Here is a 64,342-nt window from a genome sequence, read left to right on the forward strand (position 1 = left end):
CACAACCTATGGCAGCTATTTCTTTATATTATAAAAGTGAAGCAACTATATCTCTAGCTTAGAGTAATATTTACAATGGTAAGTTAAGATATATAAGTATTCTATATGGATATGTTTGGGAGATGATCACAAATTGGATAATCACCATTGTTTATGTGAAGTCTGTGAATAATTTAGCAAATTCGCTCACAAAAGAACTATCTAAAGACATTGTAAGGAAAATAACTAGTGGAATGGGGTTGAAACCCATTAGAGAACGGTAATGGGAACCCAACTTTGGATTAGCATGAAGCTTATTTCTATGTTTAATGAGTAATAACAAGTTACTGTTTAGTATTTGTTAGACACTGATAATTAATTTTGAACCCTATTATAATATAATTCAGTGTGTTTTGTTACGTAAAGGAAGATGAGTGTAGTCTCTTAATTGAATTTAAAGTTCATGTTTAATGTAATAAAGACTTGTAAATTCCACCTATATGAATATAAAAGTGGTGTCGCTTTTGACAAGAGCTAGGGTTTTTTCTTGTAAAAATTCATGAAAATGAGATTTTAGTATATGGCTATAAATAAGTGCTAGACACAGTTGTAAACCTTTTTAAGAGTTTGGATAGTATTGTGTGTGTAGTATATTTGATTCTATAAAAAAAAATTGGTTTAATTAGGAGACACCGATAACTTAAGTATGATTCAAGTTCTAACACTAATTGAAAGTTTAAATTTCAAAATACTTTCTTGTAAGCATAATTCTATCAAGTTAAAAGACATTGGTGTAGTTTGTAAATGAATAAAAAAGGAAAAGATATATATCCCACATTGAAAAGAAACACTCATCCTAAATGTTTATAAGTGTGGGTTTCTGTTTTATTGTAAATTAAATGAAAGTCATGGTAGATAGGCTCTCCTAATGAATTTTCTAATGTTATTATATGAATTTTTATAATATTAAAATATGGTAGTTGATACATAGGCACTTGGAAATTAGAACTTAATATGTCAGTGGGATTAAATTTTTTTTAAATTTATTTCTTTTAATTTTCATAATTAATTTGGACATTTGTAATTTTTGGGATAAAATTAAATAAGCAACAATTCAATTTAATTCAAAATATGATTGTTTCTTTAACAGTCATATAGTTTTATCAACATTCATAATGATTTAAATCTATATAAACTTGTTACTATATAGAGAAAAATATATACAAAACAAACATATTTTCTTTCTTTGACTTTTCATCTTATTCTTTTAGAGGATTCAAGAGTTTAGTTGTATCCTAAAGGTGTTTTATATGTGTGGAACAAATAAACACCTTAAAGATTGTTTTTTTCACGCTTTTAAGCCAACTCATTTGTTTCCATACCCAAACAATTTACTAACATTAACAGGCGCAATTGCCTCCCTCTAACATATACCTAGCTTCAACCCTGAAATTGATATATCAAATGAATATTATTTTTGTTTCAAAATATTTATTCTAAAAAATATAATCATAAATTAAACAAAATCAAAATATTCTTTATTTATCTTGATTTTTTTCTTTAATAACAAAAATAATCTCACACTATTTTTTATTTATAAACAGGTGATTCACACCTGAGATAGTGAATTTATAAAAAAAAAAAATTACATTCTCTTCTTCTATTATTTGAATATTGAAAAATAACATGGAAAGTAAACTTACAAACAAGATTTTAAATATATAAAGGGATTTTTGTAATTACTTGCAAAGGATAAGGGGGAGTTTTTATTGAAAATAACAATAATAAACCATCACTATATTTAACATGTCGATTCTTTTAGGGAAACTGTAGATCAGTCTCTCAAATATATAGTTGGTTTCAATTAAGTCTTAAAAATTAAAAATTAGTTAATATTACCTTAAAATTATTAGAAATTTATAAGTGTTGCCTTATATGAATGTACTTCAAAGTTTAAAAGCAATCAATAGAATCCAAGAACCATGTATGTCTTTTATAGTTGCCAATATTAACACCTCCTTTTAGACTTAAAATCCAAACGTTATTTAACATATTTGTCACTTATTGGGGTTGTAATGTCTTTTTCTTCTTCTTCTTCTTTAGTTTTGAAGAAACTAATTAATATCTAAGTCATTAGGCGGTTGCCAACTAATGTTTAAGAAACATCAAATGAGCCCTATACTATATGGGGATTTTAACGAATTGTGAATCAAGTGAGACTCTTGGGGAGAAGATTTTCCTGATTCAAAAGTAGTGGAGAAAGTTCTAGTAAGTTTACTATAGAAATTTGATCATAAAATTTACTCTCTAGAAGATTCAAAAGAGATCTCAAACATGAGTCTACAAGAGTTAGTGAACGCATTACAAGCAGTTGAGCAGAGACAAGCTTATAGACAAGAAGGTACAAATAAATGAGCCCTTGTTGCAGTTTCAAAAGAGATAAGTTGGGCTAATAACTTTTACAGGAACAATCAAGAAGAAAAAAGGGAAAAAGGGAGAAGTTGACAATCAATTAAATGGCAACAAAACAACAACAACATCACTAGAGGGAAAGAGATGAAAGAACATTTCCCTCCTTGTAAATTCTATTAGAAAACAAATCATCTTGAAACTTAGTGTTGGTTCAAGAATGCACAACGCAAAAGTTGTAAGCAATTTGGTCACATCTAAATATTTTGCAAAAACAAAGTTGAAGCAGTAAAACAAGCTCAAGTTGTAGAAAAATCAGAAGTTAATGAATATCTTTTATTCATGGCTACAATAGAAGAGATGTTTAACACAACAAAGGTAAACGATTCATCATGGCTTATTGATAATGGTTGCACTAATCACATGACTGCATATTTGAGTTTATTCAAGGATTTGGACAAAAGCTACCTGTCCAAAGTCAGAATTGGGAATGGAGACTATATCAAGGTGGAAGGAAAATGTGCAATTGAAGTAGAAACAATGTCAGGTATAAAAATTCTTAAGAATGTGTTGTATGTACCTAAGATTAATTAGAATCTAGTAAGTATGAAACAACTAATTGAATCTGATTACTCAATATCTTTTAATGATGGAGTGTGTGACATTAAAGAAAAAAAAAAGGGATTACTACTACTCTCTGTGAAGATGATAAATTGGAGCTTTAATGTTGATGGGAGAGAAGTCTGTTTGAGTGCTAATATTTGTGATGATAATGATTCTGTTTTATGGCATAAAAGGTTGAGCCATTTTGAATTATGCAACCTTAAAACGGATGGTTGATCTGAAGATGACGTTTGATTTACCAGAAATACAAGAACAAAATAATATTTGTGAAGCTTGTTAGCTAGGAAAGCAGACTAGAATTGTTTTTCCTGACACTGCATTTAGAGCAACATCAAAACTGCAGCCAGTACACACAGATGTGTGTGACCCGATGTATAATGAATCTTTGAATGACTCAATGTACTTTCTACTATTTGTTGATGACTATAGCATGTTCTGCTAGGTTTATTTTCTTACAACTAAGGCTAATGTGTTTGCTGAGTTTGTAAGGTTTAAAACAGTAGTTGAGCTAGAAACATGAAACATACTGAAGATGTTAAGGTCTGACAATGGGGGTGAGTATACCTCTCGAAAATTTGAGGGATACTTGGTAGAAAAGGAGATCAAACATCAGCTAACAATGCCTTATACTCCACAGCAGAATGATGTCAGTAAGAGGAGAAATCGAACATTGATGGAGATGGAAAGATGTTTACTATATGAGAAGAAAATGCTATAAAAATTCTAGGCAGAGGCAGTAAACACAACATCTTACCTTCTAAATCCTATGGCCACAAGAGTTTTGGGAGATAAGACTCTTTACGAAATCTGGTATGGTTTTAAACCCATTGTTGATCATTTAAAAGTTTTTGGCAACCCTTGTTATATTTTGAAACCTAAAGTTAAAAGGAGAAAACTTGATCTAAAGGCTGATTTAGAAATTCTTATAGGCTATAGTAGTAAATCTAAAGCTTATAAAATCTATGATCTGAAATTTAATAAAGTTGTTATTGCCAGAGATGTAAAAGTTGCAGAAAGTGTTACTTGGATCTAGGAAACTACATCAATTGAAGGGACAAAATAAGAGCAGTATATTAAACTAGATGTTATAAAGGATGATGATGTTGTCGATGACAAACCAGTAAAGAAGACAAGGTCCTTAACTGACATTAATAGCAAATGTAATGTTGTTGAAGCAAAACCAATAGATTTTGAAGAAGCAATCAACTCACAAATGTGGATAGCAGCAATGAAGGAGGAGCTCACTATGATAGTAAAGAACGAAACATGGATGCTAGTTGACAGACCAGTTCATAAGAAGGTAATAAGTGTGAAGTGGATTTTCAAAACCAAATTACATGCAGATGGGAATAATAACAAGCACAAAGCAAGGCTTGTAGTAAAAGGGTATTCACAAGAACCAGGTATTGACTTCACTAACACATTTGCTCCAGTTTCCAGGCTTGATACAATAAAGCTTTTGCTTGCTTTAGTAGCACAAAATGGTTGGTATATCTTTCAATTGGATGTTAAGTCTGCTTTTCTAAATGGTGTTCTAAATGAAGAAATATACGTTGAACAACCTGATGGCTTTGAAAAAAATATTACATCAAACTAGGTGTATTTGTTAAATAAAGCTTTCTATGGACTCAAATAAGCTCCTAGAGCTTGGTACAACAGATTGGATAGTCATCTTTTAAGCTTAGGCTTTGAAAGGAGTATGAATGAAGTAACTTTATATATGAAGCATGTTGATAAGCATAAATTGATTGTGTTAGTATATGTAGATGATTTACTGATTACAAGAGACAAGGAGCAGCTTGTAGAGGATTTTAAAACTAACATGAAGGATAAGTTTGAGATGAACAAATTTGGTTTGTTGTTATATTTCTTATGCATGGAATTAACTCAATTTGAGCAAGGTTATTTTCTATGTCAGAAGAGGTTTACAATGAAGATACTAAATAATTTTGCAATGGAAAATTGCAAATCAATCAGTACACCTATGGTATTTGGACAAAATGAAGGAGGATGGAGCACCCAAAACCGATGGTAAAGCCTATCGAAGTTTACTTGACAGCTTGTTGTATTTGACTACACACGTCCAGACATTGTGTTTGCTGTCAACTACCTCTCTAAGTTCATGCAAGGTCAAACAAATCTATTTTGTGGCAACCAAAAGAGTTCTAAGATATCTGAAAGGGGCCATAGGATTTGGTATGCATTTTGTGAAATCTAGTTATGTTAATCTTGTTGGTTATTCTGACTGTGACTGGGGTGAAGGTGATGAAGAAATGATGAGCACCTTAAGCTATTGTTTTGCTATAGGAGATAGGATTTTCTGTTAGAATTTAAAGAAGCAGTTTGTGGTTACACACTCCACTACAGAAGCAGCGTATATAGCGGCATATATGGCAGCAAAGCAATTAATATGGCTAAGAAAAATGCAACTGATATGGACTTTGATAAACAAAGTCCTACATAATTGGTTTGTGATAACACATCAACAAAAGCCATCTCAAAATTTTTTGTTTTTCATGACAAGACCAAGCATGTGAATATCAAATTCCATGCTATTAGACAATTTCAGCAAAAAGGGGAACTAGAGCTACATTAGTGCACTTTAGAAGAACAGTTATTGAACAAAATGTCAAAGTTGTGAACAAAGGGATTAACTGGAGTTTTGGAGATAATATATACCGGAAGCATGACGTGGAATAGTTTGAGGAATTTAAGGTTATTTTGCATGGAAATGCTAAAATTGAGGATGATAACTTTACCCTACAGGGAAATCAGATATTTCACTACCAGAAAATCAGCGAAAACCAACGAAATCACCGACGGAATTTTTTCGTCGGTAAAACTTATCGATGAAAATAATTCCGTCTATACTTCTGTCGGTACATACCGACCATATCGCCGACGGATTATATAGTTTTTTTGAAAAGTTGCAATGGTATGAAGACGTGGATTTTCTTAGACGATTTTACTGACAGAATGACCGAGGGATTCAAATTGGGATCTCTCTACAGTGACGTGGCACAGTCACCGGCGGACTCACCGACGGGTATACCGACGGAAACGTTTCGTCGGTGATTCTATCGGTAAAAGCCACTATATACCCACTCTGCCGACACTCTCTTCCTCTATTTCTCCTTCTACTTCCCCATCACAACTCTCCCCTCCCAAACTGCAGCCAAACACCTATCCCAACTCTCCCTCTCTTCTCAACACTCAAGTTATACTTTTGTATGTGGTCACAACATCCGTTCTCCGAGCAATTTATTGTGGATTTTATTATTTTTTGTAAGTAATCTATCCTTTCTAGTTTTAACATTTAAATGTCAATTATATTTTTTTTAGTATATTTATTTTGTTAACGTATGTACTTATTTGATTGTTATTTGTCAAAAAAACTTGTAGTATGAATGTATAATTTTGTAGTTCTTATAGTTTGTTTTAGATTTTGTCAAATAGTATTTGTTTGTAAATTGTTGAAACTTTGTTTGAATTACACCAAATTAGATGTGTTGTGATAAAATAAATAATAGCTTGTTTAACGGGTCCATTTTAATTTTTATCAATTCTATTGCGAAGTTGTGATTTCCGTAAATTTATATATGTATAAATTTTTATGGACGTTGATAATTGATAATGAATATTTAACATAAGTGTTTTTTTTTGTTGAATAATGTCGGGGCAAACCAATATTTTTGCAAATGTATTTACGTAACATAATTAATTAATACATGTTGTCGTCATAATTTTATAGAGGTTCGATAGAAGTCATGGATGATCGTTCATGGATGTATCGGGACTCACCCCAAGGATTGCGAAGGATGGATTATTATAACGGGGTTCAGGATTTTATTAATTTCTATTCCGAGAAATTTTACTGATGGCGGTATTAGGTGTCCATGCAGGAAGTGTAAAAATAAAAGTTTCTGCATCAAGATGTTGTAACGATGCATCTTCTAACCAAAGGGTTCACGGAGGATTACCTGTGTTGGTATGCACACGGAGAACTATTTGTTCCTAATCAGAGCATGGTAGAAAGGGGGGTTGGGTCAACTTCTAGTGCTAACAACGTGCATGAAGTTGGAAATGACAACAGTAATCCTTACAGGAATATGGTTATGGATGCAATGAGAATGAATCAAGGTAATGTCAGTGAATGTCCAATTGTAGAAGAAGAACCTAATGCAGATGCAGCAAGGTTTTTTGATCTGTTGAAATATTCTGACGAACCATTATGGGATGGCTGCACAAACGACAGTAAATTATCGGTCGTAGCACAAGTGTTCACCATCAAGTCAGATCACGGGTTGAGTGAGGCCGGTTATGACAAGATTATCGAATGGGCGATAAGCATTTTACCTGAAGGGAACAGGCTGAAAGAGAACTTCTATGCTGCAAAGTCCATGATGAAACCCTTCGGTTTAGGATACCAAAAAATTGACATGTGCCCTAACTTCTACATGCTATACTACCTTGAAAATGCTGAGCTGACCGAGTGCATAACATGTGGGCATTACCGTTACAAACCCAGAACCGGCAGGGGAAAGACTCTCGTGGCATATAAAAAACTTAGATAATTCCCAATCACACCTAGACTGCAGAGGTTATTCATGTCACCAAGGACTGTTAAGCACATGACATGACACCAATCACATCATGCGGTTGATGGAGTGATGGTGCATCCTTCTGACGGCGAAGCATGGAAACACTTTAATAGTGTGCATCCTCACTTTTCAGCTGAATCAAGGAACGTGCGTCTTGGGTTGTGTATAGACTGATTCAACCCATTTGGGTCATTTACTGCTTATTCTTGTTGTCCAGTCATACTAACGGTTTATATATAACTTGCCACCGGGGATGTGTATGAGGTTGGAGTTCATATTTTTATCTATGGTCTACCAAGTCCGAGCAGTCCGGGCCGGAATATAGATGTTTGTCTTCGACCGTTGATTGATGAGTTGACGCAATTATAGTCATCTGGAGCTTTGAATTATGATATCTCGAGGAAACATAATGTTGTTATGAGAGTGGCTTTGATGTGGACTATCAACGATTTCCCAGCTTATGGAATGGTTTCTTGTTAGAGCACGCATGGAAAACTAGCATGTCCATACTGTATGAAGAACAACAAGGCATTCACGCTAACAAACGGGGGTAAAGCTTCTTTTTTTTACTGCCACCGTCGTTTCTTGCCACCGTATCACAGGTATAGAAAGAACAGGAAGGATTTCTTTGTTGGCAGAGTTGAAAATGATGTTGCACCCCCACATCTTTCTGGTGAAGAATTGCATGATGTTGTGTCAGAGTACGGTGACATTGTGTTTGGTCTCCAATCAGGTAAGCAGAAGTTTCCTGATTTTGGTCTAGCCTATAATTGGGTAAAGTGAAGTATCTTTTGGGAGCTTCCTTATTAGAAGACCAATTTTCTCTGCCATAACCTTGACGTCATGAACATTGAAAAGAACGTGTTTGAGAACATTTTCAACACCGTCATGGATGTGAAGGGGAAGACAAAGGACAACATCAAGGCTAGATTGGATTTAGCGTTGTTCTATAACCGTAAAAATATGGAGTTGGTTTGGGATGGGTCACGGGTCGCAAAACCAAGAGCAAGCTTCGTGTTAGAGAAAAACGCACAACTACTAGTCTAGAAATAGCTTAAGAGTTTGTGTTTTCTCGATGGACATGCCTCGAACATATCAAGGCTGGTTAATATAGAGGAATGCAGATTAATGGAATGAAGAGTCATAACTGCCACGTGTTTATGCAAACACTCATCCCATTAGCTTTTCGTGATTTGTTGCCAAAGGGGATATGGGATGCACTCACGGAGATCGTCATTTCTTCAGAGATATATGCTCCAACAAGTTGAATATTGATCACATTAAAAGGCTTGAAACGAATATCGTCAAGATAATATGCAAACTTGAGATGATATTTCCTCCATCATTTTTTGACTCAATGGAGCATCTACCCGTACATTTACCGTTTGAGGTAAAAGTTGGAGGACCGGTCCAATATAGATGGATGTATCCATTCGAGAGGTTAGATATTACAGTTTCTATGTAATTCATAATTAATTGTTTTTTCATTTTTTTTAATTGATAATTTTTGTTTAATTCTATATATGCAGGTACTTGTTCAATCTAAAAAAAAAAGATTAAGAATAAGGCGCATGTTAAGGCGTCAATCTGTTAGGCCTATATTGTTGAGGAGATCTCAACATTTATCTCATACTATTTTGAACCTCATTTGAGAACGAGGATCAACCGTGTTCCACGGCATGATGATGGTGGTGAAGTGCCTTCAAGTGAGAACTTGTCATTATTCTCGAATCCTGGATGACCCCCACCTAAAAATGCCATAAGGGGAAGATATTTGTCTGAAATAGAGTTCAGACAAGCACACAATTATGTCTTATTTAACTGTAATAAGCTGAAACCTTTTATTAAGTAAGTAGATGTTTTACTTAAACTTTGTCAAGAATGTACTATTTATATATTGTGATAGTTGGAACAACCTTATAGGCAACATCCACGATACTTACTGTCCAATAACTCACAACTGACCGAATCCCAAATCTTTCAATTACAAGATGAACAATTTGCCACGTGGTTTAGAACACATGTAAATCCTATCACAAACTCATTATCTCTTGCAAGGTAATTAATTGTACGTCAATATTATAGAATATCCGTTTATTGATTATTGTTGTATTTGATATACAAGGTTTATCAAATGGGAGGTAGTGCTGCTATTTCACCGTCTTTACTAAGCCTGGGCCCTGAAAGAAAAGTCAAGTGCTATAATGGGTATTTTGTCAATGGATATGTCTTTCATACTGAAGAATACGGGCATGGAAGAAAGACATACAACAGCGGTGTTTGTATTAAGGGATCGACTTCTAGTGAGTTTGAAGTCAACTACTATGGTAAATTAGAAGAGGTCATCAAATTGCAATATCATAGCGAGCAGAATAGAGTGTTTTTATTCAAATTCTATTGGTATGACACAATTGACAGAGGAATCAGAGTAGATCCTCATTATGGTCTCGTTGAAATCAACTCAAAAGCCAGACACCGTAATGTAAACGATGTCTTTGTTTTCGCAAAGCAATGCCTACAAGTTTATTACACATACAACTCTTCCTTTAGAAAGGACCGATCAAGAGTTGATTGGTTATCCATTTTAAAAACCAAACCCAGGGGTTGTGTCGAGGTTGTTCAGGATGAGAACGAAGACACAAGTGTGATAGATAAAGTCTTTCAAGCTAGTGAGTTGGTTGAACCATACCGAGTTGCTCCTTCGATTGACTTAGAAGAAAATTTGAATTTTTGTGTTTTCGATGATAGTCTTGTTGATGTTGACACAAAGGAGTTGAATGCTGTTTTGAGCTCTAGTGGACTAGAGAACGTTGATGAAGAAGATGATAACTATATTGAAGAGTGCGATGAAGCTGATAACAATTCAATTGAGGACGAAGATGAAAATTCTGACTAAATATGTTGTAAAGCCTTATTTTTATAATGTAATAATTTGGATGATATTTTGGAACATGAAATATTTATTTTATAATTGTTTGTGCGTGCTGTAAGTTTGCAATTCAAGCTTTTGTGCAGGAGGATAGACAGGCAATACAAACAAAACTTGCAAAAGCTTGACAGTTTTACTGACGGATAGACTGACGGCTTGGGACCCGTTGGTATTTTACCGAGAGTTGCAAAACAATTATAGCCCCTGCCACAATCACTGACGGATATCCCGATGCATTCACCAACAGATGGAGCACATTCCAACGTGTACGACCGTCAGACTGCTTGGTCGGTCGACAGAGTACTGACGGATTTTCCGACGGACGTGGCAAATCCAATGCGCCCGTGCTCTGACACATAGTTACCGACGGACGTCGAAAAATTTGGAGGGATTTTCAAAATTTTAGTGTGAATTTCAAAAAAATACCGACGGAATTTAAAGCCACCGCCAAAAAAATATTATTCTATTTTTCATCGGTAATTTCGTCGGTAAAACTACAGTATAAAACCGACCCCCCCTCCGCGGTTCATTTTTTCGCGGCTCCTCTAATTTCTTCTCTTCTCCTCCTCTCAGTACAAATCATTTGCGTTTTTCATTGTATTTTTATTGTTTTGATTGTAGTTTTCAACATATTAAAAGGTATATATTCTCCTTTCTTTATCTTTGTATTTGTTTTTACTTTTTTTTATTTTAATTATGATTATTTTTGTGGTGTTCTTTGTTTTGTGTATTATTTGTAGATAAAATCTTGAAATCAACACACTATTAAGGTAAATATTTTTCATTCCTAAAGTCTTTAGTTTTTTCTTTTTATTTGTTCAAATTATTTTATTGTTTGTATTGCCATAATAATTGAAAATTTTGTTAAATATGAATTGTTATTGTTTAATTTACCTTTAAAATGTTAATTGAAATAAATAATTAAATTTAATTAGTTTATCTTAATTTTATTATATTATTTCATGTTATGTTTTTTATTATTTTGATTAATTTTAATCGTTATTTATGAATTTGTATAGATGTTAGTTGAAAATATATAGATGTTGAATTTCTATAGATGTTAGGTTGTATAGAGTTGATTTTGCAATATTTGTATAATTATCAATATTTGTAAGTATGAAAACTGTGGGTAGTCTCTAATATAGGGGAGGTGCTGGCGAATTTGTTTTAAATAATTGAATTTAATTATTTAATTATTCATATAAATTTGTGTAGATGTGTTGAATGAAAATTTAATTATTTTATTGTTTGTATTGTAATAATTATTTGATAATTTAGTCTGTTTTAATTGTTATTGTTGAATTTTCTGTGGAAATGGTAATTGGAAATGAAGAATTAAATTTCATTGTTTTATCTCAATTTTATTCTATTTTTGATTGTTATGTTTTTTATTATTTCCATTAATTTTAATTGTCATTTATTCATTTCTATAGATGTTAGTTGAAAATATATAGATATTGAATTTCTATAGATGTTAGGTTGTATCTAAGATTTTCCAATGGAGTCAATTGGTTTGTGGTTATTGTAAATATTTGCAGGTTTGAAAACTGTGGGTAGTCTCCAGTATAGCGGAGGTGCTGCCAAATTTTGTTTAAATAATCAAATTTAATTATGTAATTATTCGTATAAATTTGTGTAGATGTGTAGAATGACATTAACAGCACGTCGTCAACAGACGGTTGCAGCTAGTTCTTCTAGCAGCGAGGAGGACTTATCCTTAGGTACTGATCACGACGAGGCATCTGTGCCAACTTGTGATGCTGCCTCTTCTAGAGCGATTTCATAGCGCAGAGGCGGTGTGCCTTCATAGCAGGGTCAATTCACCCGCAAGTACCAGGCACAATGGAAGGATGACCTTTCAATGTCAATTTGTTTAGGTTTTAGTTTTTTTTATACTTATAACATAATTTATGAACAACTAAGTAATATTTTATTAATTTTATTTAATTTCAAGTTCACAAACATTGAGGTTGCCTGGACAATAACATCGGTGTTTAAATCGTCGATGGAGATTCCATTGTTTCAATGGAGTCAGGTTTCCAGAAATCATGAATGGAGACCTAATATCGATGCATGGTTTCGATGATTTCAGGTAGGTGTTAACTTTTAATTTCCAGCTTATTTTTAATAAATTATTTTTATAATTTTATATCTTGTACTATTTTTATTTTAAATGAATTATTTATATACACAGTATAGATTTAAGTGGGATAGCGCGAACAACAATATTGTGAGGAGGGTATGGGAGAATCACGCGACAACTAGGTAACACCAAAAATAATATTTATTTTTGTTTTATAATTTTATGATCTAAATTCTAATTATAATCACGAAGTAGGTTGCGTGATTTTTGGTATGACACAAAAAAATAAAAAAGATATGCGAGAGATAACGGTCTTGAAGGATGGGATGAGGTGGCTGTTTGGCGGGAATTCAATCTGCCATTCATCTCAGGGGATATATGGATGACATATATTGAGCACGTGATGTCTGAGCGGTTCTCACGATGCTCACGGTCCAGTGCCGACAACCGGAATCGGCAAATTCATGGTTCGGTGACCACCCACACCGGCGGCTCCGTCCCATTCAGTGCATATGCGAAGTAGATGATAAGATTAATTTAAATGAAATATATCGTTAATTAATTTTTTGTTTCTTATAAATATATTTAACTTGCAACGATTTTTTTCCTTACAGGCTACGTCTCTTGGACGTGAGCCGAGCCCAATGGAGCTGTTTGTAGAGACGCACGTGCGGAGTCAAGACCGCCAAAAAAGGGTGCAACAGCTCGTGGACAACCGTGCTTAACACTTCGTGGTATGTTCATTCAATCATTTATTTCGTAAGTTCTTATTTTCTTAAATTGAATATGATGATTTTTTAAATAAAAAAATCAGGAGACATATAATAGCCGGTTGAGGGAGAGATATGGGGATGATCCTTCGACCCATCCGGATTTCGATCTAGATTTATGGATGGAGGTAGAATCGTCTGGTGGACCCGATAAAAATCGGGTCTACAAGCTCTCCAACACTACGGCCGAAAACTTGTGGACGGCCCGTAGTGTCTCAATCGTTGGAAGCTCTCCATCAGTATCGAGCACTCAGTCTGAGGAGTTCATGGCCTTGAAACAACAATATGAACGACTCTCGACAGATTATGATCAGCTTTGTCAATTGGTGATGGACATTAGATCAAGGATGGGTGATGATACATGTGCAACCCTTTTTTGGTCGTACGGTCCCGGGATCAACCAGCCTCCTCCTCCTCATCCTCCTGCTCCAGCTCCACCGTTATTCTAGTTTAATTTTGTTGTTGAAACACATTAAATTTGTAATGAATATTTGGATGAATATTATTTTACATTATTTTTATATTTTTAATGTTTAATACAGTTTTATTTGGTTAATTATTTGGTTAATTAGTTTTTTTACTATTAAAATATTTTAAATAAATACCGACGGTCTTACAGATGGAATATATTCGTCGGTATTTTACCGAGAGTTGCAAAAAAATTACCACCCATGCCACAATCACCAACGGATATATTCTGTTGATCGTTACCGTCGTTATTAATGACGGACTATATCCGTCGGTATTTGATAGAGAGTTCTGAAATATTTACCGCCCATGCCACAATCACCGACGGTCATTCCGTCGATGATTACCGTTGAAAATACAGACGGAATTATTTCGTCAGTAAAGTTCTCGCGGGAATTATTTTTTTTGGCGTGCTTAGCCGTCTGTAAGACCATCGGTGTTTGGTTTTTTTTATTTCCGATAAAATTAGCGACGGAACGGGAAATTACCGACAATCAATATTCCGACAGACGTATTCCGTCGGTAAAACTTTTACCGACGACTTGCATGCCTTGCACCGACAGAATGAATGAATCCGTCGTTAAATAATATTGTTTAATGGTGTAGTGTTCGAAATACCAGATGGCTACAAAAATAATGATAAACCCACCAGAAGAGACCTTAAAATTGCACTAAAAAGTTGGCCCTTGGTTCCGTGAGGGTTTCGCACAGAACACCACCAGCAATGTGTTTGTTTCCAGGGATGATGAAGATGTAGGGATTTTTGGATCTCCAACTAAAAAAACTATCCTCTCTTGGGCAGTCATGTTGGGGATGAAGTTTGATGTTCTCAGATCAGAGTCCGAAATTTCCCTTTCAATTCCGAGAAAAAACAAGGTGGTGTTGCAGAACAAACGACTGGTTCTACAGTTCACATACAGTGGAAAGGAGAAACTGAGGTGGTGGTTCTTGCCTCTTGTACCAGATATCTTGATTCAAATGGTTCACTGCAATCCATTGATAAAGATATGGATTTTTCAAGGCCTCTATTGATGACATGGCTTCTTGTAGCTTGCGCTGTGTTACTATTGCATCTAAACCATATAAATCGGACAAAGTTCCAGTTGATGAACAACAACTAACTCAATGGGTGATTCCTCAAGTTGATCTTGTCTTGCATGTAATTATTGGCATAAAGGGCCCATGTTGTCCAGAAGTGAGAGATGTTGTTCGAGTGTGCCAAAATGTTGGTGTTTAGGTACATGTTGAATCCTATATAAACAGATTGTGTGGAACAAAACGTAAAGAAAGACAAGTTGTGTGGAAGATTGAATTTTATTGATTGCATAACTCTCTTAAATAGTGTTTTTGTTTTAAAGAAAAACAATCAAATCTACTGATTACATAAAAAAACTTCTAATTAAGAACAAAAAATAGAAAATAATAATAGACTTGATCTTCAAGTAAAATCTTCTAGCTAATCTTCTCCTCAGCAACTTTCCTGATCTTTTGCAGCTTTTAAGACATTCTTTCAACACTCCTCCTTGTCTTAACATAAGTAGACACTTAACTTGCTTCTTAATTCTTCAAATTTTTTTTTTGAAAAAGCTTTAGTTAATACATCTGCAATTTGGTCATTAGTTTTGCAATAAAGCAGAATAACTTCACCTTCTTTCTTTTCTGGACTTCTCTTAAAAAATACAACTTAATTTTAAAGTGCTTAGTCCTACCATGAAAAACATGATTATTTGCAATAGAAATTGCAGCCTGGTTCTCAACATAAATATGTGTTGTCTGAAGTTGATCCATAAGTAAATCTACAAGTATTTTTCTAATCCAGATTGCTTGATTTACAGCAACAATAGCTGCTACATATTTAGTCTCAACTGTGCTTTGAGCAACAACATCTTGCTTTCTTGAATACCAAGAGAACATTCCTGATTAAAAGCTGAAACAATACAATAGCCTGTTTTCATATCATCCACGGATCCTGCCCAGTCACTGTCAGAATAGCCATGAAGCATAAAATTTTGAAGATGAGAAAATTTTATACCATAGTTCACAGTAGCCTTGATATATCTTACAATACTTTTGGCAGCTTGAAAATGTTTCTTATAACACAATACATGAATCATGAGAGCAAACTTACTGCAAAAGTAATATCAAGTCTTGTGTTATAAGATACATCAAACACTCAATTAAGCTCTTATACCGACCTTCATCAACTTTGTCTGCTCCATCATCCTTGTTGAATTTCTCCTTCAGATTCATAGGAGTGCATGTGCTTTTGCAGTTCTTCATGAGAAACTTTTATTCCATTATAGCTTTGCTTCACCTTCATTCCTAGAAAATAGGACATCAAACCAAGATTTGTCATCTCAAATACTTTGAGCATTTCAGCCTTGAACTCTTCTATCAATTTCTCATCACTTTCTGTGACAAAAAAATCATCAACATAAACATATACAATAATTAAATTTGCATTTGTTTCTTTTACATATAATGTGGCCTCACTTGGCTTTCACTTGAACTTTTAACAAAGCCAAGTTTATGAAGATATTCATCAATTTTGTTATATCATGCCCTGAGAGCCTATTTAAGACCATATAATGTCTTCTTTAACAAGTAGACCTTCTCATCTTGCCCCTTGGCTTCAAAATCTTTTGGTTGTTTTATAAAAATCTTCTCATGCAGATAACCATTCAAAAATACAGATTTTACATCTAACTGATAAACTGTCCAACCCTTTTATGTTAATAGTACAAGTAACATTCTGATTGTATCATGTCATGCTACAGTGCAAATTTTTCTGAGAAGTCCACTCCAAACACTTGAGCATAACCCTTCACAGCTAATCTAGCCTTATATCTATTTATAGAATCATCTGCATTAAGTTTGGTTCTATAAACCCACTTGACTCTTATAGTCTTTTTTCTATAAAGGTTTGTCCACCAACACCCAGGTATCAATCTTTCTAAGATTTTCTTTCATTGCTTTAATTCATTCATTATTCTTTACTACCTCTTCAAACTCTACAAGCTCACAAATAGCAATGTTACTTCTTTCATAAACATCATATAAAGATCTTGTACCTCTGACTGGCTCATCAATATTGTCATTAACAACTTTCCAAATTGATGATTCTTGTTTCTCTTTTGGTTCCTCCCATTTCTATTGTTTGTCTTCCATAAAGTTAACATATTTGCTTACCAGAATTTTCCCATTTTGTGGTTGGAAAATTCTATAGGTTTTGGATGGACTGTTGTATCCAATGAATACTTTTAGTTTAGCCTTTCTATCAAGCTTGTCTATTTTAACTTGTGACACATAAGTAAAACACAGGCAACCAAAAGTTTTAAAATGTTGCAGGTCTGGTTTATATCCAAATCGAGCTTCAAATGGGGTTCTTTTCTGTAAAGCACTGGTTGACATCCTGTTTAACAAATATATTATTGTGTTTGCAGCCTTAGCCCACAATTTCTTTGGCATCTCCTTTTCATGCAAAATGCATCTAGTATTCTCCATGATACTCCTGTGTTTTCTTTCACTAACACCATTCTGTTGTGGTGTATATGGTGTTGTAAGTTGGTCTTCAATGCCAGATTCATCATAGAATTGTTAAAATCTACCATTAATATTATTTTTTCTCATTGTCAGACCTTATAGTCTATATCCTACAGTCACTTTAACTTTCCACCCATGTTTTATTCTTCCAAAATACATTAGCAACCTTGTATTTTAGTTTAAAAAAATAAATTCAACAAAATCTGGAATAATCATCTATAAAGATTATATAGTATCTACTATCATTTAGTGAAGTTGTTCTTTGAGAACCTCCAACATCTCTGTGCACTAGTTAAAGTTTATGTGTTACTTTCCATGCACTTTGAGGAAAAGGTTTTCTAGCCTGCTTTCTAAATTAACAAGCTGCACAATTTGTTAATCCATTCTTCAGCCGTGAAACATCTCTTACAAGATTATGTCTATGCATGTACATAAGTCCAGCATGATGAAAATGCCCAAGCTTTCTATGCCACAATTCTTCATTGTTTATATTTATGGCGAAAGCATTCTGCTCCTTCTCCGCAAGGTTTAGAGCAAAATCTTTTGCTCTCATTTTTACCTTGAATACATTTTGCCTTTATTATTTTTTATCAAACACCATTTGTTTTTAAATATAACTTTGAAACCTTTTTTATAAGTTGTTTACCACTCAGCAAATTTTAATCAATATCAGCCACATATAAAACATCATAAATGTATTTCAAACCTGAGAGGCTTTCTATAGTAACAATTCCTTTGCCACTGAAATATAATCACCATTTTCAATTTTTAACTTTGGAAATAGTGGTTTTGTCAAGCTTCTTGAACAGCTGTTGCTTGTTGCAAAGCATGTTGCAACAGTACATATGGTAACTGGTGCCCGTCCGTACGAACCAGCCCCTCACACACAAGCCATCTTAGACAGGAGGATGGTGAAACGAAGAAATCAAGCTGCCACTCGAAGGGTCTCTCTCCATCATATGCTTTTTGGGAGTTCACTGATGACCTTTGTCTAAGGTTTCCACAATTCTCCCTCGAGGACAAGGTCGATTTGAAGGGGAAGGGGTTTGAATTTTGGAGAAGAAGAAACAAACCATAGGGAGACAGAGGGATATTAGTCTTGAATTAATATGACCGTTTCTGAACAGCTATTAGTTACACACCACACAATGTTTTATTTGGTTTTATTTTCGTTCACATAATATTAGCACTCTTGATATATAGTCTGTAACAGAATAGACAAAGGGGATAATGAGAAAATGATGAATTAGCAGACTCTATGATCTCTCTCTCTCTCTCTTCTATTCTTCACTAATATGTAAACGCCATTACTGGATCTTGGCTATCAGCCATGTCCACCACTAAAGCCCCTCTGGGTATTATCCAGACTTGCTACACTTTGTTGATGCATTCGCGATACGCTCCTGAATGGTCTCTGTGTTCGCAGATGTGATTTTGAACCCATAATTAGCCAAGCTCCATTAAAGGAATTGCATGGACTTGTGCTGGCTAAGGTGTAACTAGAACATGTGGATTACTCATTCTACTAAGATTTTCAAATATACTTTTTGTTTATAAACTTAAAGTTCATTTCATTGTTCACGAAGAGGAGCGAGTATCGAAATTCCAAGTCCAAGAAGTCGTCTAAAGCGCAAGCACAATGCAGTAATGACCAGTAAAAAGAATGGGACTTTCAGTGCTTTTTGCAATAGTTGTGGGCTGATCTGCACCCCTTAAAATGTTCAAAAGACAGGTCTTTCTTTAGAGAAGAAATCAAGACTGGTGAGGATTGTGAGATTCTCTAGGCTACGTTCATGAACCTGCATGCTTTGCTGTCTATGGATGAGCCAAAAGTGATTTCCACAGCTCCTGCAAATTTTACTGCCAGGTAAAATATTGCTGGAGAAGAATATTTCCTGAGGTAGGCTACATGAAGTAGCCTTTTCCATCATTAGTCCCCTGTAATTCGAGGTATGACCAACGTTTTTTTTGGGACAAACACGAAGTTTCTTATCTATAGGGTTTTTTTTTAGTATGAATCAATTACTGCAAGGATTTAATTAATGGTGCCTGCAGGCCAGTACTTTTTTATACTCCAACTGGTACTGATTGATTCTTGGAAAATACTAGAGGAAGTTAGGAAGGCAGTTTTCACTGATTGGGCATAGGATAAGTACCTGGATATGCTTTCCAATTTCTTTATTCAAAGAAAGTTCATTTTCATTGCATTTTTTGTCGCTAATATGGTGAATTTTAGAGGAAGTTGTATATAGAGAAAAGAGTTTGAAATAAAAACTCTTCAAAAATTCGCTAATTTTAGCTCTGAATAACTTGATCTGATGATGGTGTATGCTATTGTAATTTTGAAGAAATCATCTAAAGATTTTAAACTAAGAAAGAGAGCAAGTACTTGATAATGCCAGGCTACATGTTACGAAGGCAAGATGCCAGACAACAGAGGCAAACACGCAAATCAATCTCTACCTCGAAGACATGTTGTGATGGTTGTAAAATAAACCACCTAAGCCTTGATCCATTCAATAAATCTCTTGAAATTTTGATAAGAACTACCACCTTCTTTGATACTATTCATGACAGTTTCCTTGAGTTCCAATGATGTTGCTTTAAACTCTTCATTACTCAACAGTTGCTCCACCCTGTTCTTGATTTCTCCTCTTGTTATTATCCCATGTTCATCCTTGTTAAATCCTAATCCAACCTTCCAAATATCGCAAATGTAGCTTTGATTAAAGAACTGGTCAGCAAAGTAAGGCCAGCACAGGAAAGGTACTCCATTGCATACACCTTCAATGACAGAGTTCCATCCACAGTGACTCACAAAACAAGCAACAGAAGGGTGTGCCAGCACATTTTGTTGTGGTGCCCAAGTCACTATCTTACCCTGAGGGCTCACTCTGTCTTTAAATTCTTGTAAAAAAGCATTAGGTGTTCCATTGGTTATATCTGGCCTTGAAACCCACAAGAATGGTCTATTAGTCAGATCCAATCCCAGAGCCAATTCTTGGAACTGAGTAGGGCTTAGAACAGTTGAACTTCCAAAAGCAAGATAGATGACTGATTGTGGTGGCTGCTGATCTAGCCATTCCAAACATGTTGAGTCCTCTTGCCAGAAGCTTCCTACTGAATCTCCAAGTCTGTTGCTAGCTACAAGTGGTCCTATTGGAATGATGTGTGGAGACAAGTTGAATGCTCCAGGCTCAAGTTCATAAGCTGAGTTGCATAGCAGCCATTCTGTTAGCTTCATGGATTGGATGTTCTTAACCATTAGTGCAAAAAATAATTTCTGGGAATTCATGTTGCCAAGACAAGCCCATACGAGTTGTGCTGTGTTTATTGCAGGCATGGTTGGTGAGAGCATAATTGTCTGCATTTTCACGGGGGTTCCTGCGAAGAAAAACTCAATCATGATGCCAATTTCATGCTTCTCTCATCCATACAGCTAAAAATCAAGCAAATAATTGACTATTTGACTTAGTGAATTATCTTAGAGTTTAAAATAGCATGCCTTTTCTGTTACTTTCTTAGCATGGAGCTCTCTATCCTAAAAAAAAGCGAGGGAAGCTTCAAGTGTTACTGTTGATAAAATTGGATAGAACATCTCATCGGGACAGACAAAAAATGGTGATAGAAAGAACTGACCTTCCTTGTCTATGATTCCGTCTTCAATCAGTTTTGGGATGCTGAATCCCTGGACTAACATTGCAGCTGCAGCAGAACAAAAGGCAGCTCGCTTGATCCCCTTCTTCTCTGCAAGTTCCAAGGCCCATCCAATAGTCTGATCAGCAAGGATGCAACTGATCTTGTCACTGTCCGATGCATTAATACTTTCTATTAACTCCTCTATTTTTCCTGGCATAAGCGTCAGGAACGTTTCAGATCTTTTCCCTGGCTTAAACCTATCCTCCCCAGATTCCAGACCATCAGAAAACGAGACTAGATGTATCAAATCTTCTGTATCACCTTTCACTTTCAAACCCGATGCATTCCTGATACGCTCTTCATTGTGTTGTGTGTTTACAAATGTGATTTTGAACCCATAACTAGCCAAGCAGTGTGAAAGCTCCAGTAAAGGAATTATATGGCCTTGCTCTGGATAAGGTATAACTAGGATATGTGGATTGCCCATTCTAGTTTATAGCTCTTTTGTCACTGCTTAAAGTGATTTTGAACTTGGAATTTCATGCCATTCTTCAGGGGCCTGGAAAGAACAGGCCAGTAAGTTGACACTTCTTCTTCTTCTTCTTCTTGTATATATCTTGTTTATTGGAATACATTACTATTCCCTCATCACCTCCCACTTAATGAGATGTTGATGTTTTGCTTTGTTTATATCAGATTAGTTTGGTGCGTTGTCTTTCCAAAATATTGATTAGCTTTCTCTATCACAGGTGGTCCTGATTCTTGCCTAAATACCTGTCCAAGGAGCTATTTAATACTGTCTAGGATTTATCATTTTGCATTTGCCATTTAATTTAATGTCACCTCACTGCAAATATATATATATATGTATCTGTGTCTGTCAGGATTGACAACGAAATCCTCTGCATTATTTTGCATTCTACATGAATTATTGCACCTACGTATATTTATCATTTTGCATTAACTAAACAGGGATGACAGTAATGGAAAATTAAACAGCTAGCATGAGCGTTGCATCTGTAATACCCATGTCAACAAACATAATGTTAAATTAAGGAGAATTCATCAGACCTTCAATGGATAGAAGCTTCTCATCTGATGAAAGCTGAGTAATAAAGCAGATTATCACTGCCAAGAGTGACTTAGGGCTTCTTCTTATATCATTCTCTTAAGATTTTTCTAGAGCTTATTGCACAGCCTTCATGATTTTTCGTGCCAAGATTGTAACTAAACCTCCTTAGAAGTTCACTTGTATATCCATTTCCAGTCCTAGCGGCCTCCTTGATTATAAGTTGTGTACCTTTATTTCCTTCATTGATAATCCAGATGTAGCATTACATATTTTCTTCATGTTGGGGTTCTCGAAATATATTCATAGAGCAGAAACAGTAAATTTGATTAATATTCATTCACTTTGGCCAAGAATTTCACAATTAATACTATTTGAAAACTGATGGAACATTTTTCTTAATTCATCTAGGGTATAAAATCCTCTTTTGATTATTTAAATATCTTTATATAATTTATGTTATACTCAATATTTGCTCGTTTGTTACTCTTGATTAGGACAATGTGTGGTCAAAATTAAAGAATAACACTTCTTATATAAAATAACTTAGTAATCTCAAGTCTAGGATCACTTACACAACTATCACGGGAGTTTTTCCATAGATATGGGTAATCCCTCCATATAAAATTTTTTCATGAGTCAGTTCAGTGTACATGTCATCTGATAAGCACCTGCATTTTAGTTTTAGGTATGCTTCGTACCTCAGTTTATGAGAGCTGCTATTTTCTTTCATAAAAGACAGAACATAATATGCATCGGTCTCAACAATTTTAATTAATATCTAATCTTAAGAGAACATTGACCGAAACATTTAGGAACAACACTTTGATGCAATAGAAATTTCACAATTATAATAATTTTATAATTTTTTGTGCAAAATATTTTTGTTCCATAAACTTTATTTTTTCTTTAAATTTATTAATCAAATATAATTAAATATTAAAAAAAATTATTAATAATAAAAATATTTTAAATTAATAAAAATAATGCTACTTGTAACAATCAATTGATTATAGAATATAATGACTAATAATTCAATGTACTCGGCAACTTATTCTCCCTACAAGAACAAACAAACAATCTTCCGCGATGCTTTTTTGTTCTTTTTCGTTCGAGCTTTATGTTCGTTCTGTCATCCTCGTGAGTATTTCTTTAGTACAAGACACTCTTTATTAAAAATGGGATAACTTTTGATTTAATCATGAGGTTGGGGTTAAAATTTGCTAAATCACTAGCTGTTTTGATGTCCAAATTGAGATTGGAAACTATTGTTTTAGAATTTTATTTATTTATTTTCTTTGTTGTTCTTATATTTTTCATTTAGAGGACCACGAGTCTGACAATAATGGTAGAGCTAGTCTCGGAGAAGCAAAGACAAAAGAGCCTGTTTTTTGTTTTTGTAGCTTTCCAACCACAGAAGAGCTTTGGAATTTGCGAGCTCTGCAAAATTCAACCTGCGTGCTCTGCAAAACGTTTTTTGGGAGGAACCAAAATTTAACCTTTTTTTTTCCCAGTCAACAACCAAGATTTTATCCTACTAAAGCATCTACTGAACAAAAATCTTGTAAGATTACAACGGGAAGCCATTGTAGATGACAACAGGGCTCCCACTGCGCACACTCGTCAGAGGGCCTTGAACAAAATAGACTTTAAGCTCCGATCTGCTCCTTCACTTGAGAAATAGTCATATGGCGCCATCGAACTGCCACCTCAAGAATCGGTAACAGAGAGTGCTAAGATGAAAATGTTTCTCTTAGAATAATCCATCCTCTTATGGCTTCCATAACTCAACCCTTTAAGAAAAGACATATTCTCAAGTTTGTAGTGGCTTAAAAACATCCAGTCACTCGCATAAACAAATTGTAACACAGCAGTTGAGGACAATTTAAAGAAATGAACTAATTTTCACACCGATTGCAGACAAAGAAAGGGAGAGGAAACAGATTCTACAGGTGGGTTGGGGGAGTAGAAATTTAAACTGAAGTTGATAACAGGATGACAGATAAACAAATAATAATCACAACTCTCACCTCATTGCACAGAAATTCCAGAGGAAATGCAGAGCTTCGAGTCTACCCCACCACTGATCACACTATCGCCTTTCCACCAGTCAGCACATAACACCTGAATTGCGGCACATCACCACATAAAGATGAGAATTTCTTTAATCTGTTTCAATGGGGAAGGCTTAAATAAATGAAATAGATGGCATTATACCTTGTCCTCGTGGGAATCAATAATAACCAGAGGCCACTGCAGCAGAAAAATACACAGTTTAACACTTCATATAGAAGATGAAGCGGATCAGTACACACAAGTCAGTCTTTTTTATTATTTCCAGGTTTCAGAAAAGTTTGATCATAAATTGTGGAAGTGAAGAGAATACAATACCGCAGTTCTTAGATCCCACAACATGACTTTCCCATCATAAAATGCAGAAAGTAGATGAAACAACGATTTAGTATGCCACTTGCATGCCGAAATCCAAGAATTATGTGAAGAGAACTGATAAATTGGAGCAGAAGTTCCTACAAGAGTAGTAGGATGCAAATTAGACAGACACGGGGGTTGGGGTGGGGAGGTGAGTACTTATCTCATAACGCACCTGGTTTTCTTAGCTCTCAAAAGCTTTTAAAACAAAGTGAGACAACCATAGTTATGTGGAGATCAAAAGGAATATGAGTAGAAAACGTGCATCACCTCCAACTGAGATTCCTCAGCATTGCTTTTCACTTTTCTCTTCTTAATGGACACTAAATCACCTTCTGTATCAGACAGATTTGTTCGCCATAAATTGATTGTACAATATTATCAATAATAACCAGAGAACACAATCAGCACCTGTGTATTATCACCATAAAGCTAATCAATTAGCAGATTGCAGAATTGGCGATAAAAACATGAGGAAATAAAGGAACATGTCTCAGCAGACACCAAAGCAAAGGGTAGAATATAAAACACACATAATTCTAGAAACCATGACAAAATGTATTTTATGTCATCACTGATATAGAGGATTCAAGCCAGATGAGTCATAATTCCAGTAAAACATCTTGCACTTGTACCTCTAGGCTGAAGCAGTCTTTGACAGTATACTGCATTTAAAATGATCATACATTATCTTTTTATAACTGCTTTAGGCAGAGTTAATTATTAGAAAGACACGGATGTGTTTGGTATTGTGGTAACTTTTGTGGTTGTGGTTTGAAAAAAGTTGTTTTGAAAAAAGTATTTTTAGTTGAGGTTGGTTTGGAAAAATACATGTTTGGTTAAAATTGTGGTTGAAATTAAGGTTGAACAAAAAGTAGTTTAATGTGTGTGGTTAAGAATGCTTTTCAAATTGAGGTTATAAAATGACTAAAAAAGATATATATTAATATTGATGGTTTTTAATTGAAATATTGTAGATTTAACTACTGCTATTACATCATGAAATAAACAATACTTTATATAAAATATTTTTTATTGTTCCATTAAACTATTTGCAATTCCATCACATACGAAATCCATCTGACAAGGACTACAGTTTCCATGGCTTCCTAGGCGTACAACAACATCAGGTAAAATATCATCAGGAACAAAATTAAGATTGCGATCAAATTCTGCAAATGTTACATCATCATGCGATCTCCTTTTAATATAATTATGAAGTGTTGTTGAAAATGTTAAACACTAATTTTACAAATAAAACACAATATCCGAGAAATTTTTTTGGATTTTTTTTTATTTTACTGGGTCGAACTCGGTCCAATGCATTTAGATTTTAGCCGGACCCGGTCCGGCTATAAACAATGGAGACGCTCTCCAATGTTCACGTGAATAGTGGAGAATGCAGAAGACAAAGGAGAAGGAGATAGAGAAGGGGAAGGGGAAGGGGAAGGGGAAGAGGAAGAGTAGTGGCTGGCGGTGGAAACGGCGGAGGCCAGTTGTGCGCTGCTCTCCACTGTTCACATGCAACGTGAACAGTGGAGAATGCAGAAGACGGAGGAGAAGGAGAAGGGGAAGGGGAAGGGGAAGAGGAAGAGCAGTGGCTGGCGGTGGAAACGGCGGAGGCCAGTTGTGCGCTGCTCTCGACTGTTCACATGCAACGTGAACAGTGGAGAATGCAGAGACGGAGGAGAAGGGGAAGGGGAAGGGGAAGAGGAAGAGCAGTGGCTGGCGGTGGAAACGGCGGAGGCCAGTTGTGCGCTGCTCTCCACTGTTCACATGCAACGTGAACAGTGGAGAATGCAGAGACAGAGGAGAAGGGGAAGGGGAAGGGGAAGAGGAAGAGCAGTGGCTGGCGGTGGAAACGGCGGAGGCCAGTTGTGCGTTGCTCTCCACTGTTCACATGCAACGTGAACAGTGGAGAATGCAGAAGACGGAGGAGAAGGGGAAGGGGAAGGGGAAGGGGAAGAGGAGTGGCTGGCGGTGGAAACGGCGGAGGCCAGTTGTGCGTTGCTCTCCACTGTTCACATATAACGTGAACAGTGGAGAATGCAGAAGACGGAGGAGAAGGAGAAGGGGAAGAGGAAGAGGAAGAGCAGTGGCTGGCGATGGAAACGGCAGAGGCCGGTGGTGAGAGGGAGTTGCTCTCCACTGTTCACTATTTACTGCTCTATTTATGCTCGTCTTCTTGCGGCCTCTATTTATAACACAGTTTGCAACTCAACACAAAAGGCAGCTTGAAGTTGTTTTTTGTTATCTTGTGGTTTAAACGCAAATGGTAATGGGTCCCACAAATAGAAAATTGTGTTTAGACCGTAACCAAACACATGATAACTACGTTTTTTTGTAAACACAGCCACAGTGTCAAACACACACCTAAAATGATAAATAGACCAATGAAAAGACTATTTTACCACTGCAAGATAATATTGTGTGATTTTTTGTTAAGATTAAAATCATTAATTAAATATTACAATTCATGGTAAATCAAGATATATATATATTACTTTTCCCACATGTGTTAGGTTTTTGTAATCTACTTATTTCTATACCAGCCATTTTAGCAAATGGGCGTAGCTTCTTTCTCATACCAAAGAAAACATGAATTTTTGAAATTCATATGCTAGCTAACAATTTGCCAATTTGTCACCCATTTTGAAATATCAATTTGCTTCATCTTAAACTTTTTAAAAGTAAGGATTAAAATTTTACTCACATTCAAACTGAAAATTTTACTTACTTTTTTAAAATGTGTTGGGCAAAATGATATCTTTTTATATTTTATGTTTTTGATGTTAGTATATTAAAATCATTCAAAAATACATAAAAAACCATTAACTCAAGTAAAAAGCATACTTATATAATGGGGAAAACAAATATTCATCAAGAATATAGAAAAAAAAAAGGAAAAAAAGTAAAATCTCCAGCCAATAATGTATTGTTTGTATTGGCTACAATTTGCAGCTTATATCATCCACAGTAGCATTAAATTGAATTTGTAGGCCGTAGAATTATGATACTTTGAAACAAGTTTGAATGGTTCCTTCTAATTGTCTACTTTCCTTTAGCTTTTATTTCGAATTTTTCTCTACCCAAATTAAGTAAGAACCAATGATTACCAATAATTCCGACACAATAATTACTTGTAAGCTATCAGAACAAAAAACAAAAACAAAAAAAGTCGAAAGTTTCATAAATTACAGCGGAAATGCCCTTGGCAAGCACAAACTGTTCAAGTGGCAAGCGAACCAGTTCTCCGTCAATTACAAAATCGAAAGGCTGCGGTTCGATCCCATTCATCATCTCCTGCCCAGAATCACAGAAAAATTAACAATACAGAAATTGGTTTTAATTGAAAATAAGGCTAAAATCACGCACTAGCTTTGAGAAGGGTATTGACGATGGTGGAGAGACCATAACGGGTGACATTAGCCGGGATAGCAACTGAAGTATTTGGGACTTTGTAGGGTGGCTTCAGTTTTGTTATAAATCGTGCTTGAACTCGCCTTTCTGCTACATCACCGTCCATGTCCATGTCCATGTCTTCTACAATCGCGCGCGCGCAGAGACTAGAGAGATCAAGTGAAGTGAATGGAAAGGCTAGGGTTTCAGAGAAGACTTTCCGGTTAATCCGCACTTTGCCATGGATTATAATTTTTTTAAAAAAAAATATTGATTATACAAATTGTTTTAATGTGTTTTTTAGATAAAAAAAAAATCAAACTATAAATTAAAAAGCTTAAATAAACAAGATCAAGATATTAAATAATATATTATAAAACTATGCTTGAAAATAGAATATATAAGAACAATGAAGATTAGGAGATGAAGAGAGATCACTTTTATTTCATATGAATTTGTAGTTATATGTATATATAATATTCTCTCAACAATGCTTCTATTTATAGGAGCATAAGATTATAAGAAGATGAAGATTCATATGAACTTGGAGAGATTCAAATGAACTTGATGATGATAAATAAACATAATAATGGAGTGTAGGAATGCAACTAGACATCCATATACAATGTATGATTTTATAACATTCCCCCTTAGATGTCTATTGTATAGCCTTACACATTGAAAACTGCCTCATTAAAAACCTTGTCAGGAAAACCCAATGAGACAAAACCTAAACCAAGGAAAAAAGAGTGTGGTGCATATTAACTACCCCTCATGAATATATCATCTCAAATCTTTAAGTTGTTTCATTCCAATATTGCGCCGCAATCCTTCAAACATTGTGGTTGGTAATTGTTTAGTGAACAAATCTGCTAGATTATCTTTCAAGCAAATTTGTTGAACATCAATGTCATCACACTTTTCAAAGTCATGTGTGAAGAAGAATTTTGGTGAGATGTGCGTTGACCTATCTCCTTTGATGTATCCCCCCTTTAATTAAGCTATGTATGTAGTATTGTCTTCATACAATATGATTGAAGTTCCTCTGCTGGAGGATAAACCACATGTTCCATGAATATATTGAGTCATTGATCTCAGCCACACACACTCACGACCGGCTTCATGGATTGCAAGTATTTCAGCATGATTAGATGAAGTGGCAACTAATATTTGCTTGGTAGATCTCCACACATAAAGACATAACCTGTTTGAGATTGACCTTTATGTGGATCAGATAAAAATCTTGCATCAGCATGCCCAACTCATTCATTATTAGCATCATTTGAATAAAATAAACTCATATTCGTATTTCCTTATAAATAATGAAAAATGTGTTTAATTTCATTCTAATGTCTCCAGGTGGAAGAAGAACTATATCTTGCTAGCAAGTTCACAGAGAATGTTATATCAGGTCGCGTATTATTAGCAAGATACATTAGCACACCGATTGTACTGCGGTATGGTACTTCAAGACTAAGTAATTCTTTGTTATCCTTATGAGGTCTAAAAGGGTCCTTTTTCACATCAAGTGACCGAACAACAATTGGTGTACTCAATGGGTGTGCTTTATCCATATAAAATGTTTTAAAGACCTTCTCTGTGTAAGTTGACTGATGAATGAGAATTTCATCTGCTAAATACTCAATCTACAGGCCGGAAAAAAAATTTATTTTTCCCAAATATTTCATCTCAAACTCTTTCTTTAAATAATTTATTATCTTTGGTATCTCTTCATGAGTTCCAATAATATTTAAATCATCAACATACACAGTAATAATAACGAAATTTGATTCTGACTTCTTTATAAAAACGCATGGGCATATAGGATTATTATTATACCCTTCTCTCAATAAATATTCACTAAGATAATTATACCACATGCGTCCTAATTGCTTTAACCCATATAAGGACCTTTGTAACTTGATTGAGTAAACTTTTTGAGGATTTGAATTATATGCTTCGGGCATTTGAAATCTTTCAGGGATTTTTATATAAACATCATTATCAACTGACATATATAAATAGGTTGTGACTACATCCATCAAACACATATCTAGCATTTCATAAGTTGTCGGGCTAATGAGATACTGAAATATAATTACATCTACTATAGGAGAATATGTTTCATCATAATCAATGTCAAGTCTTGGTAAAAGTCCTTGTGCCATAAGTCGTGCTTTATATCTTACACCTTTACGTGTCTAGACTACAGATCCAAAAACTTCACGTTTTGCAAGTGAATTTAATTTTATCTAGATTGCTTCTTTTCATTTTGGCCAATCATTTCTGCGTTGACATTTTTCGACAGATTTAGGCTCAAGATCCTCATTTTTATCAAATGATATATTATATGAAAAAATATTGTCAATAATTATTTCATTTCGGTTCCATCTTTTCTTTGTAGAGACATAACTTATCGAGATCTCCTTATTTTTACTGTTTTCAAGTACCTGAACCTTTTCTGGGGTTTTATGATTAGTTATGTCTATCTCCTCATTTTCTTTTTCAATAATGCCAATTTGATTATTTACTCCTTTTCTTTTCTGAGGATTTTTGTCTTTTCAACCAATTGGTCTACCATGCTTCTAGTATGTCGTAGACTCATTTGCTATAATGTAAGTAGAATGTTCTGTTGGGACTTCAATCCGGATTGGCGCATTTACAACTGATATATGAGATTTGGTTACTCTTTTTGAGTTAGTGAATGCATTTGATAGCTGATTTGCAATGTCTTGCAAAAGAAGTATCTTTTGAACTTTTTGTTCATATTGTTTTGTATGAGGATCAAAATCCAATAATGACAATGCATTCCATGTAATATCTTTATCCAGCTGTTAATTTCTCCCCCTAATGCTGGAAACATAGTCTAATCAAAATAACAATCGACAAATCGTGTTGTAAATGAATCACTTGTTAAGGGCTCAAGATATTTAATTATTGATAGGGAATCAAACCCAATATGTATTCCCAATCTTCTTTGAGGACCCATCTTTGTATGTTGTGGTGGATAAATTGGAACATAGACCGCACAATCAAATATTCTTAGATTGAAAATGTTTGGCTCATGACCGAAAACCAATTGTAATAGGGAGAATTTGTGATATGTTGTTAGCTTAATGCATATAAGTATTGTTGCATATAAAACAACGTGCCTCCAAGCAAAGACAAGAAGTTTTGTTCTCATGAGTAGTGGTCTTACAAATAACTAGAGGCGTTTAAATAGTGATTCAACAAGACCATTCTGAGTATGAATATGGGCAACAAGATGTTCAATGTTTATCCCAAGTGACATGCAATAATCATTAAATGCTTGGGATGTGAATTCACCAGCATTGTCAAGACGAATAGTCTTGATTATATAATCTGAAAATTGTGCTCGTAATCTAATAATTTGAGTAAGTAATCTCGCAAACGACAGGTTGCGAGTTTATAATAAACACACATATGACCATCTTGTAGATGCATCTACTAAAACCATAAAGTATCTAAATGGTCCACATGGTGGGTGAATGGGCCCACAAAATATCACTTTGAATACGTTCCAGAAATCTTGGGGATTCAGTCCCACCTTTAGCTGGTGATGGTCTAATAACCAATTTGCCTTGAGAACAAGTAGCACATGAGAATTCCTTGAATTAAAGAATCTTCTGGTTTTTTAATGGATGACCATGTGAATTCTCAATAATTCTTCGCATTATTATTGATCTAGGATGACCTAACCGGTCATGCCAAATAATAAAATTATTTGGTTCATTAAACTTCTAGTTCATTATTGCTTTGACTTGGATTGTACTAATACTTATATAGTACAAACCTGAAGATAAAATGAGTAATTTTTTCAATATTTGTTTTCCAGTAGAGATATTTGATACGATGTAAAGATATTTTATACCATTGTCATTGGCAATCTTAATATGACACCTGTTAAGTCGTATATCTTTGAAATTTTAGTAGATTTCTCCTTAATTTAGTAGAGAACAAAGCATTATCAATAATAAATATTGTTCCATTAGGAAGCATTATATTAGCTCTTCCAGAGCCTTCAATCAAGGTTGTTGAACCTTATATTATATTCACTTTTACTTTCATCATTCTCATATTTGAAAAATAGTGCTTATGCCTGAGAATGGTATGTGTCGTTGCACTATCCGCACTATCTACTAAGCATATATCTCCACCACTGATATTGGACTTATTTACAGCATGACGTGAATCCATATTTTCTTCATGAAAAGGAATAAATATATAATAAGTTTATAATAAGACATAATTATTACAACATAACCTTTTCATTAAATAAGTCAACATGAAAGAAAGAAAACAAAATACGTTGAAATATACTAGCATAAAGGAAACACACTGAAAAGATAAACATAATTTTAAATTCTCACATTGTTATATTAACTAATTATTATCATTACGAGATATATTAACTTTCTCATTAGTTTGCAAAAAAACAATTGCAAGGTCAAGGTGTGTCATATCCAAAGGATAAATATCATCATTACCTTGATGTGGGTGAGAAAAAATTATTTATATGTTCTTCTCCTTTCTTTTCAATGAAGACTGATATAAATCAATAAAATGTTTGGTCATATGATAGATACGAGACGAATGTCCTTTTATTCCACATCGATAACAGGTATTTTCTACCTTCTTGGTATCTCCGCTATGTATATTCTTTCTCCTTTCTTGTTTCTCCTCATTCTGTGAAGGTTTGTAAGAATTTCATGAATTACAACCATTATAGTTGCGGTAATTAAACCATCTTCTCTCATGGCCACGTCCTCATTCTCTATTACGACCACGACCATAATTATTATTATTATATTTCGTAGCATTCATTTCAAGGAATGGAGTTGAACTAGTTGGTCATGATTCATGATTTTTAATTAAAAGCTCATTATTTTGTTCAGCCACAAGGAGACATGAAACCAGTTCATAATATTTCTTAAAACCACATTCTCTATATTGCTACTACATGAGCATATTTGAGGCATGAAAAGTAGAGAAAGTTTTTTCTAACATATCATTATCGACGATATTGTCTTCACATAGTTTCAATTTAGAACTGATATTAAACATTGAAGAATTATATTCACTTACTGATTTAAAATTCTGCAATCATAAACGTATCCAATCATAACGAGCTTTTGGGAGAATAACTGTTTTTTAATGGTCATATCTTTCTTTCAAATTTTGCCAAAGAATAATGGGATCTTTGATGGTGAGATACTCTATCATGAACTCCTCATAGAGATGACGGCATAAGAAAATCATGATTTTCACCTTGTTTTGACTAGATGCTTTATTATCATCTTTAATGGTGTCTCCAAGACCCATGACATCCAGGTGAATTTTGATATCCAGGATCCATGACAAATAATTCTTGCTTGTAATATCAAGTGTCACAAACTCAAGTTTGGCTAGGTTTGTTATTGTTACTTTGTAAAAAAAATCAATATTGTTAGAAATTTGGTGTGTGTGTGTGTGTGTGTGTGTGTGTGTGTGTGTGTGTATTTTTGGAATATAAAAATAGATTTTAAAACACAGAAAAATATTTATAAAAATATAAACATAAAATGAAGATCAGTACGTGGTGTTGTTACACCTGAGAATAATCTTAAGATTTTGTCACAGGTTTCCATCATATATACTTGATCTCAAAACAGAATGTAGAACATACAACAACAATAGAAAAACATACCTTCTACTTCTTATCAACAAACCAAATATGATTATCTACTTTAAGATGAAAGTGAGGAGAAATCCATGTCTCTACTTCTTACCAAATATGATTGTCTGCTTCAAGATGAAAGTGAGGAGCAATTTGTGCTAATAATATATTATAAAATTATATCTCAAGAAGCATACAATAATAAAACAATATAATTAATAAATAGTAAATATAATATATAAGAACAATGGAGATTAGGGGGGTGAAGAGAGAACACTTTTATTTCATATGAATTTGTAGTTATATGTGTATATCATATTCTTTCAACAATGTTCCTATTTATAGATACATGTACATAAATACTTGTAAGCTCAAAGGTCATAAGAAGATATAAATTCAAATGAACTTTAAGAAATTCAAATGAACTTGATGATGATGAAAGAACATAATAATAAAAAGGTGTAGGAAGGCACTTAGACATTCATATACAATGTATGATTGTATAACATAATATAAAACAAACATGTGTCTTATTATGTTTATTGAACATATTTATTTAAATTAATAAAAAATAAATCCATACCTGAAAAAATCATGACTTAAAAGATAAACACAAATAAAATTGTCTGAATAAAATCGTGTCATAAAAAATATTACATAAAGTCGAAGATATCTGCAAAATAATTTAAAAACTATTTTTCTTCTTCTCCTTTTCTTCTCTCTCATCGCCTCGGGTTTTGCATCTTCCCTTTCAAAATTAAATGTGTCATGTTAGTTTATATTTGTATCAATTTAAGTTTTTGTTCTTTTAATTACTATTTATTTTTCTTTTAATGTTTTTTGAAGTTTTTTTAGTTGATTTTTTTCTCAGTTTCGTCTTTCTCCATTATTTTATTTAATTTTTTTTGTACAATGTTCTTGATCGAGCCATGAATTTAGCATATTTTCAAGTTAGGTTTTTTTTTATCCTTTTTAAAATTAATTTTTTTTAGTTAGTCTTATTATGTTTAATTTGTTGAAAATTAAACTTATTTTTTTATTTATTTTTCTCTTTAAGATTATCTTATTTTCATTGAATTTTTTCTTTGTTAAAAAAAATCATTTAAGTATTTTAAGAATATTTAGAGTGTATTTTTTAATAATATTGACAAATATTTATTTTTTTTATTAGTAATTATCATTTGCAATTTTTTATAATTATATTATTAAATTAATCAAACTTATTAAACTCAATTCAAATCAATGAACAGCTGATCCCAAATCTTTCTAGCACTTTTAAAAACATTATTATCATATAAGTGTATTTTTTATATATATTAAAACCAGCTCGTAGCATAGTACTGCTGGCCACTTATACGGTGATTAACCATGGAGCATATTGCAGCAGCATGTTTAATGTTCAAAAGAAAAAAATAACCTGACATATTTATGTGGACTCGAAACTGAAACACAGTAAATATTGCGTTGGGATAAAGTAGAAGTCCATAAAAAGTTCGACAACATCTAAGGACGCAATTCTACTGGCAAACAGTCCACTCTGAGGGTAACTATTTCATCATTACATGCCCCACACTACCATGAACCATTCTATCCGCGTGAAGCCGTCACCTGAGCCAAGCAAAATGGGCTCTTGGCATCAACACCAGCGTCATCTTCAGCAAAATTAGCAATCAATTTCGCAACCCATTTGGGATTATCCACATGAGGGAGATGGCCGGAGTCATATACTTCTCGAATAATTGCATTAGATAGTTCAGAGTGCAATTTCTGCATTAAATTCGGTGAAGACATTAGGAAGAAAACCCTACCTAATAGCCTTGACGTAGGTAAACTTACAGTAGTGAACTAGCATTAAGGGCTGGTAAGTTTAATAGATTTAGACGCAAGGCAAAGTAAGCTTTACGAACAAGGACAACAATGTTTCCAAGTAGATAGAACAGTGATGACAACTTCTAAAAGAAAAATAGATATGATTAGGATATTACCACTACAAGCTTGTAGCTCACAATCTGATCTTTCTCACCACATATGATAAGGGTTTTGTGCTTTACCTGTTTAATAACAACAATACATGCAGAAATGTGGTATTAACAGTATGCATCATCCAATAACTTCATATATATATATGTCTTTGTTAAGGCTTTGACCACAGCTGAGTTCTATCCTCCACACTGTTTAAAGCATGACCGATCGATGGAGTTTATTATATTATATCCTCAATGGAATGAAGATGAGCAATTCTATTCGATGAAGTGATTCATTGTTGAAGCTTGAGTTTATGCTTCTTTAGCAAGAAAATAGTTTAAATGTTTTAACTCCCAGAATTCGCACCAACACATAATCTCTCTCTCTCTATTCTTTCTATATCATGAAGTTGCAGTAGCATACTAATTAACATGTATCTCATGAAAGTTAATTCATCACGAACTATATACATGGATTGATTCACTAAGTCATCATCATCAACTAAGAGTAACTTCACTAAAATATATACAACAAATTGATATAGATGCTATCCTTTCTTATCATTTCAGCATGAAAATCAATATTGTACCTGTTTTATCTGGGAAATAACATTATAGCCCCCACTTAACATGAAACTGACAGTTGCATCTTTCCACCATGGTAGCAAACAATGTAATCGGCCAACCTAAATCACGACAAGAGAACAACATAGGCATCAAGTTACACCTTAAACAAAACTAGGCAAGACCTACAACTTCGACTAAAAAAATTCAACTGCATATACTCTAATTCTCGTTGGTTTTGAAAAGAAAACAAGTCTCGTCAAAAGAAAATATCAGGGAAGAAAAATAAAATAAAGTGAGAGAGGCAGATTTTTGTCCGAAAAAGAACGAGCACACTTACATTAGTCCAGTCCAAGATTGTAAGGAATGGAATGTTATTGAAGGCCAACATATTTGCATAAAGACGTAATGGGAGGCTCTTTAACAAAGAAACCTGATCCAAAAAAGATAAGGAAAAAAAAAAAAAAAGAGAGCAAAAGGTTAGACACTTGATCAGTTAAAATGAATGTTATAAAGTAGTATATTACAGAAGGGTAAAACTTTAGACGTACCCCAGCATAGGCTACCGATTCTGGTAACTTTGCAAGATGTCCCGTGCCTTCAGCATACACACTTGGGTTGATCAAAACCAGCTTCTCAACCTATCAAATATAGAGATCATGTATTATAAACCAAAGAAATCATGACTGAAGTAGATACTAATTAACCAGAAACTAGAATAAGAGCAAAACCATAGACTTGTAAGAACATTTTGACCTACAATTAGTCATCTTAAAATTTTCGGACGATTTTATTCTTGGACTTGGACAGGTTAGTTTGCCGCTGCTGATTGGTAATGTTTTTCTTCTTCTACTAACCCCACACCACCATCATGCACCTCACAAGTTAAAGCACTATGATCTTATATCTGCAACTTAGGGCAATGGGAAAAACTGAAATGGTTTCTTTTAAATTCAATGTTCAGACTCAATCATACAGGTTTAAAACTCAAATGATAGAAAAAACTTGTCTAGACCTCTTGATTCAACATAAACCTCTCAAGTGAATTTTTCAACAAGTCAAAATTTTGTTGGATTCTTCTCCAATCATATTTTTCCAAGGACTTCAACTGATTTCAGATTTTGATTTGAGTTGCGAGCATGATCAATTGATATCATTAAAGAGATTCACATTTGATACATTGACATGAACATAAGACTGCATATTGCAATGTAGAGGAGTTGAAGGGCAACGAGTAATTGATAAGATAAGTACTTACAGCTTCTGGATAACGGACTGTAAAATCAATTGCAACAGAGGCGCCAAGACTAGGTCCAACTAATATCATTGGCCGTCTGATGTGAGACTTCCAAAGCTGGTATTTAAACGAGAAAAACATCAATTAGTTTCTGAGCTCATGGTCTTAAATTCAGCTACACACATGATCACACACATTGACTCGCATTGTTCAAGCCATGCAAAGACATTAATAATCAACTCATATTTACAAGAAAAATACAATTCGTGGAAAATGAAAGCATTTACAGCACAGAATAAGATGTAGCTAAGCGATTGAAACAGCTCTTCCAAGTTTCGAGAGCCAAAGAATTCAAGAACAAACCTGATAAAGGTGATCACGCTTGGATGCCATGTCACATGGTGGACGAGTTTCTATAACATATATCAACAATGATCACAATAAAGAAAATGTTGAGAGAAATTAAGAACGGAAAGTGTAGAATTCAATACAGTTTACACATGAGAGTTGAGTTGGTTAGACTTAACCTAAATCAGAGAAGCCCCACCCTAGAACATCAATAGCCCAGGCTTCCAAACCAGCCTCCTCGAGTAAGGGAAGTGTGCATCTCCATTCCAAACAAGAACTATATATGTAATGCAACATAGTAAACCAACGTTAGCGTTGACACACACACACACACACACACACAGTTTCACACGCACAGGTAACAGAAGGAAAAAACTTAAATAATTGTTGTGATCATTCTATGATAACTTGCATGAGAATCAAACCTGTCAAAGCAATGCAGAAGAACCACTGGGGTGGTCTTATTGCTTTGTCTGATGAGTGGTTTAACACAACTACTCATGATACAACTTTTAGAATATCCAATCTGCAATTATGACAAACAATAAGCCTAGAATGAGGGGCTACGCAAAATTCACAATATTTATTAATCGTGGCCTAAAGCAAATGGGATTTTTGTACGGGTTAGAAACATTGTTAAGTGCTCCAAAATGATTGCTCAAGTCTTGATAACTATTTTGACCAGTATAAGGTTTAACTAACCCAAGGCTTTTTGACTTTTTCAAGGCTTTTTGACTTTTTCAATCACTTGAGGGTTTGTCCCTGCCTAGTTCTTTGTGTATTTGGGAATTTTTTTATTAAAAAAAAAAAGAAGGTAAGCAGTTTACTAATAACACAACCAGTGTTCTTTTTAACATTTTCATGATGGCATACTTAGAGGCAACAAACTGATCTAAACCCATGGTGCCTAAGCTCGAAATAAGGTGGAAGCTAGCTACCTTCTCTATTATCTTCATATTCTTACCTTCTCTTTGTCATGATGACACTTGGTTCATTTTTCATGCGTTCATGGGTAACAAGCCAAGTTTTATGTTATACTCTTCTTGTTTATTCCCCTGCTTGTTCAAAGCATTTACCATCTTCAGAGCTTTATGTTCTATTGACCAACATCTAACTCAAAAGCTGAGGATAGACTAATATTGAGAAAATCATAGTTTTTAGACCCGGCCCAGTCCAAAGCCCGGGTTCCGGGTTTTGACCGGGTCACCCGGGTCAATTTATTTTTTTTTTAAATCAAAACGACGTCATTTTAGTAAGAAAAAAAAACAAAAGTCAACGGGTTGCAACCGGGGTTTTGACCGGGTCTTACCGGCTCACACTGGGTTTTTCCTTCCCCTGTTTTTCTTCAACCCGACCCGGTTCCAGCCCCGGGTCGGGGCCGGGTTTTAAAACTATGGAGAAAATTTATTTGAGGGAATTTCTTTTAATAAAAATATACATGTGGTACAACTATATTATTTTTTTTTTTTTTTTTTTGATTTACGTGGGGTGTCCGGGCCAGCTTACGCGCACCACGACTATTCCCCACGGCCCACTGGACATCCTGCAAGCCCAGGAGCAGGTAATATTATTTTAGGGATATGTATTTACAACTATATTATTTTAATTTTATTGTACCTATGTTTTTAATGTCTGGTGCTTTCAATATGCTAATATTATTTTAGGGATATGTATTTCATTATTATATTATGCATGTTGGCAATCAAGAATTGAATTTTAGGAGAGGATGCCAAAAAATAATCTTGTAAATACAATATTATAGGTAGGAGTGAGCATTCAAATTTTTCATTTCTAGTAATTACATAATTTTCTTTTTATCTGATCCGGACTTTTTTTCTTTTACCCAATCACGAAATTGTAGTTACTCAAATTTTTGAACAATTATTTTTTTAATCTATTTTTTAATTAAAAAAACACAATTAACTAACCGAAGTGAAGCTCAAGGAAAGAATTCAATTGTCAAAATTAGATATAAGGAAATTTAATTTCTAAAAGAATTAAAACACAACTCGACTCAACCTGTCAAACTTGCGATGTAAATCATGATAATAAGATAACTTCAAAGAAAACAAATAAAATACAAAGTCTAATTCCCAACCAATACAATATTGAAGGATAAAAATAAAAAAAAATAAAAACCAAATTTATCTATATCAAGGAAGGCTATCTATGAAGGTCGATGGCCGCTACATGCGCCTCCCAAGTGAAACGCCCTTCACACACGCCAGCCACTTTTTATTTTTCATTTAATTCAATCCCTAAACACTTGTTTTAGTTTCAAATTCAACACCTAAAGCTTAAATTATTCAAAATCAATGAAATCGAAATTAATTTTTCCAAGCCAAGTATTAACTGTTCACCAAATTTTTTCCTTGACACTACAAGAATCCCGAGTCAATTAAACAAATTACCCAGTCTCATCTTAAATTAATGCAAGTTGAGAGTATAAAATTAAAAAAAAATAAAAAACATAAATAAAAAGAAACTGTGACGCTAATACATTTCACAATAATTTCATGACTGTGTCTACAGTGAAACCCCCGACAGTTTTAAGTTCTTCGTGATTTACAAAACTATACCAAAAATATGAATAACGCATGCCGAGGGTTAACATTGTGGGACAGACATCTTGTTCTAGAAAAACAAACAAGTCATTTTCTCCATCTTCGTGTCTCAAAAAAGATCTGCGGCCTCTATTAAAACAGATCCATGGTGCCTAGGCACGAAATCAAGTGTCAGCCATAGACATGTATTGTAATGTGGGAAGCAAGGCTCTGCACGAATACATTTTTCACCCTCGGGGCATTTTTCTGCTAAGCCCTAAATACATGGGAAGCAAGGCTCTGCACGAATAGTAGTTACTGTGGAATGCCATTAAAGATTCAAGAAGCGGCATCGTCACCAACACAAATATGTTAAATCAAATCCATGGTGGTCGTCAATCCTAGGAATGAAATATGGTACGAATAAAACTGATTCTTATGTATATGTAGTACCAATAAGTGTGTAATAAATTTACACAACCAATACTAAGAAATTCGAATGGTGAATGCCCGATGGTGGACCATGAGGTGGTTGCTATGTTGTCCTGGGTTTCATGGCTAGTCAACGTCAATGACACTCTTGCTCTCCTGTTGAAAATGCCCAACTATCTCTTTCAAGTTAATTGCGTTGTTTTTTAAAAAAAATTATTTAAAAATATATTAAAATAATATTTTTTTATTTTTTTAAAATTATTTTTAACATTATCATAGCATTGAAATATTAATAAAAAGATTGCAGAAGGTAAAACTGAGTCTGTGAGACATTTCTCAGATCCTCGAATATAATAAGTATTTTTTTTTCCTTTTACCGACTAGAGCAGGCCATGGATGGTGAACCAAACCCAGGAGGGGACCGACAAACAAGTTCCAAGAGAGGGTGTCTCTTTAAACAACCGGCGGACACCTTTTCAGATACGAAAGGGGGAAAAACAATGGCTGTTTGTGATCTCTAGGCATTTCCTCAAGAACAGAATCTTTTCACTGCTCCAGTCAATAATGCTACTTCCTTACCCAAATATATATATTCCAGAGGAAGAATTTCAGGCAGCTTTAGTAACGTTATTAAATTCTCAAAGAAAGGAAAAATTAATGAAAATAAAATATAAGGATTTGATTTTATAGATCGAAAACAATGTGTACATGCGTAGCTTTCAGTCATCGGTTCTTTAATTTCCACCAAAAATCTTCACGAGAAAAAGAAAAATAATGCGAAATTAATATCAACAGAATAAACGCAACACATGATACTATATTATATTACATTTATTTAGTCACAAAAAGCAGATAATCCCTTGGCTACTACGCTAATCATAGAAATGATAATAACGTATTAACATTAATAATAAACATAAATAGGCTACAGATTAAACAAGAGGGAGTGGAGTAGAATAAGTAAATTATGATGATCATGACTAACCTGCACAGGTAACCTCTCTATTCTTTTAGCCAAAGATCTGGCAAATGGGTCTTTGATTCTCTCTACCTCTTTTGGAAGAAATGAAGGAAACTCGGCATCACCAGCTCCATCAACATCAAAAACTTTATGCTTGCTAGCCTTTAAACTCGCACATTTTTTGGCCACATTGCCTCCCAATAATGGTAGAGACCCAAGCTTAAGAGACATGGTCATGCTTGAAAGCTCAAAGAAACAGAAGTTATTTCTTCCAACTTCCGATGGAAGTAGCTAGACAGGAAAGGGGAGGGACTAGCAGAGAGAGAGAGAGAGAGAGAGAGAGAGGCGGGCTTAGGCCTGGCCTGATTGCACTGAGTAGTTGAGACGTGTCCAACACCTACAGGAAAGAAAGCTACCGTGTTGTCTCTTATGGCTGAAAGTATGAAACTAATTTTATATATAGGGAAACCAGACTACGTTAAAGTTTTACTGCAGTACTGTGTACCTTGTCTTTGTCCATTAAGTTTTTTCGTTGCTTTCACGCTGTATTTATTGCAAAGGAAACTTGAAATGAGTAGGCCTTTTTTTTCTTTTTTCTTTTTTCTTTTTTCTTTTTTCCTTACATGCTAAGAGAAGAGATTCTATTTGTATTCAAGAAAAAAAAATAGTTTGGTATTTGATATACAGATCATGTTTGTTTTCAGAAAATTATTTTCTTGAAAATTATTTTTTTTATTTTTTTATATTTGATAAACACAAGAAAAGTTAGTCAAAAAAACTAAATTTCAGTTAAAGAAAAAAATAAAACTTTATAGCAGAAAAGTATTTTCATTCTCTTATTTAAGGAAAACACTTTTCTTTACTTAAACAAAATAAAACATGTGTTGTCTCCTTGTGACAAGCAAAAAACATGTGTTGTCTCCTTCATTTTCATTTTCCTTGTTTTTTTATTTTTTTTTAATTTCCTAGTTCTTTGTTATTTCCTAGTGCTTTGGTAATAACAAATAGAATAGTGAAAATTTTATTCACATGGAGGATAAATGAATATGAGGGAGACGAGAATATAAAATATAAAATATAAAATGAAAATAAGATTTTTTAAAAAAATAATATATAGTTATATTTTATAAAATAAGCTATATATGAATATAGGATATAAAAAAAATTCATCATTACACTTTTTAGATTTTATTCTTTTAATGTAAGTGATTAAATATTTATATTTAATATTTTCATATATTAGATAAATTTGAAAAAAACATTAATTCATTAATAAATTATTTTCTAGTTCATTTTCCATAACATAACCAAACACCGGAAAGTGTTTTCCAGTTTATTTTTCATAACACTACAAAATATCAGAAAATAATTCACTTTCCAAGAAAACAACTTTCCAAAAGGAAATTACTTTCCAGCAAACAAACGAGGCCTAACACTTGTTTAACTTTCTCCACTTGGTTTTTTCATGAATCATGACTAATCATCTTATAGTAAAATAGTATGACTAAATAAATATAAACTTATATTTAACTAAAATTTTATTTTTATTATTCAATACAAATTGATTTTTAATGAAAATAATTTTTTATTATTAGAAGAAAGGACAAAAATAACTTCAATATTATAAAACTAGTTAGGAAAGATGATTTTTTACCAAGGAAATGATAAATATTTTTTTTTTGAAGTTATTATAGTCTCATTACCTAAATCACAGGTTTAACAGGTTAGCCCGTGTTGATTTGAGTTTTTTTTTTTCATCCTTTAACATTGGGTTTGTTGGAAATTGAGCCCGATAGTATTGTTTTTTTCTTTCTTTCTAGGGGTTATCTCGATCGCATGACTCGGGTTGTAGATTTGACAACTTTGTTAACTCGAGTTTTTTGTTCTTTTTTTAATTTAATTTTGTTTTCAATTTCATCCTTCAACACTAAGTTGATTAAGAATTCACCTTCATGATTTATTTTGACTTATTTTCTATAAGATTATCAAGATTTTATGATCCGGGGTGTAGATTTGACAAGTTAACTTAAATTAATCTAATATATCATCCAATATGCATCATATTTTGAGTTTATAATTATCCTTTTTTATTAGAAAACATGTTAGCAAAGTTTAGATATTTTTATGTATAAAAAAATCAATCTAACCTACAGCGAGCAAGAGTCAACGAACTAGCGAAAACTTAATGCTTTTGAAACTAGAGCTAAGCTTTGAGTTAAAAAAAAAAGAAAAGGAAATTAAGTTTGAAGTGTTCAAAATAGATTTGATATGTATTTATCCTTTTTTTAAAAAAATTGTTTCCAGGTATATTAGTATACACATGTACATATATTCATACAAAAATGCATCATAGGAACTAGCCTTACTAAAAGGGAGATGTTCATACTCTATTATTTTTATTATTTTCTTTCACATTAAGGACAATGCGAAATTTAAGCTTAACCTTTGAATGATTCGTGTGATTTCATATACATAGGAACTTTTTTAAATTTAAGCTTAACCTTTGAATGATTTCAGTGTATTTGGTATTGTGGTAACTTTTATAGTTGTAGTTTGAAAAAAGTTATTTTATAAAAAATATTTTTGGTTGAAGTTGGTTTGGTATTTATATATGTTTGATTAAAACTGTGGTTGAAATTAAGGTTGAACAAAAAGTAATTTAATGTGTTTGGTTAATAATGCTTTTCAAATTGAGGTTATATATATATTGATGGTTTTTAATTTAAATATTGTAAATTTAACTACTGCTATTACATCATGAAATAAATAATACATTATATAAAATATTTTTTATTGTTCCATTAAACTATCAACAATTCCATCACGTATAAAATATATCCGACAATAACTACAGTTTCCTTGGTTTCTTAAGCGCGCAACAACATCAAGTAAAATATCACCAGGAACAAAATTGGGATTGCGATCAAATTCTGCAAATGCTACGTCATCAAGCGATCTCTGTCTAATTTATGTAGTGTCATTGAATAATGTTAAACACTAGTTTTTCGAATAAAACACAATTAAAAATAAAAAATAAAATAAAATATTTTTATTTTACTGGGTCGGATCCGGTTAAATGCATTTAGCTTCGGATCGGACCCGGTCCGACCGGAACAGTAGACACATTCTCAACTATTCACACGAACATGAACAGTGGAAACAGTGGAGAGTGATTCACTCTCCACGATAAAAGAAGCAGCTTGGAGCTGCTTTTAGTAACACTATATTTTAAACGCAAATAATAATGGTGTTTATAAATAGTAAATAATGTTTTATTCATTATTAAACAATTATTTTTCGTGGTTTATTTTAAAAATAGAAGCTTCATATATGTGGAAACTTTTTTAAATTTATAGTCCAGTAAAGGGGATGGTTTTAAAAATATTAAGGCATTTTTTATACCAAATAAGGGTTTTTTTAAAAAAATATAATTTTTTAAATATGGAGGGTTTTTTCTATCAGAATCTTAACCTTTGAATGATTTGTGTGATTTTATAATATTTAAAGAGGTTATTATAATTTTTACTTGTCAGTGAATTACTAAAATGTTGCTTTTTATAGTTTCTATAATTTAAACATATCTAATAAATAATGAGGGTTTAGTCATTCATTTAATTTACACATTCCCTCTTGACTACAAAGTAAATTCTAACAATTTTTTAATAAAAAAAAAGATGGTATTATTCTTGCTCAATGATATATTAATTTCTTATGATAAATAAAAAATAAAAGGAGGTGAAAACCCAACATCTTTTTGTTATACTGAGCTTTTACTACTTCCATGTGAGTGTGACAAGGTGAGTTCAGAGTTGAAAGACACCGCACCTGCTGCAGCAGAAGATGACGGCGGCTCCCCTGCTCCTGCAGAGAAGACGTGTGCAACTATGCCATCCCCATGAAAGGTGACTTTCTTTCATGTCTTTAATCGCTTTTTTTTTCATTAGATGGACCCGAGACGAGACAAGCATTGATTGGAATTAGATTTTGGTCAAATTTAACTACTGACAAAAGATTTGGAGGCTCTTTTTCTTTTTTCAATATAAATATAATTCTCCGTCTATATATATATATATATATATATATATATATATATATATATATATATATATATATAGAGAGAGAGAGAGAGAGATTAAAAGCAAGCCTCGAAATGAGAAACAAAGCACACAATACATTTAAATTTTAGAGAAAAATTCATAAATTAAAAACTAAAGTAAATAATTAGTTTATATAATAGAAAGTTAACTCTAATAAATCAAAACTTGATAAATAAATCTTAAAATATTAAAAATCTAAAATAATTAAAATAAAATTTAATCCAAATAAACCCTTAAATATAATTAGCTGTAAAATAAACTAAAAGATAATTCAACTAATTAAAATAAAATTAAAGTCAAATCATAAAATCTGTTAAAATTGCACCGGCCTTTCCTTGGATGAAAAGCCCCAAAGCAAGAACCCAAACCTCCCACAAACAAGGAATAAGGTCATTAATTTTATTTTTTTGGTTTAATGTGGGTGTCCAGGCCAGCTTGCGTGTTCCTTGACTAATTCCATGGGCCTTGAAGTTAATGATCATGTAAGTCTCCAGTAGCCATCATATAAGCAACCACAGGACTCGAACCTGAGACCACAGAAAAAACAAATTTTTTTATTCTAAACTTTATTATTGAACCACATATGGTTGATATTAATTAATATGACTGAAAATGATGTAGCAGCAAGGAGAGCTGTTACAGTGACAAACTCTGCCAAACAAACTGTTATAGACTTATAGTGATAGGTACACGCAAGAATTAGACAGCATTGAAAGTGAATGAAAACCACAGTCACAACAAAAATAAAACCATCACCTAATCTCTAATAATAGCCTATGGAAAGAAGAACAAACAAACTGGTTCAATAAGTTTTTTTAAGTTTTTGAACCGAACCGAAAACCGGTTCAAACCGATTAATTTCGATTCGGTTTCGTTCGGTTTTTTCCCCTTCCAAACTGGTTCAAACTAAAATTATGATGTTCGAGCTAATTTCATATTCAATCCACTCCTTCTCCAGGGAATGTTACAAGGCCTACCAGTTGCAAACAAATAGAAAGCAATTCTCAACATCATGCATGCACCCAAATCTCATCCTATTGAGGTCACCAAAGATCTGATCGAGTGCATGATTATTGGATTCAACCAAAAATATTTTCAAAAGCAATTACCAAACATCACTGTAGGGAAAGAATTAAATAGAAGCGTAAGCAAGTCTTGACCAACAGATGAACCTACTAAAACTGTCAAGCACCACAAAGCTACAACGTTTGGGCCACAAACATAAAGATCTGAGAGATGAGAGACAAAGATAGAGAGCATGGAAGAGAAGAAGACAGATTTGACTTTGAGAGATGAGAGACAGATAATAGGTAGAGTGGGCGGCTGAAGGAGCATGGAGCTTAAGCAAAGGAGCATGGAGCAGGAGCTTAACAACTAACAAGTAACAATCGTGGAGCTTAGCATGAAGAAAAATTAGAGAGGAGAGATGCAGGGGAAGATGCAGAAAGCAAAAGGAGGGGGGAGATGCAGAGAGCAAACTTTTTTGTGAGGGGGGCTGAATGTTACTTTAGGTTTAGGGTTAGGAAACATTCTATTTATACTTATTTTTTTTTTTAAGTGTTGGCCTGGTTGAACCAATTCAGTCAATCGATTTCAGATTTTGAAAACCGAAACCGAACCGAACCAGAATTTTTTTGTGATTTTTTAATCGATTAATTTGGTTTTTTTTTCGGTTATTTTTTTGCCAGTTTCTTTAGTTTAATCAGTTTATCGGTTTTTTTCTCACCACTAGCCACAGCTAAACCAACCATCTAAAGCCAATGCAAGTGTAAAAATAAAGAATGGGAAGCATTGTCACGCCAAAGCTGCCTTTAACCCTCCTGCAATCACTCTCCCCTGAAAAAAGCCATCAACCCCATCTATCAAGAAGCCTAATCTTATCCAAAGCTCACCAGCAAGCACGTCAAGAAAGCTAGGCCGGGGGCCAGCCAAAAACAATTTCAATGTAAAAAACAAATTATGTCAGTGTGAGGCAAATGTTTCTAAAATAACAAATTCAAGACTTTTATAGTTGATTCAATTAGGTTTTATAAGCTCTAACAATTTAATGTATCAATATAAAAATTTAATGATAAAAAATAAATTGATAAAAAATCGACAATGAAAAAAAAGTAAAGAAACCTTGACTCGAGCTCATCCGGGTTAGCATATCAAATATGCGACCAAGTCATGATTTATGGGTAACTCTATTAAAAGTAAACTAAATAAATCTATGAAGTTCAATTATAAAACAACTCAATGTTGAAGGGCGAAACTAAAAAAATAATTAATTATAAAAAAACAACAAAAAAAACTAAAGTCAAACCGGGTTAACTCATTAACGCAACGACCATGGATATAAGATTGAGATAACCCAATAGAAAAGAAAGAAGAAAAAAAATCATGAAGACTAATTTTCAATTAATCAAATGATGAAGGATGAAATTGAAAAAAATAAACTAATTTTTAAAAAATCTAATGTTGAAGGATCTTATTTGTTAAAGAAGAAAAAAATTAAATAAGAAAGTGATAACCCCATAGAAAGCAATATGGAAAAATTTTGAAACTCAATTTCTAGCAATTAAATTGTTATAGAACAAAATTGAACAAAAAAAAATATTATTAAAAAAAGGTTAAAACAAAATCGACCCGAGCCCACCTAAGTTAACATGCAAAATCTACAATATGATCATGATATCGAGGTAACACCATCGAAAGCAAATAGAATAAAATTATGAAGCTCAATTATCAAACAACCTAATGTTGAAGGGTGAAACTAAAAATAAAATATTTTAAAAAATATTTGAAAAAAAAACCCAAGTCAATATTAGGTTAACTCACTAACCCCACAATCATGGACATAAGATTAAGATAATCATATTGAAAGAAAAGTGAAAAAAAGAGAGCATGAAGATCAATTCCCAATAAACAAAATGCTGAAGGATGAAATGATTTTTTAAAAAAAAAAAACCTAAAAAAACCAAAGTCAACTAGTGTCAACTTTTAAAATCCTGACCTTAGCCATAAGCCCGGGACTAACTACATAAAACGAAACCCTAAAAAATAATGAAGCAAAATTTTTAATAAACAAAATATTAAGGGATGAAATTGAAAAAAAAAAGTATAATAAAAAAGGATCTAAAATAAAATAAATTGCAATAAAAACAATGGTGACCAAATTTGACATAAAAATAAATTAAAATAAAATGTTGAGCAATGAAATAAAAAAAAATTCAATTAAGAGAATGATGAAAAAAAAAACAAAAACCAAATTGAAGACACAAATAATATATATATAAACAAAACAAAATAAATAGCAATTATAAAAATAAGAACCAAATTAGCTATAAAAAACAAATGATAGGACACCTTTATATTTTGGCATGACAATGCAAAACCTGAGGAGAATAAAGAAAAAACAGAAGGGGGAAAAAAAAAGTTCATCGGAGCCTAACTATTGTGTCGTCGTGTACATATGCCTCACCACTAGGAAGAGCATGTCAAAAAGCTTTCAACATCACCATTTAAGGAATCATTTTGTCGTCTTATGATGCCTCATGTGTCATTCAAAGATGAAAGAGGCACTCAAAATGCTAGCGAGTGCGTTATACGCATGAGCCATTTTTTGTTTTTAAATTATATTTTATATTTATTAAAATATAATTTTAATAAATATTTAATAATTTTCTCGGTGAGATGCCAGACTCAACATCGGCTGAACCCAAGGAAATTCTTTTATATTTTTACTATTGCTCATCTTCTACTATCTATTTTCCACAAAGACCATCACCAAGCAATCTTCTCAATTGATAAGGTAATTATTTTAGCATATCTTTTTAAGACTTAAGAGAGTCTATAACAAGGTAGGCCCGATGATATGTCAGACCCAAAACAATTGAGTTTGGCGATTAGCTGAACCCAACAAAACATGAACTCAATTTATTTGGGTTTAGCTGACAAAATGGGTCTAGCGAGATGCTAGACCCAACATGCTTAGGTTCAGCTGTCAGCTGAACCCAAGGAAACATGAGCCTGGTGAGATGCCAGACCCAACATGCTTAGGTTCAGTCATCAGCTAAACCCAAGGTAACATGATGCACATGCCTTTTAACTTAAGTTTAACTTAAGTCAGGTTATATCTCATGTTTTGAGTATTCAAGACTAAGGAATCTTGCTTCTAAAATGATTATATAAATCATTCATGAATGAGGTAATGATTTATCTACACTTATAGATGTACAAAAGGTCTTTTAAGGGACCTACCATACTTATTATCTCATTAATCACATGTAAGTAATATTTGTCCCTCATTAATGTCACTGAAAGCAAGGGACATTTCAGTTATTCCCTTCTTTGAAAACGACAAGGTTAGAGAGTATAAACACCCCTAAACCTTCTAAGTAAGAGGTTCCGAACCTTTTTTATTTTTTAAGAGCTTATATATATTTTAGAGTATTAATCATCTTAGAGTATAAAAACAAAGATAAATTATTCTTGGAATTTAAGGCTCTTTTAAATTATTTATTGTCTTTCCCATAAAGTTACTAACTTTATCATCGGAGTGTCTTTAAATCCCCCGACTGGAACTATTTTTATAAGTACTTAGGGCTTTGCTATTAATTTGTGTTGTGATGTCGTGGTCATACAAATTAATTATCCTAACTTAAATAAACAAGATAATATAGAGTAAGTAAGGGGTCGATCTCACGAGAAAGGTCTAGTTCAGCTTTTTATGCTAGATGATATGAAATTGAAGGGGTTTTGAGGTTATCTAGGTTATACTATGATAAATAGAATAAAAAAATCAAGCTAAATTAAATAAATCCAAAACTTATCAAGAGAGAAAACCTTGGTCTCAAGTAAACATCCACATATGAAAATTAGATATGATCATTGAAACGATACGTCAATTTATATTATATATTTTTTTAATATTAGTTAGTTAACCGATCTGCAGTGTAACTAACTCTAACCATTAAACAACCACAGTGCCCGCACTAGTAATTTAATTCAATGGCAGCCTTAAAAACTAAATAAGTTGATAAATCTAGATAACATAACTGTCTACAGTCTATTTTTGATTTGATCGAATGTTTTCTGTAAGATTAATAACATAGATCCACCACAATTATTAAACTTAGTTGCTTCACAAGTTTAAATATCACAACTTTGGTTTTGATAGCAAACTTAATAATAGATTGTTTAGAATAATAACTTAGAGTCCGTTCTAACAATCAAACTAAACAATCATTGAAAATAAACATGAGAAAACAAGCATACTCATCGTATAAACGAAAAATAAAAGGTAAAATAGATCTCATAGTTCTTAAAATCTGAAGGTTTCTGTGTCTTCGCAACCAAGAAAAAAAACTTAGCCTTGCATGTTGACATGATCAAAGAGTTGATGTCTTATCCCAAGTTCAAGAGTGTCAAAGTAATAAATAACCCGACAAGACCGGGGTCGATCCACAGGGAGGTCAACTATATATATATATATATATATATATATATATATATTATTTCTAATACCATTAGTGGATCCTCTAACCTTGACATATGTTTTTATTATTGTTTAATCCTCACATTAATCTCACATCTCAAATATCTCTTTAACTCTTTGTTACATTATATATATATATATATATATATATATATATATATATATATATATATATATATATATAATGTAACAAAGAGTTAAAGAGATATTTGAGATGTGAGATTAATGTGAGGATTAAACAATAATAAAAACATATGTCAAGGTTAGAGGATCCACTAATGGTATTAGAAATAAGTATAGTATAAACTCTTTTTATTACTCAACTGGAAACCACACACAAAGGAGGTTCCAATCGGATGATTAATCCTTAATAGTTCATTATAAATTTTTAACATGATCATATTAATTATCTTATTTGATAACATCATACTTTTAAATATTGTTAGGAATTCATGATGCTAACTTATGTTAACAACCAATCAAGTTCCTCTCATAACAACGATGTCGGCCGAAGACTATGAAGAATCAAGAATTTATTGTACCAAGTGTTATACAACACAAATCTACATTAACCATTTACCAAGCAAGGTATTAAGAATTGATAAGATAAAAAAATAAGATATATTAATAACAAACTTTCTTGGATATAAACATTGAAGTTCATGTTGAGTTTATATTATACATATTCTAACACCATTAGTGAAACCTTTTCACCTTGACATAATTAACTTAGCTAGACATAATGAAGAAGAAGAACATAAATAAACAAGATAAAAACATAATTATGATATAAGTTAACTAAGAGTAGTAAAGGAAATGAAAAGCATAAACAAGATATTAATGAAAATATAACATGAAATAAAACTTGAACATTACAAAGAGAGAGTAAGCAAGAAAATGGTCTTGATCTGAAAACCAAGATACCTAAATGAATGACAAATACCTCCTTTTATAGGCTAAAATTCGAAACTATTCATTTGGTAATTGATTATTGATGTAGTGGCCCATTATTGATTTAATGGACTTGGTGGACAACAACACTCAAGCATTTTGGCTGGATGAAATGACATTGATGCAATCAGAATTTGGCAAAGTGTTCTTCATGAAAGTGTTGGCAGTTATCTCCTCTTTCCACCCATAAAATTTCAGAGCATTTAGATCACTACAGATCGAGATATGGCTAAAAGAATGAGTAGTGCTTCTTGTGGACGTGGTGGATAGCCCTCAAGCTCTTGTCTGGATGAAATGTCATTGCCAACATCAGAACTTGAGCAGGTGGTCCGCATGAAAGTTGTTGGAAATTGTCTTATCTTTCCACCCACCAGATTTGACGTTATTTTCCGTTCTAGAACTCTAGCTATGGGTAAAATTCTGAGCAGTGTTTGGGCTTGATTGTAGGACAGATTCTGACTTCTCTTTTGTGGCCAAGCTTTGAATTTGCAAATGGCAGATTTGGGTCTTCCACTCTTCATGAAAATTATAGGCCTATTTCTTAGCTTTCTAGCCATATAAACCAAACTAAAATCCAAGATCTACAGCTCCAGATATGACCCATTGACTGAACAATGTTCCAATTTGAATTGAATCAGCATCTCTTTTCTAAGCTTAGCATTTTCTTTGTCCTTTCACTTTCAATAGTTAATCACATCAATCAATCATTTGAATTACAAGATATTCTTGCATTTAAAATGAGCATTTACCATAAATTAAAGCTATCTTATATTATCAGACTTGTTATTATAAAACATGCTCTAGTTAAGGAGTTATTGATAATAAAACTTTGATAAAAATACACTTTTAAGTACTAATAACACCCCCCAACCAGATTATTACTAGTCTATAGTAATCAAAGCATTAAAATAGAAAAATAATTTGAGATATTCTTTGTCCTTTCACTTTCAATAGTTAATCACATCAATCAATCATTAAAAATAAAAGTGCATTTTCTTTGTCCTTTCACTTTCAATAGTTAATCACATCAATCAATCATTTGAATTGTGAGATATTCTTGCATTTAAAATAAGCATTTACCATAAATTAAAGCTATCTTATATTATCAGACTTGTTCTTATAAAACATGCTCTAGTTAAGGAGTTATTGATAATAAAACCTTGATAAAAATGCACTTTTAAGTACTAATAACACCCCCCAACCAGATTATTACTAGTCTATAGTAATCAAAGCGTTAAAATAGAAAAACAATTTGCAAGTTCCACAAAGTAAGGCATTCATCATTCAACTTTCATTAATCTATTCAAATAAAAAAACTCTCATTAAATTTATATATCTGCTTCATACTATTGAAATAAGATATTAATAAACCTTATTTTTATGTGTTCAATGTATGAAAACATAGATGATGGGGCTTTTATTGGAAGAAAACAATATTTTGTTGTAATGTTTTTCTAAAGTTAACTTCCTTAGGTTGGGATTAATATCTTCTTTTTTTTTCTTATATATACACACACACACACACACACACACACACACACACATATAACTTAAAACACAATGCATCTTTAACCAATGCAATGAGCTTTCGGCTAATGACTCCCGGACCAATTGGTCTTAGGGCATTAGGTGTTGAGACACCCCTACGAGCTTAGTAACTCTAGTTGCAGATACTAAAATATAGATAATGCAATGTTTGATTCCCTTAAGCTTTTCTCCTCAACCCATGTAACAAGCACTAGGCCAATAGCTCCCAAGTCAGTTGACTTTAGGGTATTAGGTGTTAAAACACCCCTTCGAGCTTAATTGCTTAGGTTAGGGAGGCTACGAAACCAAATTTATCTACATTTTTATTTATCATTTTTTTGTTTTTTTTAAATTATATACTATCTCTTTCCCTTAGTTATTACCTTTAACAAAAGAACAAAAATAATGTAATAATCCAATGTGCAACCCACAAGCATATGTTAAAGTGTGTGTGTGAAAATGAAGGTTTATGAATACTTGTTAAATGAATATATGAGCAGAATCAAGTGATAACAATGCGAGAGTTTGTAAACCTGAATATTTCAAGAAGTGTAATGATAGACCTTGTTATGAATGTTTACTAAGATGCGTCTCAAGAGTCAATACTCATTACTCTGCCATCTTAATAATAACAGTTTTGTCTAATGATTTTAATAACAACAAAAACAATTTTTTTAAAAAAAAATTTAACTACCCTCGCTCTCCAACCAAAACGAGATATTGTCCTCAATGTTTTAATGTAGAAAGGTAGAGTATAGAAGACATCACCTAAAACAACGATTACTGACAAACCTGAAACACACTTAAACAAAAATAAGAAATAACATAACAGAAAAAATAAAATAAAATTATGCTATTAATAAAACCAAAAGACACAAGGTTTTACAAACTAAGCCAGAAACAATAAAATAAAATTATGCTATTAATAAAACTAAAAGACACAAGGTTTTACAAACTAAGCCTCAAATCCAATTTAAGCTTTTTACGGCCTTCCATGTTTGACCAATCTATTCGACTCACAGAGGAATCAATTACAGGGATGCAAGCTTGCAGTTGATCAATCAGTTGTTCAGCAGTAGCAGCAAAGATTATGATTTGTCGTGCCGAAGATGTAAGAAAATTATGTTCCATAGCATGATCAAGAAAAGACAACAAATGATCATAAAAACCATTAACATTTAACAAACTTATAGGTTTTTGGTGAATGTTCAGTTGGGCCCAAGAGAAAATATGAAATATCTCTTCTAATGTGCCCAGACCACCTGGCAAGGCAATGAAGGCGTCAACATGAGCAAACATTGTATCCATTCGTTTAAACATTGTAGAGACCTGTAGTTCCTCTCCAACTGTTTTTCCAATGAGATCCACTTTGGCTAAAGCTTTTGGAATGACACCCAAAACTTGACTGCCTCCTAAAAATGCAGTTGTTGACACACTCCCCATTAACCCAAGGTTGCCTCCCCCATATACTAAATGAATCTTTCTTTCAGCTAGTACCTGACCAAGATGATGTGCTGATTCTAAAAATGTTTTTTCTTTCCAAAAACTGGATCCACCAAAAACACAAATATTTTTTATTTGATGACCTGAGGAACTTGCCATTGCTACACGCTTCTATATCTGTTGAATGTATGGGTTGAGTAGAAATAAAGGAAAGGAAGAGAAGATTTTATAGATGAGAAATTCAAAATGCAATCATATCACCTATATGTAGGCTAGCTGTAGTCTCTCTCTCTCTCTCTCTCTCTCTCTCTCTCTCTAAACATGTGTATGTACAAGTAGTTGTGTGGCTCACATCTTTCCTTGGTTTTACATCTAAGAACAGCTTAAACGCCCTCTATGGGTCGAGGATAGGCTTTCCATCCAGTTTTCTTAAAAACTGGCAAACAAGGTCTTTTTTAGTCAAATTCCCAAGACTATGTCGATCATGTTTTTTATGAAATTGGGGTCATAAATCATGAATTGCATGATGCACATCTCTACTAGCATGCGTCTCAAGAGTTAATAGAAGATTATCTAAAGACTCCTTATTCAGGCCATCTTTAATGAATTGTATTTTATCTTCACGGTTTACGGAGACCATTCCTAAAGAACGACATTTTGCATTATAAGTCCATCTAGCACATCTGTGATAGACTTTCAGTCGTTTTGCACGACGTTTCTTTGCAAAAGTGCTTTTACCTGTTCCAGCCATGTATGAAATAATATAATTAGAAGACTCACCTGATAATCGGACCTTTGCTTCAATTAGCCAGCGAATATTTTAAGGAATTCCATAGTTCATTAACAACCTTAATCTTTCACACCTAGTACGGTAAATTTTTGTAATCGCATTTTGAGGCAAAGTGGGAAAATACTTTTTCAATTTTTCAAGAGTGATGTCCATTTTTCAAAAGAGAAGTGGAGAAGAGATGCAAAGAAAAGAGAAGGAACAAGGAATTGAACAAATATATATATATATATAGATATCAGTTATCATGTGAAACTGAAAGAACCGTCTTAAGAGTCACGGAGTACCGTTATCCGCCATGTGACCGGGGTTGGAGAAAGACTAGTAAAACAAAAGTCACACAAAAAAGAAACACAAAAACAATGTGAGAAAAACAAAATAATCAATCTTTATATATAAGATCAGTCAAATCAATGGATTCATTTTCACTAGGAAAATTATCAAAGTAAACTTTCAAATGATGCCCATTTACCTTAAAAACATTGCCATTCTTTGGATTCTCAATATCAAAGGCCCCAGAAAGATACACATGTTTCACAATAAATGGACCACTCCATCTTGATCTTAGCTTTCCAGGAAATAAGTGGAGTCAAGAATTATAAAGCAAAACTTTTTGACCAACATCAAATGTTTTTCACAAGATTCTCTTGTCATGAAACTCTTTGATTATTGTTTTATGAATTTTTGAATTCTCATAAGCATCATTTCTTATTTCCTCAAGCTCATTTATTTGTAACTTATGCAGCTGGCTATCATTATCAAGGTTCAAATTAAAAGCTTTAATAGCCCAGTAAGCTTTATGTTCAACTTCCATAGGCAAATGACAAGGTTTTCCATAAACCAGCCTATAAGGTGACATACCTAATGATGTTTTAAAAGCAGTACGATAAGCCCAAAGTGTTTCATTAAGTTTTAAAGACCAGTCTTTCCGATTAGGGTTCACTATTTTTTCCAAGATTTGTTTGATCTCTCTATTAGCAAGTTCTACTTGTCCACTTGTCTGAGAGTGATAAGGGGTGGTAACTTTGTGTGTGATTCCATATTTTTTCATTAAAGATTCAAATGGCTTATTGCAAAAATGTGTTCCACCATCACTTATCATGACTCGAGGAATTCCAAATCGACTCAAGATATTTTCTTTCAAAAACTTGATCAATGTTTTATGATCATTGTTTCGACTTAGGATTACCTTTATCCATTTTAAAACATAATCTACTACGACCAATATGTACACAAAACCAAATGATGGAGCAAATGGACCTATGAAATCTATACCCCAACAGTCAAAGATTTCAATGACAAGGATAGGATTTAAAGGCATCATGTGACATTTTGAAATAGACCCTAACTTTTGACAATTTTCACAAGTTTTGTAGAATGCATGCGTGTCTTTGAACATGGTGGGCCAATAAAATCCACATTGTAAGATTTTTGCAGTTGTCTTTTTTGACGAGAAATGATCCCCACATGCCTTAGAATGATAAAATTTAATGACACTACTTACCTCATTGTCGGTAATACATCTTCAAAATATTTGATCAGGATAATATTTGAATAAGTAAGGGTCATCCCAATAAAAGTTCTTCACTTCGTTCAATCTTCTGTCTTGGGTACTCCAATGAGCTGCAAATCTCCTGTTGTAAGAAAATTGACAATATTAGCAAACCAAGGCATTGTAGCAACAGAAAGTAAATATTCATCAGGAAAGTAATCATTGATTTGTGTGATGTCAGATGTGGAATCTATTATCAATCTTGACAAATGATCCGCGACAACATTTTCAGTGCCTTTCTTGTCCTTGATTGTGATATCGAATTCTTGAAGTAACAAAATCCACCGTACCAATCTAGCCTTATAATCCTTCTTAGAAAGAATATATTTTAATGCTGCATAATCACTAAAAACAACAACAGGTGAGCCAACAAGATAAGATCGAAATTTTTCACATGCAAATACTACTGCAAGTAATTCCTTTTCAGTGGTAGTGTAATTCATTTGAGCACTATTTAAAGTTTTACTTGCATAGTAAATCACATAAGGTTTCTTATCTTTTCTTTGTCTTAAAACAGCACCCACGACATAATCACTAGCATTACATATTATTTCAAAAGGTAATGACCAATCAAGAGGTTGAATGACAGGAGCAGAAGTAAGTAAATTTTTAAGTTTAACAAAGGCTTCTTCACAATGTTCAGTCCATTCAAAAACAGTATCTTTTGTTAGAAGGTTACATAATGGTTTAGATATGACACTAAAATCTTTGATGAACCTTCTATAAAAGCCAGCATGTCCTAAGAATGATCTAACATCTTTAACAGATTTTGGTGTTGGCAACTTGGCAATTAACTCGATTTTAGATTTGTCAACCTCAATTCCTGTTGATGAAACAATGTGACCTAGTACAATGCCGTTTGTTAATGACATTTTTCCCAATTTAGCACAAGATTCTTTTCTTCACACCTGTTTAAAACCTTTTCTAAGTTAGTTAAACAATCATCAAATGAATCGCCAAAAACAGAAAAATCATCCATAAAAATCTCAAGAAAACGTTCAACCATATCACTAAATATACAGAGCATGCATATTTGAAAGTGGCTGGTGCATTACATAATCCAAAAGGCATCCTTCGATATGCAAAAGTACCAAATGGATATGTGAAAGTAGTTTTCTCTTGATCTTCAAATGCAATTTCAATCTGGTTGTAACCTGAATAACCATCTAGGAATCAATAAAATTCATGACCTGCGATTCTTTCTAGGATTTGGAAAGGTAAAGGAAAATGATCTTTTCTAGCCATTGAATTAAGTTTCCTATAGTCAATGCACATACGCAAACCAGTAATAGTCCTAGTTGGAATTAACTTATTTTTCTTATTTGTTATCACGGTGACTCCAGACTTCTTAGGTACAACTTGGGTAGGACTTACCTATTTGCTGTCAGAAATAGGATAAATGATTCCATTATCTAGAAGCTTAATGACTTCATTCCTCACCACTTCTTTCATATTAAGATTAAACCTTCGTTGCATTCATCTAGAGGGTTTAACATTTTCCTCCAAATAAATTTTGTGTGTGCAAATCAAAGGACTAATTCCTTTTATGTCAGCTATGGTCCATCCTAATGCATTTTTGTGCATTTTCAGAGTCTGTAATAACTTACCTTCTTGATGTGCATTAAGTTTGGAAGAAATTATTACCGGAAAAGTTTTATTTTCTCCAAAAAATGAGTATTTGAGATTAAATGGTAATGACTACAAATCAGGTTTTGGTGGTTGAACACTTGAAGGTATGGACTCAATTGATCATGATGGCAATTCCTTAATTTTTGGTCTCCAACTGCTTGCCTTTGGTTCTTCCTGAAAATAAACCATTTGCAAATCTTCAGATTCATTAAACTCAGTTTCACTGGAAGTATTTTCAAATTGATTATAAACTAATTTTTCAATAAAATCTACTTCCTGTAAATCATTATCATTTCCAGGTTGGTTGCAAATGTTAAAAACATTCATCTCCAATGTCATGTTTCCAAAAGATAACTTCATCAGTCCATTTGACACGACCAAAAGATTGATGTCTTCTTCCAAGTGCAGGAGTGTCGAAGTAATAAATAACCCGGCAAGACCGGGGTTGAACCACAGGGAGGTTAATTGTATAAATTATAAGCAACAACAACAACAACAACAACAACAACAACAATAATAATAATACTAGTAGTAGTAGTAGTAATACTAATAATAGTAATAGTAATAGTAATAGTAGTAGTAATAATAATAATACCAATAATACTATTAATAATGATAATAATAAAGATTAAGAAGAAGAAGAAGTTGATGAGAACTTTGAGATGAAAGATTAACGTAAGGATTAAACAATAATAACAACAAATGTCAAGATTAGAGGATCCACTAATGGTATTTCAAACAAGTATATTATAAACTCTTGTTATTCAATTGGAAACCACACACAAATGAGGTTCCAATCAGATTATAAATTGTTAACATGATTACATTAGTTATCTTATTCGAATAATGCTAATACTTGTAAATGTTGTCAGGCATTCATGATTATAACTTATGTTAACAATAAATCAAGTTCCTTTCATAGCTCAGGTGTCGGTTATACCATACAGTATGGGCTATAAAAGTGCCAAGTATTTGTTGTACCAAGTGTTATACAACATAAATCTAGATTAACCATTTAACAAGCAAAGTATTAAAAGTGAACAAGATAACAAATATAAAGCATGTTAGTATCCAACATTAAGGTCCATGTTAAGTTTATATTATACTTATTCTTACACCATTAGTGTACCCTTTTCACCTTGACATAATTAACTTAGCTAAACATAATGAAAGAAAGAAACATAAATAAACAAGATAAGAACATAAATGAGAAAGAAGTTAACTAAGTAAAGAAAAGGAAATGAAAGGCATAAACAAGAAATTAATATAAATAAAACTTAAGTATTACAAAAGAGAGAGCAAGAGCATGATCTTGATCTGAACATTAAGATGCCTAAATACATGGCAAATGCCTCCTTTTATAGGCCAAAATTCGGAACTATTGATTTGTTGACTAATTGATGAATGGGTGGCCACATCTTGACTTGGTGACAATTCTTATCTTCTTGTCTGCCAAAAACGTCATTGATAACATCATAATTTGAGCAGACTTAAATCATGAAAGTTCTAGGAAATTGTCTCATCTTTCCAGGATAAAAATTTATGACCATTTGGACTTCTAGAACTCGAGATATGGGCTGAACACTGAATAGCGTCTGGGCTGCAGGACAGATTCGGACTTCTTCGTTGTTGCTACAATTTGGACTTGAAAACAGCCTTGTTAAATCTTGGACTCCTCATGAAGGTTGTAGGCCTATGTCTTACCTTTCCATACATATAAAGTAGACCTAAATCCAAGATCTACAGCTTCAGATATGACCCGATTACCGAACAATGTTCCGGTTTGGACTGCACCAACATCTCTTTTCTAAGTTTGGCCATCTCTTTATCCTTTCAATTTCAGTACTTCAACTCATCAATCAATTCTTTCATTTATGTGATAGGCCTGCATTTAAGATGAACATTTACCATAAATTAAATGTATCTTATATTATTAGATATGTTATTATAAAACATGCTTTAGTTAAGGAGTTATTGATACTTCAAGTGCAAAATGATGATATAAAACCTTGATAAAAATACACTTTTAAGTACTAATCACCATTCCTACAATTAATCAATGCATTAAAAGTTGCAAGAAATGGACGTCCTAAAATAACAGGAATTGAATTACATGCTTCAACGGTTGTGTATCCAAGACAACAAAATCCACAAGATAAATGAATTTATCAACTTATATTAACACATCCTCAACTATTCCTCTAGGCACCTTTACAGATCTATCAGCAAGTAAAAGAGTTACAGAAGTTGGTTTTAACTCACCTGGATTGAGACTTTGAAAAACCAAATATGGAAGTAAATTCACACTAGCTCCAAGATCAAGTAAAGCTCTTTCAACTTTATGTTCTCTAATAAAGCAAGAAATTGTAGGACAACCAGGGTCTTTATATTTCAAAGCATTATTGTTTTGAAGAATGACACTTACTTATTCGGCTAAAAAGGCTTTCTTTTTCACATTCAGTTTTCCCTTCACGGTGTACAAGTCTTTCAAAAATTTAGCATAAGAAGGTACCTGTTTAATAGCATCCAACAACGGTATATTGATCCTTACCTGTTTGAAAGTTTCAAAGATTTCATAATTGTGATTAACTTTTCTTTGTTTGGTTATGGCATGAGGAATTGGAAGTGCTGGTAGGGAATCAATATTTTCTTTGCAGTGTTCAGGTTCAACCCCTTCCTTACCCTTAGTGACTACCTCATCGTCTTTCTCACAAGGTTTAAGAATGGGTTTTTCAATAACCGTACCACTGCGGAGAGTAATGACTGGTTTTGACTTGATCCATGTGTTGACTTCCAGAGCTACTTGCACTTGAATTGTATTGCCCTTTGGGATTTTGCTGTGGTTGAGATGAAAACTTACCTTTCTCCTAAAAACTGAGAGCATATGTGAAGTTTGCAAGAGTATCTTTTAAATCTGTCATGTTTTGAGCATGTTGAGTGTTGATTGTCTCTTGCTTTTCAATGAATGCATGCAATGTTTCCTCAAGATTTCTTCTAGGAGAGGGAGCATAAGGAGGTGCATATCCTTGAGAATTTTAAAAATTATGGTGGGTTTGAAATGATGGTTGTGAAGTTTATGCATTATTGTTACCACTGTTCCAACTGAAATTTGGATGATTTCTCCAACCAGGGTTATATGTTTGCGAGTATGGGTTATGATTGGGCCTTTGGAAACTGTTTAAAGCATGGGCTTGTTCATGGAGGCATTTCTTAAAAGAAGGAAAAGTTGGACAATCATTGGTTGAATGTTCGTTTGTTTCACAAATTTGACACACAATGTCTTAAACAGATTTTAATTGACCACTCTTTTTAAATTCAAGTGTCTCGACTTTTCTAGCTAAAGATGCAAATTTGGCTTAGAGGTCATGATCTTCCCTAAGGTTGTACATACCTCCAATAGATGTATGAAGTTGAGTTTTACCTGGTACCTCACAAGTGCCTGTAGTGTCCCAATTTTGAGCATTTTCAGCTAACAAGTCTAGGTACTCCATTGCTTCATCAGGGTCTTTATTTTCAAAAGTTCCATTGCACATCAATTCCACCATTTGCCTATCTTTCGGTGTTAACCCTTCATAAAAATATGAAACCAATCTCCATGTTTCAAAACCATGATGAGGACATGTATTAAGCAAGTCTCGGTACCTATTCCAACATTGGTAAAATATTTCTCCTGGTTTTTGAGTGAAAGTGGTGATTTGTTTTTTGAAAAAATTTGTTCTATGAGAAGGAAAAAACTTCTTTAAAAACTGTTGTTGCATTTCATCCCAAGTATGAATGGATCTTGACCTAAGATTTTGTAGCCATGTTTTAACTTTATCTTTTAATGAAAAAGAAAAAAGCTTTAATCTGATGGTGTTCATGCTACAATTTAAGTCATTATAAGTGTTACAAACTTTTTCAAATTCTCTCAAATGCAAGTATGGATTTTCTAGATCTAAGCCATGAAAAGAAGGTAAAAGTTGAATAATGACTGACTTAAAATTAAAGTGAGATGCATTAGGAGGGAAAACTATACATGAGGGTGCACTTATTCTTGTTGGATTCATGTGGTCTCTCAATGTTCTAACATGATTATTCTCATTATGAAGTGACTGGTTATTTTCTTCGGCCATGTTTTTTGAAAATGATGAGGATACCCTACAAAGTCTACCACTTAATGTGCGTGACCAAACTCTCATGCAAGTGCAGAAAAAAAAGAAGAAAGAAAAAAAACAAAAAGAAACAAAAGTTAGATAAGATAAAAGTGAAAAGAAAAGAAAAAGAAAATAAAATTTATACCATAATTTACCTCCCCAGCAACGACGCCAAAAACTTGACACGATCAAAGAGTTGATGTCTTATCCTAAGTGCAGGAGTGTCAAAGTAATAAATAACCCAGCAAGACCGAGGTCGATTCGCAGGGAGGTCAACTATATATATATATATAATGTAACAAAGAGATAAAGAGATTTTTGAGATGTGAGATTAATGTGAGGATTAAAAAATAATAAAAACAGATGTCAAGGTTAGAAGATCCACTAATGGTATTAGAAATAAGTATAGTATAAACTCTTTTTATTACTCAACTGGAAACCACACACAAAGGAGGTTCCAATTGGATGATTTATCCTTAATAGTTCATCATAAATTTTTAACATAATCATATTAATTATCTTATTTTAGTAACACCATACTTTTAAATATTGTCAGGAATTCATGATGCTAACTTATGTTAACAACAAATCAAGTTCCTCTCATAACAACGATGTCGGCCGAAGACTATGAAGAATCAAGCATTTATTATACCAAGTGTTATACAACACAAATCTAGATTAACCATTTAACAAGCAAGGTATTAAGAATTGATAAGATAAAAAGATAAGACATATTAATAACAAACTTTCTTGGATATAAACATTGAAGTCCATGTTGAGTTTATATTATACATATTCTAACACCATTAATGAAATCTTTTCACCTTGACATAATTAACTTAGCTAGACATAATGAAGAAGAAGAACATAAATAAACAAGATAAGAACATAATTATTATATAAGTTAACTAATAGTAGTAAAGGAAATGAAAGCATAAACAAGAGATTAATGAAAATATAACATGAAATAAAACTTGAACATTACAAAGAGAGAGCAAGCAAGAAAATGATCTTGATCTGAAAACTAAGATGCCTAAATGAATGGAAAACGTCTCCTTTTATAGGCTAAAGTTCA

The 64,342-nt window shown here is 33.2% G+C and overlaps 2 protein-coding genes and 1 long non-coding RNA gene across 5 annotated transcripts; all 3 read right to left on the reverse strand.

The window, feature by feature from the left end:
• Window positions 1-19,746: 19,746 nt before the first annotated feature.
• On the reverse strand, window positions 19,747-21,694 carry LOC7461182 (UDP-glycosyltransferase 83A1). Its single transcript, XM_002306034.4, has 2 exons — window positions 21,046-21,694; window positions 19,747-20,790 (listed from the first exon to the last, which is right to left on the reverse strand). Exons 1-2 carry the CDS (start codon window positions 21,530-21,532, stop codon window positions 19,907-19,909), a joined length of 1,371 nt encoding a protein of 456 aa, XP_002306070.3. The 5' UTR covers window positions 21,533-21,694; the 3' UTR covers window positions 19,747-19,906.
• A 1,793-nt stretch (window positions 21,695-23,487) lies between these two features.
• Window positions 23,488-25,205, reverse strand: LOC7461183 (uncharacterized). Of its 2 annotated transcripts, XR_002981156.2 has the most exons (5): window positions 24,720-25,205; window positions 24,506-24,642; window positions 24,332-24,367; window positions 24,145-24,238; window positions 23,488-23,907 (listed from the first exon to the last, which is right to left on the reverse strand). It is a non-coding gene; the product is annotated as an uncharacterized LOC7461183 (long non-coding RNA). The 2 variants fall into 2 exon arrangements; XR_008059103.1 differs by having other exon boundaries at window positions 23,488-24,238.
• Window positions 25,206-35,063: 9,858 nt separating this feature from the next.
• On the reverse strand, window positions 35,064-42,118 carry LOC7461185 (uncharacterized). Of its 2 annotated transcripts, XM_002306037.4 has the most exons (10): window positions 41,694-42,110; window positions 38,159-38,259; window positions 37,913-38,010; window positions 37,749-37,798; window positions 37,407-37,502; window positions 36,700-36,789; window positions 36,489-36,581; window positions 36,175-36,270; window positions 35,606-35,671; window positions 35,064-35,387 (listed from the first exon to the last, which is right to left on the reverse strand). In XM_002306037.4, the coding sequence occupies exons 1-10, from the start codon at window positions 41,904-41,906 to the stop codon at window positions 35,208-35,210; spliced, it is 1,083 nt and encodes a 360-aa protein (XP_002306073.2). In that variant the 5' UTR covers window positions 41,907-42,110; the 3' UTR covers window positions 35,064-35,207. The 2 variants fall into 2 exon arrangements, with proteins under 2 accessions (XP_002306073.2, XP_024454945.1); XM_024599177.2 differs by lacking the exon at window positions 35,606-35,671 and having other exon boundaries at window positions 41,694-42,118.
• Window positions 42,119-64,342: the final 22,224 nt, after the last annotated feature.

The sequence above is a fragment of the Populus trichocarpa genome, chromosome 4 (genome assembly GCF_000002775.5).
Source record: "Populus trichocarpa isolate Nisqually-1 chromosome 4, P.trichocarpa_v4.1, whole genome shotgun sequence".
NCBI lineage: Eukaryota > Viridiplantae > Streptophyta > Magnoliopsida > Malpighiales > Salicaceae > Populus > Populus trichocarpa.

Bases quoted from the DNA above. Each gene is read 5' to 3' on its own strand.
- LOC7461182 (XM_002306034.4), bottom strand. From the start codon at position 21,532: ATGGGCAATCCACATATCCTAGTTATACCTTATCCAGAGCAAGGCCAT. The intron at 20,791-21,045 runs GTCAGTTCTTTC...TTTTCTTCGCAG, and splicing joins CGGAATCATAGACAAGGAAG to GAACCCCCGTGAAAATGCAG.
- LOC7461185 (XM_002306037.4), bottom strand. From the start codon at position 41,906: ATGACCATGTCTCTTAAGCTTGGGTCTCTACCATTATTGGGAGGCAAT. The intron at 37,503-37,748 runs GTTTGTTCTTGA...TTTAAATACCAG, and splicing joins AGCGTGATCACCTTTATCAG to CTTTGGAAGTCTCACATCAG. The intron at 36,582-36,699 runs GTACGTCTAAAG...TTTTTGGATCAG, and splicing joins AATCGGTAGCCTATGCTGGG to GTTTCTTTGTTAAAGAGCCT.